General features: G+C 35.1%; 5 protein-coding genes and 2 long non-coding RNA genes across 10 annotated transcripts; 4 read left to right on the forward strand and 3 right to left on the reverse strand.

The window, feature by feature from the left end:
- Positions 1-11,405: 11,405 nt before the first annotated feature.
- Positions 11,406-12,179, forward strand: LOC131025635 (uncharacterized). Its single transcript, XM_057955432.1, has 2 exons — positions 11,406-11,645; positions 11,928-12,179. Exons 1-2 carry the CDS (start codon positions 11,406-11,408, stop codon positions 12,177-12,179), a joined length of 492 nt encoding a protein of 163 aa, XP_057811415.1.
- A 1-nt stretch (position 12,180) lies between these two features.
- Positions 12,181-12,974, forward strand: LOC131025636 (uncharacterized). The gene is made up of 2 exons (XM_057955433.1): positions 12,181-12,781; positions 12,874-12,974. Exon 1 carries the CDS (start codon positions 12,181-12,183, stop codon positions 12,778-12,780), a length of 600 nt encoding a protein of 199 aa, XP_057811416.1. The 3' UTR covers position 12,781; positions 12,874-12,974.
- A 6,219-nt stretch (positions 12,975-19,193) lies between these two features.
- LOC131025637 (uncharacterized) lies at positions 19,194-20,876 on the reverse strand. Its single transcript, XM_057955435.1, has 2 exons — positions 20,696-20,876; positions 19,194-19,567 (listed from the first exon to the last, which is right to left on the reverse strand). Exons 1-2 carry the CDS (start codon positions 20,874-20,876, stop codon positions 19,194-19,196), a joined length of 555 nt encoding a protein of 184 aa, XP_057811418.1.
- Positions 20,877-24,072: 3,196 nt separating this feature from the next.
- On the forward strand, positions 24,073-25,287 carry LOC131025638 (uncharacterized). Its single transcript, XM_057955436.1, has 2 exons — positions 24,073-24,985; positions 25,085-25,287. Exons 1-2 carry the CDS (start codon positions 24,073-24,075, stop codon positions 25,285-25,287), a joined length of 1,116 nt encoding a protein of 371 aa, XP_057811419.1.
- A 2,714-nt stretch (positions 25,288-28,001) lies between these two features.
- Positions 28,002-29,655, forward strand: LOC130986646 (uncharacterized). Of its 2 annotated transcripts, none has more exons than XM_057910110.1 (4): positions 28,002-28,522; positions 28,735-28,845; positions 28,964-29,038; positions 29,116-29,655. In XM_057910110.1, exons 1-4 carry the CDS (start codon positions 28,160-28,162, stop codon positions 29,434-29,436), a joined length of 870 nt encoding a protein of 289 aa, XP_057766093.1. In that variant the 5' UTR covers positions 28,002-28,159; the 3' UTR covers positions 29,437-29,655. The 2 variants fall into 2 exon arrangements, with proteins under 2 accessions (XP_057766093.1, XP_057766094.1); XM_057910111.1 differs by having other exon boundaries at positions 28,004-28,522; positions 28,783-28,845.
- Positions 29,656-36,156: 6,501 nt separating this feature from the next.
- LOC130986647 (uncharacterized) lies at positions 36,157-39,552 on the reverse strand. Of its 2 annotated transcripts, XR_009089332.1 has the most exons (3): positions 38,903-39,464; positions 36,983-37,049; positions 36,157-36,382 (listed from the first exon to the last, which is right to left on the reverse strand). It is a non-coding gene; the product is annotated as an uncharacterized LOC130986647 (long non-coding RNA). The 2 variants fall into 2 exon arrangements; XR_009089331.1 differs by lacking the exon at positions 36,983-37,049 and having other exon boundaries at positions 38,903-39,552.
- Positions 39,553-45,579: 6,027 nt separating this feature from the next.
- LOC130986648 (uncharacterized) lies at positions 45,580-48,523 on the reverse strand. 2 transcript variants are annotated; one of them, XR_009089334.1, is made up of 3 exons: positions 48,375-48,523; positions 46,455-46,521; positions 45,580-45,854 (listed from the first exon to the last, which is right to left on the reverse strand). It is a non-coding gene; the product is annotated as an uncharacterized LOC130986648 (long non-coding RNA). The 2 variants fall into 2 exon arrangements; XR_009089333.1 differs by lacking the exon at positions 46,455-46,521.
- Positions 48,524-53,365: the final 4,842 nt, after the last annotated feature.

Genomic DNA, 53,365 nt, shown 5'->3' on the forward strand with positions numbered 1-53,365 from the left:
TAAACATGATTTAGTGCTGCTAGCTACACAATTAGAACTTCGTTTTAGGTAATAGAGTTAGCATGGGTTAGCCATAAAAGAGTTTGGTAAGAAAATTCAGTCAACAATTTAATTTAGCGGTAATTACATATTATTTGCCTGCACGTATGTCCCTTTATCCGCCCTTCATTTCATCATAATAACTCTAATTATTGCAATTATATATATATATATAGGGGGCGCTCCAATGAGACCCCCTAATTTTAGTGAGATCTAGGGCACGATCTTGTGCGTTTATTTTATCAATCCTATGACTGATATTGTATCTGGAGGATGATTTTTTTTCGCAGGGTTCGAATCCTGGAGGGAGCAGAATATTTTAAATTTTGTTATTCATCACTATATACTGCATTGTTCATCAATATATACAGCCCTGTTCATCAGTATATATGTCTTATTCATTACGAATTTTTGTTTAAAAAAATTCATCAATATATACATCTTGTTCATTAGATGTACGTTTTGTTCATTAGTATTATATGTCTTATTCATTGTACTCATGTTACACGAAAAATAGGGGGTCTCACTGGAGCGCGCCCATATATATATATATATATATATATATATATCATTTTTTCTATAACCTACTGCAAATTCATAGATGCACTTTAAGGGTGCGTTTACTTTGGTTGTAAATTTCATTGAAAAATGATGGATGAGAAAATATTATTTTTTCCTTCATTTTTATCATGTGTTTATTAGAGATGAAAATATTAAAAAATATTAGAAAATATTTTCACACCACAACCTAAATATAATAGTATCCAATATTTGAGAGAAAATAAGTCTACCCGAGAAAATATTTCACCCTGTCTAGAGATAATTTTCTATCATAATAAAATTATGAAATTATTGGAAAAATGATGAAAATATATGGTGGAATGATCTTAGCCAATAATCTCTTATGGGCGCGAGCTTGACAATCGCGCCTAAACGGTATTTTTTGATGCATGCGATGGATGCACGCAGTGTTATTAAAATAGTGGTTACATTTGGTTATCAATTGCATTATTTGCTCTATATATAGCGTGCATGAAATTTGGTTAGGGGTTTTTTAATTGTTAGATAGATTTGAAGGTTAAGATTCAACCTAATCAATATTTTTCGAGAATTGAAAGCTAAAATTCCATACAACCCTAGCTAGCTACCAATATGCTAACGTATCCATTGGTGTCGTGGTGATTCTCAAATATCCGACCAAAGTCTCCCGAGTTTCTCCATTGACGTTTGGAAAAAGGTCAAAACAAAACGGAGCCCTCCAAAATATAAGGTGGTCGAAATTTGCATTATATATTCCAATAATACGAGTTAAGTTGCACAAAATTAAATATAATTAATATCAACCATATCTATATTTGACTTTTGGTGTCAACTGTACAAATGTTTTTGGCCCTTACCCCTATGCTTCTTTCAAATCCTCTCATCCACTTTGTATTTCATGGCACAAATTTCAAACATATATCATGTCATTTTAATCAGGGGCATTTAATTTTTATTATTGAGTATTTTCATTTTGATTATTAAGATTTCTCCAATTTTACCTTTATAATGAGATATAAATCGAGTAAAATTAGCTCAAATTATACGTACTATGAATTATCATGGATATTAAGATATCCTATAAAGCTAAGTACCAATCAATCTTAGTAATTAAACAATCAATGGATCGATTACCCTATACCATTTTTTATCCATTTAGACTAATTTGAGGTTTCACCCCCGGTGAATACTCAAAATATATATAATCTTGTTTCAAATCTCAACTGCTGATCTAGTTTATAGGTTAGCCCAATTAATCTATAATTAATTAACTTTGAAATGTTTGGACCATGTATCCTAATATTATATATCTATGTTCCAAGTCAAAATTTAATAAGTTAAATATATTTAATATAAAAAAATATTGTGACAATAAACTTTATTTAACATTTATGATTTATATAATCTTAAAAAATGAAATACCTGATTCTAGATGCTCAACTATTACCTTTTAAAAAATAATTATCTATGTTTGCCAATAGTAGTTTCTTTAAAAAAAAAAAAGTAAATATGAAATTCTCATTGAAGGTAAAGAGTATTAGAAGTATTAGAAATGATGACAGCTTTTACAATCTTGATACCAAACATATGAGTAGAGAAAGAGAAAGAATAACTAAAAATCTGTCGGCATACAATCGAGAGGATGTGAACTCTAATCATGCAAAGAAATTGGCTAAAAAATAGAAAATTATAATTGACGAAAAAACTTGTAAAAATTAAAAATGAAATACGGATGGACTGAGGTACACCAAGAATGAGATAGATCATAGAAGATCAAAGTGGTTAGAAGCCATGCAATCAAATATTTGATAAAAATGAAAACATCTTCGCCAACCACCAACTCGACATATACATGTATTATTCCACCATAACCTACTTTGTAACATAGAATATATTATATTAACATCCGGAAACCTCCATTTAAATAAATCTAAACCAAGAAGAGTGAAACGAGGACTGGTAATGAACCAAGACAAGAAGCAAGAGCAGCACGAGCAGCAGGCCGGAAGCGGAGCCCCCTTCATCGGCAGCCACGGCGGCATGGTGGAGGGGGCGCGGCGCTCCGAAGTTGTAGCGCAGAAGACGGTGGCGGAGCATGACGAGGTTGAGGGTGACGATGAGGAGCAGCGGCAGCAGCAGCAGGCTGAACCTGAACCCCGTCTTGCGCTTATCCACCTTCTCTTTGAAGTTTGAACGCGTCGCGAAATACACCAGCACCAGCACCACCGCCGAGAACGCCATCAATGGGGGCGGCGGTGCGGCCAAGGAGTCTAGGGTTTGCTCTTTCCAGCTCATGCCCTTTTTCACTCTTAGAAACCAACCCATCTTCCAAAGTTTTCAACTGCTAGATTATTACAACTCAAGTTGAAGATGAATGTTGGTAGGCTGTGTGTGAGAGAGAGAGAGAGAGGCAAATTGCGATGGACTGGAGAAGAGGAGAATGCATGATTTTATCATGGTTTCACCGACTTTGGCTTTTGGAAATATGCTCTCACTCAAAAAGGTTTCACATGTTGATACCAAAGTTCCTGCTTATCTTTATCCGAATATAAAGTAAGGGTGCTTTATTTATCATAGAAAAAGAAGGGATAAACAAAATTTCACAATTTAAATCATTCTTTTGTCTTCCCTTATAAAATAGAATTTGACCCTTACTCAATTATTCTTTTTCACTACAAAGAAGAGCACATAAAAAATGAAGGGATAATATCTCTGTTTTGCATTGAAAAGAAGGAATGGGTAAGGGTCAAATTCTATTTTATAGGAAATGAGAGAAAAGAAAGAAAGAATTTAAATGGTGAAATTTTGTATATATCCCTCTTTTTCCCATGATAAAGTAAAAATATTAGTTTCAAGTATAAATTGAGACGAAAACCATTGGTTGCTCTCACAAATGTACCATTTTGTATTTAGACTCTTAATATTATTACGAAAAAAACATAATTATGAGTTGAGATTATATATAGAATATTGATATATTCATGACCAGAACACTGTGTAAAAAACAATAAATGTTTTTATGCGAAAGAACAAATATGACGGTGGACTCAAATTTGACTTCTGGTGCTTCATTATTGTTATTGTGTATTCCATTTCTTAGGGGAATTTAGTGTATTCTATTAAATAAGATATATCATTTACGTCAAACTATATACTCCCTCCGTTCCTGAAATAAGTTCATCTTTTTTCATTTTGGGACGTCCCCCAAATAAGTTCCTCTTTCTTTCTTTCTATTTTTGAACAACTACCCCACCACTAATAATATTTTATTTATTCATACTTTTCACTTTTTCACCACTCTCAATACTAATTATAACACTTTTTTACCTTTTCACCACTCTCAATACTAATTACTCCCTCCGTCCCAATAAACATGGCAACATTCTTTTCGGCACGGATATTAAGAAATTGAGTGTTATGTTTTAATTGAGTGGGACCCATCAAATTATTGAGTTAATTAAAATAATTTCTTCCTCCCTTCACCTTCTTCTTCATCCACTGCCACCCACCTCCGGCGAAGTCGCCGGCATCAGCCACCGACCCCCTCCTCCGGCGAAGTCACCGCCACCCTCGTCTCCCTCTGTCCCCCTTGTCTTCCTCGTCTCCCTCCCAATTCAAGAAACAATTCACATAAACAATTCAAGAAAACAATCCAAATCACAGAAACAATTCAAGGAAGAAAAAATTCCTCCCAAAAACAATTCGCGCCGTCGTCTTAAATCACAGATCTGGGTAAGCTTACTTTCGTGAGTTGTGAAGAGGAGGTGGGCGACGGGAGTCAGGAGGTGGGCGGCGGGCGACGGGAGTCAGGCGGCGGGCGGCGGGCAGGGGTCAGAGACACCCAAACCTATTCTTCAAGGCCCCCAATCCAGGGGCGCCACCGCCGCCGCTGCTTTGCTCTGGTTCCCCAAAAAAATCCGCAAAGCAGATCAAAACCCTAGGCCCCGAATCAAGGGGCCGCTGCCAACCGGAGCGCCGCCGCCTGTAGGGACGAGAAGGGGAGAACGCTGGCCCTCCAAAATTAGGGCTCTCTTCCAGACCGGAGCCCTAGCCCCCAAAATCACGCTGTGAGGGAGAAGTGGCGCAGAGGAGAAGAATAGTGGCATCCGGCCGGAGGGGCGAGAGGCGGCGGCGGCGGCCGGAGGGGCGAGAGGCGGCAGCGGCGGATCGAACACCAGTGGAACTGATGAGTCGAGAGAAGAGGGTTAGAAAAAATGAAAGGAGAAAAAGTAGGTTTTAATAGGTTAAGTCATTAGGATTTAATTAGTATGTTAATTATCTGCTTTAATTAAGAATAAACTTTCCTTATTTAGAAACTAGCCAACAATAGTGGGACAGACTAAAAAGGAAATGTTGCCAACTTTAATGGGACGGAGGGAGTATAACATATTTTTCTCCACTATCAATACACTTTACCATTTTCCTTAAAACCCGTGTCGTCCCCAAAGAGGAACTTATTTTGGGGACGGAGGGAGTATATTTTTTGTGATTAATTATCGAAAATTCTAATTAGGAATTGAAACAGATTACTTTTGGGAATAGATTGACGTCGTTAGTAATCTCAGGGTAGTTAATTTAATTTTGAAGATTAATCTATATAAATAGATACAAATATTTAATATATTTAATTATGTATTATATCATAAAGCGTAAATATCCCTTAATTAATGTTAGAATCTTGTGACAGTTACTACAACCTTCTAAAATTAATATCCGTGGTGACACATGTGGACGATATGTAAAATGGGGAAAAGGCGAATATTTGAAAGAATGCATGTAGAGAGAAGAGAGATAGAGGGGATGAGCCATAGATATTGAATATTCAATATCTTTTCATCATTCCTTATTCGAATTGAAGCTACTTTTTATTATTCCTCATTATAACAAAACAAATTGCTGCTGGCTCCGAAGATACTTGGTTAACGTACAAAAATTACCATGTAACCCATCCAATTTAAAAGAAAAAGTAATTTTAAGTTGTAATTTATAAGTATAAATCATAAAAAAGAAATTACATTTGGTTAGAGTCAACTATTTGTGAGAAATTAAATCATAAGGAATTTGCCAGGAAGGGAGGGCTCGAGTGGGGGCTCGCACAAGCAACCTGGGGGCGGAAGGATAGAGAAACGATGCGTGCAATGCACGACCATATTTAAAAAAAAAATTCATTTTTAATTTGTTATCAAAATCATTTAAATTTTAAGTTTTAATTAAATGTAGCTTCACTTTTTAAAATGTTCTACATATTATAGAGGATCCTATACTTTTTGATATGAGATTCAATACAAGACAACTTAGTGTAGCTTCTCTTTTTATAATGCACTACACACTGTCGAGAATCATACAGTTTTCGATGTGGATTTCAATGCAAAATCAACTTAATGTAAGCGTGCATTAGGACATTTTCACATAGTGCACGCTTACACAAGAGCATGACCAAGCGTGCATTCCTCGTTATTCGTGTAAAGATGAATACTGAGTACTCCATCCGTCCACGAAATGAGTACTCATATTTCTTTTTTCGTCTGTCCACGAAATGAGTACTGATTTCCCTTTTTGGGAAGTGTACCCCACAAAACTCTTTAATTAATACACTAAAAAAGGTGGGGCTTTTATTCTATTCACACTACACTCAATACATTTCTTAAAACATGTGTCGTCCACAAATGAGTACTCATTTCGTAGACGGATGAAGTATGTATTTTCGTAAATTCAACACTTCAAAATATAGAATAAAAATAATATATTACAACAAATTGACAACCTAAATAGGATATTTATAGACTAACATATTATTTAATCGAACGAAAATGTGGGCGATTGAACTACACCAAAGATTCAAAAAATGAGAAGTACTATTGAATTTTGTCAAAGACTAATTTTAGAGATATAAAATCGAGAAGAACAATCTATACTAATAGAAAAAGAGCCTAAGACAGGTTAAGGCACAACTTGTGGATTGTCTATTTTATCCCTGTTAAATAATAATTATTATATTAATAACATATAAATCTATTTTGATATACATTTATTTATCATGTCTATAAAGAATACTTTATATCTATAGCTATTGATAAGGCTTAAATATATCCATATAATAAATTAATAAATTAATAAATTTTTTAAAATAATAGATTATCAATTAAATAATATTAATTACACGTACAACGTACGTTCTTTCTGCTAGTACCCTAAAAAAATTTATATGCGTACAAAGAATATGCTCATTGGTCGTCGGAAAATTAATTGCAAAAAACGAGGGTTCTCTATGTTTGACAATTCCTATTGTTCCCTTTTTTTCTTTTCTTAACAAGTTGGTCAAACTTGTTAAGATGAATCTGGGGAGAGTGAGAGATAAGAGAAGAAAAGGTTGGGGAAAGAGAAAATGGAGCGCACGACGGCGGCGTGGTTGCTGTCTGCTGTCAGGGCGACGCCGGCGAAGGTTGGCTGCTTGAGGCAAAGTGGGAGTGAGGGTTTCTGTTGTGTGTGTAGGGGTTAACATTATTTGAATTTAATAAATTAGGGGGTTAATTATCTTGTTAATTGACCCTTTATTTTTTTTCAAATAGGAAACATATCATTTAAGTTGGGACAATCCAAAAGGAATACGTGCCATTAATAAGGGAAGGGAGAGAATAATTATTATTTTAAAAAAATATATCAGAAAAGGCATAATAATGACAATTTTGTCTATTCATTCATACAATGAGTTCTTTTTATATATTTTTATAAATGTGGATCCCAAAATGGGTATTTTTCATTTTTACTCATTTTCTAACTATACTTATATTACTAATTATAGGAAGAGAAAAAGAATCTCATGAACTAACAAATGAACACTACTAATTAAGCTGTTAAAGCGTAATATGGGTTCGTAATATCAACCCACACACAAATGCTCAACCCATCAAAATTACAAGCAACTTTGCAGGTCAAGTAGACATTGTCTGCCAATCAATGTTTGCAGGCAAATAATCAAATATATCTCATATATTGTCGTGTCTAAAACGTCTATGTAATTTAATACAATTTTAAAGGAAAAAATACTTTATTAATGTGATGATTTTTGTGAAGTGGGTAGACCGAACAATGATTTTGCTAAAATAGAGCTCTCGGTACGGTGCTTAAGCTCCTTCACCGAGCCAAACTTTGGGTAGAATAATGAATAGGCGTACAAAATCTGTATTGGTCCCTCTCTTGGCCTGTCATATCACTAGGCGTAGGCCCATAACTTATTTGATGCTGGGCTTGAGCCCAATAAAAGAAATTACATGTGAATATTTTATTTCGCATCAATTGAATGAAGATATATTTGATAGTTGAACACCATTATGTATTAATTGTCACATAATTCTTGGGAGGTAAACTATTGTTATCTATTCATGTAAACAATCGTACGATACATAATGTAAAGCTAATTATGGGCAGCTTAATTTCAGATGTGTTAAAATCTCTATAGATAATAATTTAGAATGTATATATAGTAGGGGTGGTAACCGAACCGAAAAATCAGAACCGAAAAGTAACGTTTTACTAATCGGTAACCAAATTGATTTTCAGTTTGTTAACCGACAACCAAAAATAATTGGTTTCTTCAATTTTGAAAAAATGCACTTCAAATTGCTACTCAAAAGATTCAAACCTTTGCCCTTAAGGAAAAAAGAGTAAAGTCTTATCCACTCCACCAACTTATCTTTTATGTTTATATAGAACAAAAAATAATTTTGTAGAAAATTGTAACTTTATAATAATAATAATAAAAAGAAAACAAAAAACAACTCAATAATCAAATTCAAGTTTGATTCAATTATTTCTAAATCAATGTGTTCAATTTTAACGCCTGCTACGCCCAAGCAGATTAGGGAACTCATGGAAGTGAAGCCTAATGATGAAGTTAAAATACAAAAACTCCCACACACACTAGATTTTGTTCTACAGTCACATTCCTAATCATATTATCCAACCTATATATATTCATTTCATTAATCAATTCATGCATTATTAGGGATGTCAATCTAGCCCGAAATCCGTAGGCTGACCCGATTAATCCGCCATTCGAGAGGGTTAGGGTTGCATATTTTCAACCCGATAAAAGTTACAACCCGATTAGCCCATAACCGAATAGCCCGGCACCCGATAGGGTTGACCCGACTAATCCGATGGGCTAACCCGAAACCTGAGTACTTAACTTAGAATATTTAGATATAAAAATAAAAAAATGATAAAATATTATAAAGTCTCATCATTTCACTTTTCTTTATTTTTTAGATGTTTTGGTTCTATGAGTTCAAACTATTGTTGGATATTTTATTATTTTTTCTTTAACAAAATTGAACATTTTATTGTTATCAACTTATTTTATATGTTATGTAATCTTGATATTTTTTACAAAATCTCATATTTTTGTATTTAATGCTTGCTATATAATTTATATATTTGATTTTTATGTATATTTTATACATTATACATTAGATCATTAAAAATAATAAAATACAAATGATTATTTTATTTTTTACGTCTTTAAGCCGATTAGCCCGATGGGCTAGCCCAAAATCCGAATGTTTAGGGTTAGGGTTGGAGATTTATAACCCAAAGAAATCCCCAGCCCGATTAGCCCGCACCCGATTAACCCGGAACCCAATAGGGCTGGCCCGAAACTCGATGGGTTGACCCGATTGACATCCCTATGCATTACATTTTGTTCTGCTGAGTCACATTCGTGATCATATGGCTATGCAGGGCTTATATGGCTCACATTTATTATTTTTTCTTTACAGTATCCAAACATTGAAATACAATAATAAAATATAATATATCATTTAATTATTGCGCAGCCCTAATCCGCTTAATTCGGTTTAACCGGTATACTTACAATTTGATAATCGATAACCGAATTGAATCAGTCAAATTCGGTTATCGGTTAACCGATTAACCAGAAAATCGGTTCGATTACGGTTATAACCGAATAACCAAACCAGTGTTACCACCCCTAATATAAAGTATTAGATTTGTAAATTCAGAAATGTGGATTAGATTGAAAATAAAGCTTTCTAATTATGAGAAATTTGTAATTGTTTCGTATATTATAATAGATATATAGATTAGAAATATAGTAATTTATATTGGTCAAGACTCTCCAGTTTATGACCGACTTTGAAGGATTAGTTTAAACAGATAAAATAAGGTTAATAATTTGTTTATTAACATAGATGGAATTTTTTAGATATATAAAAATTCTTGGTAATTTCGATTATTATTTGAGTTGGTTTATTTGATTCATATCTATACTAATAGAAAAAGAGTCTAAGGCAGTCTAAGGACAACTTGTGGATTGCCTATTTTACCCTTACTATATATTTTATTTTAAAATTATTTTATATATTATATGTATTTATAAGAATATATTAATTCATTAGATATTACACTAAATCTATGTGATATATATCTATAGCTATTGATTATGCTTATAAATAAATATATCCATCCAATAAATTATCTAACAAAAGTAATGAATTAATAGATTTTTTAAGATAATAAATTATCAAATAAAATAACATTAATTAAACGTACAACATACGTTCTTTCTGCTAGTCTTATTAAAAAAGTAAAATTGGAGATATTTTCGTATTATGGATAAAAACACCAATCTATATATATATAAAAGTAAAATAAGCTCTATCCTACGTGGCGTAATAGAATCATTCTATTCTAATTTTCCTCAATTCTCATTCATTCTTATTTATTCTAAATTTTTAATCAACAATTTTCTATATCTAATTTCTTATGCATTAATTATATCCAAATCATATATATCTAATTTCTTTAATCAATAAATTTCAATCAATCTATTCGAGCAAATACCCCAACAAACATGGCACCTCCTGCCGAACCCCTCTTCGTATATAAAGTCATTAGCCAATTATTCCCTACAAAATAATTCCCAACAATTAAATATTATGAGTGAGATGTTATTATACTTTTAATCTCTTTGTGTTTGTGTATTTTGAAGTGATCGAGTGTTGTTTTATTTTGCACGAAAACTCCACATGCAGAAAGATAAACCCAGATAACGATTTAGCTGGACTACTTGAGAAAATAAAGCTTATTATTTAGGATGAGGCACCAATGACACATAGATACTGTTTTGAAGCGCTTGATAGAAGCTTAAGGGATATTATGAGATCTTCCGATAGGTCTGGAAAACCTTTTGGAGGTTTGGTGGTTGTTTTAGGTGATCCCTAAGGGAAGTCGGCATGACATCGTGCATGCCTCTATAAGTTCATCTCAACTTTGGAATTCGTGTCAAGTTTTCAAGTTAACTAAGAACATGAGATTACAGGTATATATTTTAATCTTAATCTAAATATATATTTTAAAAAAATTATATTACCATGATAATTTATTAATATTATTTTAATTCAAATAAAAAAATATTAAAATATAAAAATTACTATTGATTTTGTGAACATTTAAATGTAATTATGTATAGTTATGATATTTTCATGAAAAGACTATAATACAACGTATATGGAAGGCAATAAGGCTGATAAAAATAATAGATATTTTTGTTTAATTTAGTGATAATTCGAATAAGACGTATTGGTACACATTTTTGTTTCAGGCAAATGCTTCTGCTTCGGATGCTGAAGAAACCAAAGAATTTGCAGAGTGGATACTTAAAATAGGTGATGGTACAGCCGAACATAATCTTGGTGATGGAGAATCTGTTGTGGCATTATCAGAAGATATCCTTATACGCGATCCCAGATAACGATTTAGCTGGACTACTTGAGAAAACAAAGCTTATTATTTAGGATGAGGCACCAATGACACATAGATACTGTTTTGAAGCGCTTGATAGAAGCTTAAGGGATATTATGAGATCTTCCGATAGGTCTGGAAAACCTTTTGGAGGTTTGGTGGTTGTTTTAGGAGGCGACTTTCGACAGATACTTCCAGTGATCCCTAAGGGAAGTCGGCATGACATCGTGCATGCCTCTATAAGTTCATCTCAACTTTGGAATTCGTGTCAAGTTTTCAAGTTAACTAAGAACATGAGATTACAGGTATATATTTTAATCTTAATCTAAATATATATTTTAAAAAAATTATATTACCATGATAATTTATTAATATTATTTTAATTCAAATAAAAAAATATTAAAATATAAAAATTACTATTGATTTTGTGAACATTTAAATGTAATTATGTATAGTTATGATATTTTCATGAAAAGACTATAATACAACGTATATGGAAGGCAATAAGGCTGATAAAAATAATAGATATTTTTGTTTAATTTAGTGATAATTCGAATAAGACGTATTGGTACACATTTTTGTTTCAGGCAAATGCTTCTGCTTCGGATGCTGAAGAAACCAAAGAATTTGCAGAGTGGATACTTAAAATAGGTGATGGTACAGCCGAACATAATCTTGGTGATGGAGAATCTGTTGTGGCATTATCAGAAGATATCCTTATACGCGATGCAACAAATCCTATTGCAGCTATAGTGGAAAACACATATAATGACGTCATGAATAATGCATTTGATCCAGAAATGTTTAAGAATAGAGCTATCTTGGCCCCCCACCAATGAGATGGTTGATACGATCAATGATTACGTCATGTCTCTGATGTCTAGCAAGGGTATTTGCAAAGAAGATGGACAAGTGGACCTTGATGAACAAGTATTCTCGGTTGAATATCTCAATACAATCAAGTGTTCAGGATTACCGAGTCATGAAATTAAATTGAAAGAAGGATGCATAATAATGCTTCTCAGAAATATTGATCCATCTAATGAGCTTTGCAATGACACCAGGCTGATAGTAACTCAACTTGGGGAATGCGTAATTGAAGGCAAACTCATTTCAGGAAAAAATTCGGGCAGGAAGTTTCCCATAGCTAGAATGATTATGAGTCCATCAGATTTCGCTAAATTTCCAATTCGGTTTCAGAGAAGGCAATTTCCTGTGAGTGTTTGTTTTGCTATGACAATAAATAAAAGCCAGGGACAATCTCTTTCAAATGTAGGATTATACCTACCGAAACCAGTTTTTAGTCATGGACAACTCTACGTGGCAATCTCAAGAGTCACTAGAAAAAGAGGTTTAAAGATTTTAGTATGTGATGAGAGTGGTCATACGCAAGACACAACAACTAATGTTGTGTATGATGAAATTTTCGATAGATTATGAGGTAAATGCAAATTTAATATTTAATTCAAACTTTACAAATTTTAAGTCATTAACGATATTATTTAAAATATTTTTTTTCTTATATTTTGCTAGGTTGATTTGATATGTGCGTGCTGCTTGTGCTTGGAGGGAAGAAAGGTACAATAAATCCCATCATATTTTTCCATGTTCATAGATAAAATATGTTATATAAGGATGATTGAGCCGGGTCGATTTGGGGACGATGGTTAGGCCGGAGTTCTTGAAACTGACCTTCCCGCTCTTCTTTCCTTTACTTTTTGTTTTCATTTTAGACGAGTACTCTTTTTTCCTTCTACGGTTTTTCCTACCAGGTTTTCCGTAAAAGGGTTTTAATGAGGCTCGACCCTTAGTCTGTTTCTTTTGTGCTTTCAAGGGTTTCTTAGGTTTTTCTTTTCTTTTATATATAATCGCATTACAATAATGTGTTATATGAGGATGGATATATTTCGTCTTTTACTCTATCATGTTTCGGCTTCAGACTTCGGTATTTGCTTCTTTTTTTTTGTTTTTTTTGGAGGGGGAGACAGAAGTTGATTTTTAAGCATCGAAAATCTCTAAAATCATCATAATCAGATTGGATTGGTGGAAGTGTCTAAAATTAGTTTCTGAGTTGAGAGAATTGTTTGACTAAATATTAGTAAAAATATATTTAGTTAACATCTTTTACTTTAGAACAAACTTATTTAATGCTTTATTTTAGTGAAAAAAATCATCAAATAAAAAATGTATTGAATAATAACAAAAATTTATACATTTTCATTTATTCCCGTCGATTTTCGACGGGTTACCGACTAGTTATGTATCTTATTAGGTTTTTATTTTGAGAAAGAAGATGTATTCATAGATTAAGAAATATCATCATGAACAATATCCCTCAACCACCTAGGGAAAGAAGAAACCCAAGAAATAGTCTCAACACTTCTACTTCCAAGCAAAGCAAGCTGGTGTGCTGCTTCATTTACTTCCATGTACACATGCTTGATATTGAGCAACAAATTTTCCCTCGCCATTTGAAGAACCTCCAACATGTCACCCGGAAGGCATATGCCATCTTCCTCCTTTGAGGCCATAGCTTGAGCCGCAAGAATCGAGTCGGTGAAAAGCTCCATCGGCACTACATCATGATCCATACACGCCACAATGCCATGCATGGATAATAGCCATGATCTCCGCCATCATCGCATTAGAAGTCGGGTTCGTCTTCTTAGCCGTAGCCATCACAATATCACTGTTATGATCGTGAACAATAATACTCGCTCCAAATTCACCCTTCTCTAGCTCAAATCTAGCATCAACATCAACCCGAAAAGTTCCTCTTTTAGGCTTAATCCAAATCTTCTTGCCCAGCTGGACTCCCAACCATCTCTCCACCAAATACGTTGGTCTCGCCGCCTGATATGCTTCCAAGTAGGCCTTGCACTCATCTATCGTAGGAACCTCAAAAGTATCAGGAGGTTTATGCTTCAAATTACATAAATAACTCCAAACTCTCCCCATGATAACTGTAACACCTTAATTTTCATATGCTTTGCAATTTAAAAATATAGAGAACCAAAGATAGAAAAATAAAATTTTCTTAAATTATAGAAGTTAAACTAATTTAAAATCAACTTGTCCAAACTAAGGTAGTAACATGGAAAAAAACGGTGAATTAAAGTAAAATAGTAATAACGAGTCCAACTTAAATGTTCAAAAAAATGCCAATACTTAATCTCTAGTCATTCTCGACTTCCATGGCCACCTCGACTCTAGAATTGCAAAATTGAAAAGATAAGGGGTGAGCATATTGAAAATATACTCAGTGAGGAACATAACAAATATCCATATACGTCACATACATAATTAAATCACGTTATGATAACATGTAGTACTTGCAAACATGCGCCAAGGGGTAGAGACGTAAACCACTTGACGAAACATAAACATAGCTTGAGTCGATGGAGTAGATCCCATGACCAATCGTAACATAGCTTGAGTCAATGAAGTAGATCCCATGACCAATCGTAGACATAACCTAAGTCAATGAGGTAGAGACATAAGCCTCATGACTTAGTCATAATCTTATGACATGAATCAATGGGAAGCTCCATGATCAAATCATATACGTAACCTAAGACAATGAGGTGGAGACGTAAGCCTCATGACTTAGTCATAATCATAAAATGAGATGCACATAAACACGTAATCAAACATGAAAGTAAAAACATATATAACAATATGAAATAAGCGTAAAATCCCTCACCTTAATGTCGTAGACAATAAAATCAACAAATTCTGGAATGAAAAACTTAAATGCACCTCACCTAATCACATAAAATATTCAAATAATAAAACGTAAATGCCTAAACGAACTTAATGAAATAATATGCAATAAATAAAGGGTTAATAGCCGGAAAATACACGAACTATTTTCAAATTTGCATATTGCACATCACCTTTAAAATTATCTCCAGAATACACCACTTTTTAATTTTGTTGCAAATTACACACGGTGAAAATTCCGGCAACTCTTAAGTTTGACCGACGAGGACAAGGACAACCGCGTGGCTTTTTTTATACGCTGGCAAGCCATGTGAGCAAAACGACGTCGTTTTGATAATTTGAAGAATTAAAAAAAATAAAAAAAAAAATCTTTGCTTTTCCGGCGAGCCACTCTAGAATCCGGCGAGCCATTCCACCACCACAAGCCATTCCAGAATCCGGCGAGCCACTCCAGAAACCACCGCAAACACCGTTTTTTCCCAAATTTATAGTATCCATCATTCATCATCCCCAAATTCAGAGCTTATTCCCAGTACCCATCATTCATCATCCTCAAATCTAAATCGTCCGACAGAGCCCAAATTTCCTGTCACGACCGCACTTGCTAAGGATAGCAAATTCGGGAAAACCGCGACTAAGGGAGGGAATTTAGGAGCGGGATTTAGAAAGGGGCATATTCGGTTTCTTGATGACTTGACTTGTATAAAGAAATCAATCGAAATATCTAGAAATCAATGAAGGCCACAAGGGGACCGTACATAATATTATTCAAAGGGGTACTCAACGAGTTTGAGTACATTATTAAATAGTACATATTGTTTTGACAGATAACATAATGTCTTAGTAAAATCAGTGTTTGCAGCGGAATAATAATTTGAGTATATGTATGAAGACATATACTCTACTCTGAGGTACTCGTCCTAGATTGACAGAAGCTCCGCTTGCACACTACATCCTCGATCACTGCTCAACCTGCACATTTATAAATACATGCAGGGCTAAGTACAGGAGTACTTAGTGGACACTTGCCGAAATTTACATACATGCATAATATTTTATTGTCAAGCCTTTCAACAGTAGTAAGATACGAGGGTTTTCCTTTAAAGACTCGTATTTACCAAACATAATATCATTTCTTTCATCAATAACCCGCGCAGGTATTTTATATCATTAATTACCATATCAGTAACTCGTGCCGAGAGGGAGGCCTCCCTCTACGGACACTATGATCGGCCAACCCGCTAGATGACTCACGATCACAAGGTGTACACTAATTCCGAAGGGATTTGCGGTCCCATCCAGAATCCGAATTCGATTATCATCAGATAGGCAATTAATAATAAAACATAAAGCATTTAGGCATTGACAATATCATTTAAATTCATAAGCATAAAGTCTTAACAATTCTAATATATAATTTTAGTTTATACATAGAAAGCCTACCTGAATAGCAGACTCACGGTTTAGCTCTAACTCTGGTGCTTGACCTTTAATCCGAGAAAATAAAATAAGATTCTAATTCTCGAAAAATCTCAATAAATGAGGATGCGTGAAATGATTATGCATGACTCATATTCCTTTAATTAAATTATGAGATGCTAATCCTATTTAAGGAATTAAATCTCGTCTTATGAGGTCGGATTATTAATCTTTAATAATCTACTCATCTTAAAATAATCTAATTCACTTACTAATTAATAATTAGTAAGTCTTAAAATTTTCTCTAATTAAACTTAATAGAATAATTATGAAGACCCAATTAAAATAAAATAATCAAGGCCCAAAAGGAATTTAATTCGAGCCCAAAAGAACAAATTCGAAGCCCAGTGCATTAATAGAATTAGGCCCAACATCAATTAAATTCTAGAGCCCAAAAAATGAGGCCCAAGATAATAAAATCATGAAGCCCAATAAGTGAGCCCATCATCACCCTTAAAATAATTAGTAAATTTTAATATTAATCACTAATTAAAATAATTAGGATTAATAAAGAAGCCTAAAATAATAATTCTTATTGGGTTAAATAAATAAATCAAACGAGGCCCAGCTAATATAATACAATAGTCCAATTAATTAGAATGAGTAAGGCCCAATCCGTTAATAATCCTTAGCCCAATAGGAAGATAATATGACCCAATTCATCAATTTGCAGCTGGGCTTTTAATTATTAACCACTTATTTAGCCATCTCAAATAAATAAGCAAGGCCGATTAATAAAAACAAGCCCAAAAATCGGCCCAAACCCGGCCCAAAATCTCCCCTTTTCTTCCCCAAATTCACGCCTCTTACTCTCTCTCTACCGACATCCTCGTCTCTTTTTTTTTTTTTTTTTTCGGTCTCGGCTCTCGCTTTTAGCAAAACACACTCACACAAACTTGTAATCGGCTCTCTCTTGATCAAAACACACTCACACAAACGGGGATCATTCTCCGCCTCACAACAAAACACACGCACACACACGTTTGATCGCTCCTCGCTCAGCACCACACACACACTTTATAAATCTCCCTCTCGCTACTTTTGGGAAAAAGGCCGGCCTCCGCACAACAAAACACACGCACACACACTTTTTTTTTTATCTCTCTCTCTCTTCAATCACCACACACACACTTTATATAATCTCCCTCTCTCTATCTTTTTTTTTAAAATATTCCTTCTCTCCTCACAACAAAACACACGCACACACACTTTTTTTTATCTCTCTCTCTCTTCAATCACCACACACACACTTTATATAATCTCTCTCTCTCTATCTTTTCTATCTCTCTCATTTTTCCTCACAAACTCACGCATCCCATCTGCCCTCTCTTTCCATCACGTTTCCGGCAGCGGACGAGCGCTTGCTGCTGCTGCTCCGTTCTCGCAGTGGCTAGCGGCGCTTGGCCTTCGGCAGCGCCACCCCGTGCGACGGCGTCTCGCATCGCTTCGGGTCACGCCGCCTCGCCTCCTACCAGCCAACAGCCGTCCGTATTGGGCCTCCGCCTGCTTTAGCTACGAGCGGTCAGTGGGCTGCTGCCACCTGCAGCACCGGCAGCTGCGACTTCGTCAACTCAGAGTGAGGCTCCGACAGACCCCCTCCCAGCTCTCACCACTTTCTCGACTCTCACTCTCTCTCCGAAGGTAAGCAAGAAGGATTCAACTCAGATTTGAAGAAAAGAAAGATGGGTTCTTGGAGAAATCTGAAATTGTATAAATGTTATGTCCTTAGGTTTTCTTGTTTCCAAAGGTTCTGTACAAATTCTTCTTTGTTTCTGAAGATTACGGAAATGGAGTTGAGAATAGGAGTATGAAGTTGAACCTTACACACCACAATTCAGTTCACAAAATAGCATAGGATTTTGAGCAAAAATCAAATACTGTAAATTTCAGTTCATATGTGCATATGTAAACATGTTGTGAAATATCAGAACAGCCGTATGAATTGGTATGAATTGGTGGTTCCCTGAGGGTGATGATACCTTGAGTAGGTGGATAATAGTCTCTTAAAATTGGCTGTGAAATTGGGCTGCAGTAGTTGAAAATGGTGGTGTGAGAATGGTGAAAGTGGCTGTGGTTTTAAAGAAAAATGGGGTGGTTTGGATGGATGAGGATTGTGGAATTTTTTTCAACTTACAGGTATGAATACTTCAGCTGGCATGTAAGACTGAAGAATTTCCTTCAGCATGCGTTCAAAATTCTTCAGCATGCTTTAGGATTCAGCATGCTTAAGATTATTCTAATTAAAATATCCAAGAGATTAATATATATTAATTATAAGGTTCCAAACTCATTTAAATCCATTAAGACATATAAGCCTAATTCTTATTGAAGCATAAAATCCATTTGAGCTTGCTTCTAACATAAATAAATTACTCATGGGCTTAAGTAAACAATCGATAAAAGATTCATATTTAACACTTCAGTGTTAAATTCTCCACAATAAATTAATGGACTCAAAATATATTTTGAGTGCATCATTTATTGAAAATAAAAAAATAAATCATCACATATATAAATTATCAAATTCATATAAGTTCGTATTTTATAAATGGATGCTGAACTCTAATTACCATAATCAATCCTTAAATCAGTAATTAAAAGTATATAATCCTTAATAAAAAGTCGGGTCAATACATTTCCCCAAACGAAGCTCAAAACAGAGCCCCAAAATCTAAAATCGATGGTGGTCGGTGCGCGCGCGTCTTGTGGTGAGGAGGGCGGAGGCGAGCGGCGACGAGGAGGCAGCTGGAGTGGTGGTGGTGAACTGAGGGAGGCGTTGGAGTAAGGGAGGCGGCGACGAGGAGGCGCTGGAGTGAGGGAGGCGGCGCTGGAGTGAGGGAGAGGCGGCGACGAGGAGGCAGCGCTGGAGTGAGGGAGGAGGCGCTGGAGTGAGGGAGGCAGCGCTGGAGTGAGGGAGGCGGCGACGAGGAGGCATCACTGGAGTGAGGGAGGCGGCGACGAGGAGGCAGCGCTGGAGTGAGGGAGGCGGCGACGAGGAGGCAGCGCTGGAGTGAGGGAGGAGGCGCTGGAGTGAGGGAGAAGATGAATTAGGGCTCAAAACGATTTTTCATTTTTTTTAATTGATGCTCACTCAAAACGACGTCGTTTTGAATTCCGGTGAGTCAACATTTGAAAATTCTGGTGCCACGTCAACACCGATCAAGGTGATGGTCAACGCGTGTGCAATTTACAACAAAATTAAAAGGTGATGTATTCTGAAGCTAATTTTAAAGGTGATATGCAATATGCAAATTTGAAAATAGTTCGTGTATTTTCCGGCTATTAACCCATAAATAAACTACTTTACTAAAATCTAAACTTAAATTTTGTAAACCAAGTGAACATGTCGAAATTTACAAACAAGTCAAACTAATAATATGAAACTTAAGAATTAACAATGTTTCGTAATTTGAAGAAATATAATTATACTGGAATTAAACTATTTAATCTAACTCATTTAAGGCTTTGATACTATAATCAAAGTTGTAAAAAGATAGTTTCTTAGACCAAAACTTGATTTGAGAAACATAAATTAGACTCCACCCAATCATATGTCATTCTTAGTTTAAATATTATATATTTGACAATTTTAATATCACTACAAAAAATTTATTTGAACGAAGACATGATCATGCTGACTCAAGCATCTGTTTTAAATTAAATAAGACAAATAGAAAAAAGTATCATGCATTCAATAATCAAAATAATTACCTGAATCAAGCGACACAGATTAGTGGAAAAGAACTTCAAAGAAAATATTTGCTTCTGTCGAAAATTTCTTGCGTGTGCGTGTGTGTGAGGGTACTATGTACCTCTATTTATACTAGTCTTTAAAAGAGTTTGATAAGTGCAGAATTTGTTTCCTATGTATATCTCCTAATAGGATAAAGAATAAAAATGATAAAAGAGTTCTAGTTCTAATAATAATAATAAGAAGAAGAAGGGTTAAGGTACAAATCCACCCCTAAACTAGGCACCCCTAGAGCATATACCCCCTCATTCTCGACCTTGGCCCAAATACACCCCTAGAGTCCATAAAAAGGGTGCATTTAAACCCAACAAGTTAACGGCCGTTTCTTGCCGTTAACTTAATTTTTTTTAAATTTCAAGTGGGACCCATGAGCGCCTCCTGCAAGCTCCGACACCGCCGTACATAATCGAAACTCCTTGTTGTGGGGCAACATCTGCTTCTTCTTCTTCTTGCTCTGAGTTTCATCGACGTTGAACAGAAGCAAGGGGTCCGAGGGCAGCTCAAGGTGCCTCCTCCTCCATACCGCCACGAACACAGCGGCGATCTGCGTGAATGGGCTACCGGTGAGCTCCTTGGCCTCCATTCTCAATCACACACAACCTTCTTCTCTCTCTTTCTCTCGTGAAATTTTGAATACCCAAATCGAGCCCTAATTCCCCTATAAAAGTTTGCAACTGCCGCCGCTGAAGGACTAGGCAAGGCTGGTGCTCGTCTGTCGACTCTTAGCGCCACCGTCCCTCTCTCTAAAATCTGGCGACATTGTCGTCGGTAGCTTCCGAAAATTGGTGAGGCCGTTGTTCTATGCCTCAACCCCTTCTCCTGAAAACGCCGCTACCTCTATGTCGTTGCCGACGACACTTCTTTTCGTCCGGCGAGCAGGAGGTCCCACTTAGAAAAAAAAGAAAAGAATTTAAGTTAACTTGCCCCTGTACCCCCCTCCCTCTCGACCTTGGCTCAAATATATTCGCAGAGTCCATAAAAGGGGTGCATTTAAACCCAGCAAGTTAACGGCCGTTTCTTGCCGTTAACTTGCTGGGTTTAAATGCACCATTTTTATGAACTCTGGGGGTGTATTTGAGCCAAGGTCGAGAATGGGGGCTATACGCTCTAAGGGTGTCTAGTTTAGGAGTGAATTTATACTTTAACCCTAATAATAATAATAATCTAGATAAAAATTAATGGTGCATATCTATATATATCATGTAATTTTCTAAAAATAATAAGCTAATCAAGAAAATACTAATAATTAAACTTATATAATAAATCTAAATATTCGAAGTGTTACAATAATATATTGACTGTAGCTCTTTGTTTCCAGTGGCAAGCTTCCTCCTCCACCGCTTTCTCGATCTTTTTTGAGAGCTCAAGAATCTCAACTTCATTATTTTTTCCCGATACCTTTCATTAGTTATGCAAATATTGTAACTACACTAATATTATTTAAAAGAGCGACAAATTGCGATATTCTTAGCTATGCTAGTTAAGGTTTAACCGAAATAAAAATACGCGCCAAAATAAGAATAAAGATACCTCAATTAAAAAAAGCGAAGTTTTTAATCTTCGATGTCAGAGAGAGATCAGTTATTTTGTTTGTGTTCTTCAGTTACGATTTACGAATAATCGTACAATCCTTTTTCTTTACTATATTTGATTAGTGTACAATTATTTAAGTTACATTTGTACCACAGTATTATAATTTATATATGCATAGACATGCTAACTCTCTTTTTTTGTTTTTGTTTTTCTTTTTTCTTTAATTTTCATTTATTACTTTTTAGCGACAATATATTGAAGCTTAATACATTAGAGGCATTTACTTTTCATTATTACTAAGGTATATGATTGGATATTTTTATCTTTATTACTAGGATATTTTGAATTTCTCTACTTTAGTGAGATATAAATCAAGCAAAATTAGTTTAAATAATAAAAAAAATTAAAGGCTTTGAGTTGTTCTAAAATTCAAATTCATCTTAGTATACAATGAATTAACCTATTATATTTTAGGGTTATTAGCCTGTAAATACACAACTTTTTATATTTTCTGAAATTTAACATGATTTTTATTTTTGGCCCATAAATACACGAACTTAGCATTTTTTCTGATTTTTGACATCGACAAGAAAAAATTCAAAAATTCTAATTTACTATTAACGTGAAGGCCGGTATACCATGTCATTCACTCTCTAATCAAAATAATGAATCAAATTACTCTATTCAAGTGCATATTTCATAGTCCACGTCATGTATTCCGGCCTTCACCTCAACAATAAATAGAGCTTTTTTATGTCGATGTCAAAAATCAGAAAAAATGCTAAGTTCGTATATTTGTGGGCTAAAAATAAAAATCATGTTAAATTTCAAAAAATATAAAAAGTTCGTGTATTTACAGGCTAATAACCCTATATTTTAATCTATCTCTAATCCTAACAAATAAACGTCCTACAGATTTTGGAGGTCTAGATACTAGAAAGAATTTTGAAGGAAAAATATTACTATTATAGTTTTAAGGGAAAATTGCACCTAAATACACAAACTTTGCCAAAAATTCATATTTGACGCGAAGTTAGGATTTTACATTTTAATACACTAACTTTCGTTGTTGTCCAAATTTGACACGACTTAATTCTTAAAAATTCAAAAAACAACCCATTTTTGTAAATAATTATACAAAGACCCACTTATGTTATAATTTGGGACATTTAAACCAAAACAAGATATTTCCTTATGATGTTTTCTTTTAAACCATTTTAGGCGCGGATCAAAGATTAAAGAAAACATCATAAGGAAATATCTTGTTTTGGTTTAAATGTCCCAAATAATAATATAAGTGGGTCTTTGTATAATTATTTACAAAAAGTGGTTGTTTTTTGAATTTTTAAGAATTAAGTCGTGTCAAATTTGGACAACAATGAAAGTTGGTGTATTAAAATGTAAAATCCTAACTTCGCGTCAAATATGGATTTTTGGCAAAGTTTGTGTATTTTCACGCAATTATCCCTAGTTTTAATTATTCTTGAGAATTAATACCAAGGAAAAAACATAGCCACTATTCTCCTGCACTAAATTCTGTAATCAACTCACCTCTAGTTATAAAACTTTAACATAGTCTTGTAAACCAATATAAAGCATAGTGACTAAAAAAGGCATATAAATCTTTTGAGTAAAAAGGAGAAAATAAACTCATCCTCTATTTATGACAAATTTGGCCTAATAGAAAAAAGTCTAAATCTTTGCGCGATTTGCTATTTTAGTCAATTATTTGAAAGTGATAGATTTAGTAGTATAATACTTAGAGCATCGCCAACGCTGGGTGCGAAGGCCGGATCGAACCCGGCCTATTGCACCCAGCGCCGTTGCTGCACCCGGGAGCGAAGGGAGGGGGGCGATTGAACGCACTCGGGGAATGGCTGGAGCGAAGGAAATGGGTGAAAAACACGCGCCCATTTCCGTAATAAAAAAAAATCGAATTAAAAAAAAAAATTTAAACGGCCATTTGACCGTTGAAGCCAACGGTCTTCTCGGCCATTTTTTTTTCTTTTTTTTTTCTTTTTCACCTATATATACCCCCTTCCTCAATCACAAACACTACATCAAACTACTAATTTTCTCTTCAATTCTTAAAGAAAATGTCTTCATCCACCAATTCTTCCAACAATAATTCTTCCTCAAATTCTTCATCCGACGAAGAAGTTCATGTTGATCCCGCACAACTTCCTCCTCTTCCCGATCCTACTCAAGCCCCCGATTTATTTTTTATGAGATGTGCTGTGAATTTTATGACAGTGGCAAGTTCATATCGTTTCGATCCACCTCCACCACGCCCGAGGAAGAAGCGGACAGTGGTTCGTCGTGACCGTGAAGGTGGAGCCGAGCGCCTCCATCGCGATTATTTTTCTGTCGAGCCTGTTTATGGGCCACAATTCTTTCGCCGTCGATTTCGCATGAGCCGGGAGTTGTTTCTACGCATTGTCAATGCGCTAGAAGTCGATCCTTACTTCCAACAACGTCCGGATGCTATTGGCCGCTTAAGCTTCTCCCCGATCCAGAAGTGCACTGCCGCTGTTCGACAATTGGCATACGGAACTGCTGCTGATTGTTGTGACGAATATCTCCGTATAGGAGAGACGACGGCGTTGGAATGCTTGAAGAAATTCTGCAAGACCGTCGTTCGTATCTTTGGCGGCACGTATTTGAGGCGGCCAACAACTGCCGATGTGCAACGCATCACTGCAATGCACGAAGCCCGCCATGGGTTCCCGGGAATGTTGGGGAGCCTAGACTGCATGCATTGGGGATGGAAGAATTGCCCCGTGGCTTGGCATGGCGCCTACACTCGAGGGGATCAAGGCGAGCCAACAATTATATTAGAGGTCGTTGCTTCACAAGATTTGTGGATCTGGCATGCATTCTTTGGAGTCGCTGGGTCCAACAACGACATCAACGTGCTCCACCAGTCCACGCTATTCAACGATGTTTTAGCGGGGCATGAAGCGGCTGTGCACTTCCTCGCCAACAATTCTCACCACACTCGAGGTTACTACTTAACAGACGGCATCTATCCGGACTGGCCGGTGTTCGTAAAGAGCTTCCAGTTTCCGAACGATGAGAAGAAGCGGAGGTTCAAGGTGATGCAAGAAGCTGCAAGGAAGGATGTGGAACGAGCTTTCAGTGTTCTTCAGGCTCGGTGGGGTATAATTAGAGGACCGTCGCGTTTGTGGAAGGCGGAGCAAATGAGTTCGATCATGTTTGCATGCATCATATTGCACAACATGATCATTGAGGATGAAGGTGGAAATGCAAGTAATTTTGACGGTGACGACGGCGAGGGACCAAGTTCTACTCCTCAAACACAATTCAATTCCGGAGCACCACCGGAGTTCGCCGCCTATTTGGCACGGAATGCAAGCTTGAAGGATGCACGGTTGCATGCTCGCCTCCGCGATGATTTGGTTGAGCATATATGGGCACGCTTTGGTCCGGTTGACCCGTAGTTCGACGGCTTTAAATTTTTCGAAAATTGGATGTTTTAAATATTTGTTGTTTTTTTTATTTGTAATGTTTGGATTTTTAGTTGAATGAATTTTATGTTGTTAAAATTGAAGTTGTTTAATTTAAATTGAAAAAAGAATAAAAGTAAAGAGAAAATGAAATTAAAATCTATTGAACCCGAGCGGGTGCAATACCATTGTTGGAGTGGGTGCAATAGAAATGAGACCATGTCTATTGCACCCACTATGGGTGCAAGCATTGTGGATGCTCTTATCAGAATTAATTGCAACCCAAATTTCACTAATTGATAGTAAATAAAAAAAATTAAAAATATCTAACTATTGGCATGGATGTAAACATAAAGAAAGTACAAACCGTTATGGAGGGAATAATTATGCAATTATAGGTGAGCAAATCGTATGCGGCAAAACGCCTTTTTCAAGTACACTATTGGCATTCTCAATGTTTTTGGCCCACGCCACATTAGAAACAACTTCGATATAGGATAATAGGATTTGGATTATTTCAAATTCAAATAAAGTAATACACGGACTTAGAAATCTGGTTGATTTAACTCATATACTCTCTTGGTAACTTCAAACTAAGATGTAATAATGTAGAGGTGTCAAAGGCCTCATATTTCGTAGACCATGCTTTTTATGGATCCCAAAAAAATTCACTTCAGTCGGATTGAATCAAACTCAATTAATTTAGGTGGCTTCAAAATACGAATCTGAGTCTGTATAAATTGATTTGGCGATGTGCTGACTCGATTCTCATATTTTCCAAATTAACGGCGGATTGGTTTATACAAGTACAAGAGGATCATTCAACTATTACCATCACTAGGAAAAATATGCTTATATTAAACTAACTTTCTTTATCATAAGCTATATATTCAACTCTACCATAATTAAATTTAAAATAGCGTGCACTTAGAGAAGGGAACAGGATTGAAGCGGAATTATTAATTTCTTTCAAGACTAACTACTTGCTATTTACATCTCATTCTATAGATGTCTTGATTATTTTTTAGTTCATGGAAACCGCTATAATAGAGATGTCTTAAGAATGGGGTAAGCAACACGAAGGCAAAGCATTGTACCCAAGTCTAAATAATGGAAAAATAGGTGATCGAGTATGAGGGGTTGTATTAGGACCAACCGAAACTGCGCATCTTGGTGTTAAAGTGATATTTGGATCATTTAGTACCCCTTGAATATATAAGTGACTTAAGCCACCTTGTATATTCTTTTGTGTACTAAGAGGGTGTTTGGCTGAGCTTATAAGCTCCTCAAAACAGCTTATAAGCTGTTTAGGAGCTTATAAGCTCTCCAAAGTGTTTGGCAAAATAAGCTCTCAAACAGCTTATAAGCTCCAAAAATAAGTTCCTATACCCCAACTTATTTTTTTTATAATCTTATATGCAATAATCATTTTACAAATATTTTTCAGCTATAATTTATTATTTTCATTATATATCATTCAAGTTCATTTTTCTTCGATTTTCTCTCTCTAAAAAAATATTTTATCTCTCTAACAAAAAATTCTCTCTCTAGCTTATAAGCTCAATTATCCAAACACTTTGACAACTTGTAAGCTCTTAAAAATTACATCTTATAAGCTCTTGAAACATCTTATAAGCTACAAGAGCTTATAAGCTCTTTAAAATAAGCTTAGCCAAACACCTCTAAGGAGAGTCTAAAAACAAATTTGAACAGTTATAAAATGTAGCAAATTTTTTCCCATGAAAGGTATGATTTTTTATAGTCCTTGGAACTACTATTTGAACTTGGCATTTCAAAGTCCATCCCCACGCCGTCTTTCATCTCTTTTGTTGTTGTTGTTCTCCACCTGAAATGTATATGTCTGAGAGTATTGATTGTATTTTCTTTTCTTTTTATTTAATTACGTATTTTCTATCAAAGAAAATAAGATTAGCTCTGTATATTTTCGAGAGTACAAGCCTACCCAAAAATTGAGCTTTTCTGAACATTATATCGAATTACATTAGAAAATGTCGACTGGCTCCGTATATTTTCGAGAGTACACAAGCCTACCCAAAAATTGAGCTTTTCATAATATTATATCTAATTACATTAGAAAATGTCAATTTGACCCAATGCATGGATATTATTTCATTTATGGATTGATTTTCTAGCAACGAGCACATATTTTTAGTTGAACCATTCGAAAATTTATAACTAATAATTCTAGTTTTGGTATTATACTTTTATTAATAAAGGAAAGGGTACAATGGTTAATGGTAGTAACATAAACTTTCTGTTTATATATAGGGCATTCATTACTTCGATGTCAATAATGTCATCAAAGGAATCTTTTTTTTTTTCAAAAAAAAAAAAACTTAGTGTTGTTTTCAACAAAAAGAGAAGCTAGTTTTGATTTTATGTTTGGTAGACTTATTTATTTTAACATTCAGAATTCAAGTAAAATTATTTAATTTTCCCAATCTTACAAATAAGTATTTCAATAATACTTCCAATTTTTTTTATTTATTTTTTATTTTTTGGATCAGTAATTTTCCGTAATTGGGAATGCTACGCTCATTGCTCTTGACTGGTTTCACAAAGGCAAGATTAAGAGAAGACCGGACCACATATGGCATAAACCCTAGGAGACTCTCCGTCTCTACTCGAACGACACGTGGCAGAGCCATGGATTTCCCTTCCCCTCTTATTATTATTAACCCCAAAATAAAAGGGAAAAACAAAAAACCCTCCATTCCAACTCCTCAAGCAACTCTAATTATTTTTTTCTTTTTCCTTAATTCCTCTCTCTCCCCTCAAACCCACATTGCCACTCCCCTTATCACGAAGGAAAACGATTTCCAACTTGGAAAGAGAGGCAAAACCGATGGAGCAGAGCGCAACTTCGAGCAGTTCTCTGTTAGCTTCTGCAACGGAAGATGAAATCAACGTTTCCCGAATCCTGCTCGATCTCAGGAATCTGATGTCATTATCCGAATCGCTGTCCAATTGCAATTGGGGCCGCAGGCGGAGGAGATCTTGCCTTGAGCCGCCGCCGCCGCCATTAACTGCTGTTCCATCCTTGCCGGAAAATAGAATTGAAGAGAGAAGGACCCCCATCAAAGGTGAGGATGAGAAGCATGGCGGCGGCGCCCGCACCACCGCCAGCCCCGACACGCCGCTCTCCTTCTCTCCCAGTGAATCCGATGACAAGCCCAAGCATTCGTCGAAGAAAACCTCCAAGAAAAGGGTACGCCTTTTCTCTTTACTCTGTTTACTTAGTGAGAGAGAGAGAGAGAAACTCTTCAACTACTATTTTAATTTTTTTTGTTAATTGTTTTTACTCTTTGATTTAGAACAGTTTGGGTGTTGTGCTTAGCAATTTGGTTTGATTCCTTGATTTTAGCCCTTATTGACAATCCCCTGTTTCTTGCTATCTTCATTAACACAAAGATTTCGCAGTTTTGGTTTGCCTTCATTAATGTTGACATTTACGATCTTAACCCGCAGTCAAGGGAGGATTACTTGGATATGATAGAAGGGCTAACTCAACGGAAGGAGTTGCTGTCAGGGGTAAGATGGTCAAAACCTATTTCACTAACAGTTGTCCCATTTCCCTTCACTTTCTCTCTCATTATCTCCTTATCTCTTTCTCTCTCTAACACACTACTATTCCATTCTCCTCGAGCAGGAGATAGAAAACGTGAAGAAATACTACAACAAGCTCAAGGCCTACAATTCCCAACTCAAAGCAATGAAACAAGAGGTGCATTAATCTTAATCCAATCGACCTCTCAAACAATCATTTTGTTGGCTTCGATTATTTATTTGTTTGTAACGCAGGCGTTTAATTCTGGGCTAAGAAGAGAAAATTCCGAAATGGGATTAATCCAACATTATCGGATGCTTCAGCCAGATCCAACGGCACAGTGTGGTTCCGGCCCAATCGCGGCCCATTTACAACCGTCGGACTATGGGCTTGGATCGGCCAACAATGGGGGCCCACTCGAGATCGATCTCAACCTTCCCGCTGAAGAGGCTTTCGGCGGCGTGGAGCTATATCGGCCGTCGGATGCGGCCGCTAACAGACGGGCCAGATATGCTGAAGCGAGGAGGAAGAGGATAGGAATAATCAAGACCAAGTCAAATAGGAGTGCTCTTTGAGAAATTATTATTAACTGGCAGTGAATACTCAAAAAGTCTTTCATTTTCTTTTACACTTGTTTTATATTAGTTCCACATTAACCACTTGTTAGTTGTTACCGAATGCAGGATAAGGTAGAATTTCTTGGTGTTGCCCTTTTTTTTTGTTCTTGCTTGCCCAAAAAATATTGGCTTAGCATTTGACTATCTATTATATTAAATGAAAATTGTCTTTTAATATTTTTCTGCCAAAAAAATTAAGCATTCCATGAAACATACTACAAATATATTTTTTATTAGTCATATATATTGAACCAATGAATGTTTACATTTTTCAGAAATTCTTTCATAATTCCTATGCATATGTAAAATGTCTTTTAAAATTATTCACCAAGCACTACGTATCTCTTTTACTTTGCCCAAAAAGATTTGCAATTCAAAATGTACAATAATAAAAATAAAAATCCAACCCATCTCTAAATTTTTTTATTTTTTTTAAAATAAGTTATAATATTGCGTCAATAATATGAAATAGATTCAAAAAATTTGGGTTAAGAAGAGAATATTGTATTTGGATATATGAGTGTCATAATTATGATGTTCAAATTAATTTTAGTGAGGTCCTTTATAAATTTGATTAATTTAAAATGTTAATTATTTAAGAAATTCAATAACTTCACCAATTAGTGTCAACCGATAAATTATGTTTTTAATATGTTATAATATACTAGTGATTCACCAATGCGATGCGAATATTTTATATATTCGCTCACATACACTAAATTTAGTACTCTCTCCGTCCCAATTTAATAAGTCATGTTTCCTTATTCGGACGTTTCAATTCAATAAGTCACTTCCAAAAATGGAAAGCCAACACATAACCAACCCCATATAACATACTATTATTTACACTAAATGTTATTATACTTCACACATAATTATCTTTTCTTTATTTCTTTCTCCTACTTTTTGAACACATATATCCTCAACAAAAGTTCATTTCTCTCTCCTATTTTATTATAAATTATTTGTTTCTTAATATCCGTGTCCAAGGCCTGTGGCCTATTGAATCGGGACGGATGGAGTATATATTTTACACATTCACTCATATACACTATACAATATATGTAGATGTGTGTGTGCGCGCGCGGGGGTTTAGTTATAAATTATAATGCAAATTAGATTTATTGTACAAAATATGTACCAGCAGAATACTATAAATTCGCTATGAAAATTATGAATTCAAAAAAAATGAAAATTTTGACACCTATACGAATCATGGACCACAAATTCATTCATAAAATCATAAACCCATCGTAGATATTCACTATCAAATGGTTAAAATTGTTCTTATTTACAATATAGACTTCGACTTATTTGAATTAATCTTTATGTATAAATCAACACTATTAAGTTTTACATTTATCATATTCTTAAAAATTATTATTATTATTATACTACTAAACATAGCAATATATATATTAAAATATTCAATTTTAGTTCTATTATTATAAAATGTAATGTATAAATAAAAAATGTTGAGAATAAAGTACACATTTTACTATTAATTTTAATAAATTCAATAAATATAATTTTAGAACATTTTATACAATTCATCCATGATCTTCTCTGTTTGGCTTTGAATTTCACATTCTTTTAAGTTTTAACATATTGTGATAAGTTAAATGTTTAATAATTAATAACTAACCATCTTTATTATTTAAAGCTATTTTCTAGTTGGTGAGATACAGAAAGATGGGTAGAGATTTTTCGGTAGATTATTAAAGAAATGTGGATTATACCTAGTTTGATCGATCGGAGAAGAATAAAGACGTAACTAGAATGCTAGAACACAAGAGAAAACTGTTGTTGTATTGAGAATTAGAGATAACGTAGGTTACAATGCACGAGCTCATAGCTTATTTATAGATTACATGGGAGGGCAAAATAGTAAAATCAGTGCCCACGCATGCGCCTTGCGTGGTCGAGGGTATGATGGTAAATTCGTCTTTACGCGGGAGATTTCACCGCGCTTTTGTTGATTCCTTCTGGCGAAAGTAACTTCTCTGGTGAGCGAGACTCCTCTGGTGAAAGTGACTTCTCTGGTGAGCGAGACTCCTCTGGTGAGTGAGATTCCTCTGGTGAGTGAGATTCCTCTGGTGAGGATGGTTCCTCTGGCGAGTATGATTCCTCTGGCGAGGATGGTTCCTCTGGCGAGTGCGCTTCCTCTAGTGAGGATGATTCTTCCAGCGAGTACGATTCTTTTGATGAAATCTACCTCGCTGCTTCCCGTGATTCCATTGGTGAAAGCATTCCTCTGCTCTACATATATTACTCCTCATCACTAGTAGTAAATTTTTCGTTTCAAGATTAACTTACAATTATTAAATACTTTTTTTGTTTAAACGAATGATATCATATCACTTTAAAAAAGAAACTACTGCTATTATTTTAAAAAGCATCCACAAACATCTTTTTAGAATGTGATACCTTTATAATTTTTTTTCTTAAAATAAATTAATAATTTTAGTGACATTTGGGTCCTATTAATAGAATTTTAATATAACATAATATAGATACATAGTTTGAAAATTAAAATATTAGAACTAAGGAGAAAAGGAAAGAAAAAAAGAAAAATTTTAAAAAAGTTAAAGAAACGTTTATGAAGTCTTGACTCTACAGGGAAATAAAAAACAATAAAAATAATTTAATATGCTATTAATTCTACAAAAAAATGCTATTTTTTGAAAGAATGTCTAAAACACTTAAATGATCATAATTTCTATTCATTTTTTTTACATATGACGTGTTGAATTAAAAGTATTTTCAAATCTTTCATTTAAGATAATATTCCATATTTTATGAAGGAAAGAGTTACCGAAAAATGAAGAAAAAAAATGTGTGTCTATTCCTTTTTTTTTTAAAAAAAGAAAGAGTGAAAAAGGAAAAAGTGAAAAAAAAAATTAAATATGAACTAGTGCCGCGCCTGCAGGAGGAGGATAACCAGTGCCGCGTCGCGCCAGGGTGGAGGGAGACGGTTGGGCAGTGAGATGGAGGGAGGCGGTCGTCATTCAATTTAAATTGCACCAATGTAAATATCACAATTACTTCAAATTAAAATGTCATTAATTAAAAAAAATCTAAAAATTACATAAAAAAAATTAAAAACATAATGAAAAATTACATAAAAAAAACTAGCTAATTTCCACCACCCATTTGCCGAGCTAGAATCGCCGCCACCCGTTCCATGTGGATTTCTAGCTGCTCCGGTGTCATATCGGAGGTTTTCATTAGGGCTGGCAAATCGATCGTGCGTGTCGGATCGTTATCGGATCAACATATTGACACGACCTGATAAGGCCAAACTTGAATACGACCTGTTAAGGAAGTGCTCGATATGAACACGAACCCGACACGATTCCCTCAAACCCGAACATGACACGAATACGATAACAATACGATTTGAATCGTGTTGATATGATACGATAACGACACGATTTGATTAAAACCTGATTAATCACGAAATCCTAAATGATAAATTGTAGAAAGAATTAAAAATTTAAAATAAATATTTAATAAAAATAATAATATTAATTGTGTTAATAGGCAAAAATGCCCTTTTCTTATAAACACTTGTAAAAATGCCCTTTTTCATAAGTGAAAAAGGGCATTTTTACAAGTGTTTATAAGAAAAGGGCATTTTTGCAAATGCCTCATATTAACTCTATCAGGTGACACAAATCCGACACAAAATTATCAAGTTCTTATCAGGTCGACACGATAAGGACACGAACCTGATAAGGCTTGACACTAACCCATTAATTTCGTGCGGTTTCGTATCGTGTCGAAAATTGTCATCCCTAGTTTTCACGAACAAGATCCGATCGTCGTGGATCTTCCTCTTGAGGGCATTCTTCGTGTGGTACTCATCGATCATTCGATCGAGCTTGGTGTCGGTATTCGTCATGTACTCCTTGTGAATTTTGGTGGAGGAAGATAGTGTATATAAATAGAAGGAAATTTATATATAAAAAAAAGGCAACGATCAAATGGGAGAAAAAGAAAAAGAAAAAGAAAAGAAAAAAAACAAACAGTCAAATAAGAAAAAAGAAAGAAAAAGAAAAATAAAATAAAAAAGGCAATGATCGAATTACATTTGAAAAAATCAGATTTTTTTAAATAGGCACGTGCATTGCACGTGCCAGTTATAGTGGAGAATGCATCTTACTCGAATTTTTGAGTAAGCCTCGAGTCACCAGTCGTCCACATCGGCTTACTCGATGAAGGGCTTACTCGAGTAAGCCCCATCGAGTATAGCGATGTGGATGCTCTTAGGTTTAAAATTTAGATTTTTGAATAGTATTAAATTTGAATATATATATATATATATATATATATATATATATATATATATATATGGGAGGGCTAGAATAAAAACACTCTTAAGTGTATAAAATATAAATGATTTTCAGCCCTTAGATCATCAAGATCTACGGTTGATTCGTAACCCTGTTGGATGAATTCGTGGTCCTGGGTTCGAATCCCAAAGGCAGCAAAAATTTATTTTTCGCAATTCGTAATTCTGTTGGATGAATTCGTAACCCTGTTGGATAAAATTCGTACATTAAAAAACGTTTATATTTATATTTTAAGAAGTGTTTCTACTGTATCCCTCCCCTATATATATATATAGGGGTGGGCTACCGTGAGAGCACATCTTAAAATAAGAAATAAGAGCAATTTTTAATGTATGAATTTTATGTAGAATATGTATGAATTCGCTGTATAAAAGTATGAATTGTGAAAAATAAATTTTTGCTACCTTTGGGATTCGAACTCAGGACCATAAATCCATCCAACAGGATTACGAATCAACCGTAGATCTTGATGATCTAAGGACTGAAAATGATTCTTATTTTATATCTTAAGAAATGCTCTTATTTTAGCCCTTCTAGAATAAAAACACTCTTAAGTGTATAAAATATAAATGATTTTCAGCCCTTAGATCATCAAGATCTACAGTTGATTCGTAACCCTGTTGGATGAATTCGTGGTCCAGGGTTCGAATCCCAAAGGTAGCAAAAAATTATTTTTCACAATTCGTAACTATGTTTGATGAATTCGTAACCCTGTTGGATAAAATTCGTATATTAAAAAACGTTTATATTTATATTTTAAGAAGTGTTTTTACCGTAGCCCTCCCCTATATATATATATATATATATATATATATATATATATATATATAAGAGCATTTTCAGCCCTTAGATCATCAAGATCTACGGTTGATTCGTAATCCTGTTGGATGGATTTATGGTCCTGAGTTCGAATCCTAAAGGTAACAACAGTTTATTTTTCACAATGCATACCTTTATACAGCGAATTCATACGTGTTCTACATAAAATTCATACATTAAAAATTGTTTTCATTTCTTATTTTAAAATGTGCTCTCACGGTAGCCCACCCCTATATATATATATATATATATATATATATATATATATATATATATATATTGTGGTTTGGTTCGGTTCCCAACTGAAAAAATCAGGCAAACTGAAACCGAATCGAATTAAATTTATCGATTTTCAATATTTAAAATTGAACCAAAAATGGCACCAGTCAAAGCAGAACTGCACCACACCAATAGGCTGTGGTTCGGTCGATTTTGCAAGTTCGGTTCGGTTTCTGCATACCCCTATATAGAAATATTTATATAGAAAAAATTATAATGAAAAAATATTTGTATAATCTAAAGTAGACAACGCAATAAAAGATAAACATTTTTTTTAAAAAAATAAATAATTTTTAAAAATAGAAGGATGATTCAAATGAAAAACATAAGTTATTATTTTTAGCAATAATTCTCCGAATATATATATAGATTTCCAAATGTATAGTGGGCTGAAAATCTGAAAATTAGTTTAACCCAGCCCAATATTTCAAGGGTTTATGCAACAATACCATCTATATAAATCTTATCTACCCACACTCAGACACTCTGTCCCTTATCATTCGAATTCGATAGATTTCTCCATCTATTTTTGCATTTCAAAAATCAACAAAATATATTATGGTTTTATATTATGTTTTATCATTGATGATGCAAATGACGAAAATGACTATGAGATGATGAGCAGCTCAGCTAGATTTTTGAGCCATGATTCTTCTTCTTTACTTCCATGACTCTGATGCATCATAAATTTCGGTAATTCATTTTTTTTTTCTTTGAAAATTAACTTTCGGTAATTCATTCCTTCGTGGGCTTTGTGTCTTTTTTTTTTGTGAGAATCATAGAAGTATATTTTATGTCTGGAAAACGAATTGTTTTCCCAAAATTCTGATGTGTGTATTCAGGTCAATTCTGAAACTATTCGCGAAACTAGAGAAATCTGCATAAAATTATATTCAAAATCTCGATTTAGGACTATGATTTCCAATGTTTTTCGAGTTATGAGTTGGATGTTTAGAGTGATTTGTGGAGGATCGAATGAAGTCGTCTAGATATTTTATTTACTTTTCAATATTTATTTATAATAAAACATGGAGTATAATTTTGGTTTTAAGATATACTTCTGTCACAGCCCGCCTTAACTAAGGATAGTTAAGCCGAGTGATCTACGACTAGGGATGGGGTTAAAGAATAAGGGAAAGAAAGGGGCATCATTTGAAACCGTAAATCTTACTTAACTTAAGAAAAATCATCGTATTTACTCATTAATACTCTTTTGAACAGTCTATGAAAGACAACATAAAACTTAATTAATATCATTAATCAAGTTATACATCATATGAAACCATTCTTTTAAGACTCAAAGTATGACATAACATACTATAACATCAACAACATCTTGCAGCGGAAAGTAGCTAGACATATGTATGAAGACATATTCTAGACAGGTTAACTATTTATTAACAACCCTGGAGACTCCGCTCATTGCAGCACCATCATCACATCAGCTCAACCTGCACATTTAGAAAACATATGCAGGGCTGAGTACAAAAGCACTCAGTGGGCACGTATGCCTAGGTATAAAAATACATGCTTCAAAACTGTAAATTGTCATGCCATCATAAACAGTACAGCAAGGGAGTTTTTCGCTAAAAAGGCCCAAGCTTACTAAATTCATTTGTGATTCTTAAAGTTCGTCTGCAGACTAAGTTCTCTTGTAATCTATCATATCTGGAACTTTGTGCCGGAGAGGTGGCCACCTCTCACGGTCACTTGACCGGCCAACCCGCTAGATGACTCACGGTCACTGGTGTACACTAGTCTTGGCAGGATAGCTATCAACTGCTCAGGACCCGAATTCGATTGCATCATTGGCAAAGCCAAAGCAGATAGATATCATACTAAAATTTAAACATTTTATGGCAAGACAATACTTGAAATAACTTTAACTCAAAGATTTTGTCATGAAATAACTTGCTTGAATGTAACATTTAAACTCATTTGATATATATGAAACTGAAATTAACAATTAGATCATCTCATGCATTCATTCGTATAAGAGGCCTACGATACGTAGGGGATCTCTATATACGTATAGTAAAAGTAATGCCCACCTCGTTGTGTCTCTGTTTCAATGAGTAACGTCACTCTCTCCCTCAAGTCGTTACTTCCCAAAAGGACCTTCATCGTTATGAAGAATTGGTGAGAAGTTATAAAAGAAACCTCGATTAATAATCTAATTTCTTTTATGAAACATTAGTATCTCTAATGTTCATCTCTCTTGATTGTTAATCAATATAACAATTATTATCTCTCGTCATTACTCATTAATTATAACATCCTTATGTTATAATTAACAGCACTTCAATTAAAAGAAATATTTAACACATCGAAAAGTCCACTTTCTTAGCAGATCTATTCGCTCTCATCTCGTCTAATTAACCAATTAGAAAGTTAAACTTTCCATTAGGCATGTATTTGAGTCACGGGTCAACAAGAATTGACTATGCTCAAATCCTAATTTCACTAAAAATTTCGGCATGACCCATTCATATATAATGTCAGCCACGAGATTTCATCGCGTGAATCTCACTACGTGAACTCGTCTCTCGACTCAAAACTTAACATCTTGACATCTTTTCAACGCAAACCAAACAATTCAAAATCATCAAAACTCTTTATCAGTAAACTATCATTTATACTCGACACCAATTGTTCGAGTGTCAGATACCAACATTTATGTGCGTTAATCATAACTCTCACAACTCACACCATTTAGTCATATCGTATCATCCATCAAAACAAATATAATCAAGTTGTTTTCTAGAAAGTTTTGCTGTTTTTGTGTCATCTTTAAAAATTCATAACAACCAACTCAATCATCATAAACTCTCATACCAATTGATCTCAAAAACTTCATGAAGTGTAGTTCACTCTAAAAATGGTAGTTAACCAAAAAGGTTAAAGGTTTTTGGAGATATTGCTCTTTTAGTGCAGGCTGTCAAAGATTGACAGTTTCTGCCAATTTTGTTTAGGCCATTAGAAACCAAGGCAAACCTTAATAAAATTCCATCAAATTTAATCATCCAAAACTAAAGGTATCCTTGAAGATTTGGTTAAAATTTCACAAGAGAAAACGTTCATATGATCTGCCAAATAAACAATGAAACTCATACACTTTTACTGTTGGACAAATATGACAGCAGAACAGGGCATTTTTGAAATAATAAACTGCTCTGTTTCAGAGGTCATAAAAATCGAAATCTTATGTTTTTAGAAAAGTATTGAAGTCTAGTTTCGTTTAAAAAAAACGGTGATGCAAAATCCTTCATGGATTAATAGATATAAACGTTTTTGTGAAGTCTACCAATAGTTGACAGATTCTGTCAAGGATTTTTCAAAATATCTTTAAAATAGCAAACATCATCCAAAAGACATGAAATTTTGCAGCAACGAAATACACATATCATAGATAAACATACTAAAATTTCAGAGCCATCAAGCAATGAAAACTCATCGAAACATAAACTTGAAACTGCTGTAAAATTTTGACAGAATTCCAGTTTTAATTTCGTTCAACAATTATCATCCATAAATTGTAAATCAATTAGCATGCTCATGTGATATCGTAGAACACATATACGCAATAATATTCATTATGCAACGTCCCAAACTTCACGAATTTAAATAATCATACTCTAAAAATTTATACAATTTTCGTGCTTGGAAAAATACAAATTTAATATATATCGATTCTAGCATACCCCTAAGCACAAATATCAAGTCAAAACGATCAAACAAAAATCGAAAGACAAGCTAATATGTGAAAAACGGGGCTGCCCTCATGGGTTTCATAGCTACGGTTCGTTCCGTTCTTACTCCCTTCATTAAACATGCTCAACATCTACCCAAGAACAACATACTAAAATTTCACGACGATCCGACGTCGTTTCAAAATAAAGTCGAGAATCGACGTTTTTCGACGTCGACGAAAATCGAAAAGAAAACCATCAAAACGTAGGTAGAGATCTTACCTACTTAGATACGTGATCGAAAAGATGATCGGTGCTCGTCTCGGTGCTCAAATCGGAGCTTGAAACCTCCGTCCAAGCTAAAAATGGTGTTTGGCGTGATAAGTAGGTGTTTTGGGTGTTGTGTGTGTGAGAGAGCAAAGATGATTGGAGTGTGTTGGCTGAATTCAGCCGTGAGTGAGGTAGATAAAGGGGTGTTGGGTGGTTTGGGGGGTGGTTTTGGTGGGGTAGCCTTAGATATTTAAGATATTAACCCGTTAGTCGTTAAATATCCCGTTTCGTCTCGTTTTAACGACTAATTACCCACATTCTTCGTTACTCACCCTCTTAACTCCTACTCACTTTCATTACACTCGTAATTCTATATAAATATAGAAAACGCAAGCTCGTTCTCGAAATTCTGATAAACGAGCTCGGTTCGTTTATCGAGAAATCCCGATTTACTATTCACTCGTCGTCCAAAAATAAAAACTTTCATTATTGGACTCGTATCGAAAAATTAAGAATATTTCTCGACGACGTGCACGTAAGATTTTGAAAGTCGACAAAAAGACGAAATAGCAGTATTTTACTATTCATCGTCAAAAAGTCAAAAATTTCAAAACGTCTTAACGGACTCAGATCTCACTTCCGAGTTCACCGTTCTCATTCAAATAATTATCTCGAATTATTCAAATACTCAAACTCAATTACGGATATAAAATCACACATCATTCTCACATCATCAAAAGAACATCTTAACATCTTTAAAATATAACAACAAAACTTCATATAACTCCTCATCTCTATACAAAGTAATCAAACAAGGGATCTTATACCCTACTTACTCAAACTTAAGCAATTAAACACGTCATCAAAAGCCCGGGTATTACATACCTTCCCCCTTAAAATAAATTTCGTCCCGAAATTTGTACCTCTTGTAAATGTTTCGGGTACTTCTCTCACATCTTATCCTCAAGCTCTCTTTCCACTTCTTTCTTAACTATCATATCTCCATTGGACCTTATCCAATGTAATCGACTTATTACTCAATTGCCGAATTTTATGATCTAACATCATCTGAGGTCTCTCTTCATAACTAAAGTCTGGTTCTAAGATCATTTCTTCTTAGTAAACCACATGGTTTGGGTCGAAAATATATATCCTCTCAATTGTGACACGTGAAACACGTTATGCACATTTCCAAAGCTAGGTGACAAAGCCAACCTATACGCTATTGGACCTATCTTTTGCAATATCTCGTAAGGACTTATAACTCTGGGTCTAAGCTGTCCTTTAACTCCAAATCTATTCATCCCCTTTGAGGGTGAAACCTTCAAGAAAACTTTGTCTCCTATCTCGAAACTTTATCTCACGTCTTATATGCAAACTCAATTAGTGGCAACACATTCTCCCGATTTACTCCTCTATCAAGGATAGTAGTTCTTATCATATCTTCTATCGTTTGCTATGCTAAAATTCATCCTTGTACCCAACTCTTTCTGTAACTCATCCAAATACGTGATGTAAATTTTTTTTTTTTTGAGGTGATCTACACTGGTACTCAATGCAATCTTATAATGTCACGAACATACAATTGTGCTAACTTATCTGGTCCATACGCGATTAGGATCGGTATGAAATGTGCAGATTTTGTTAGTCGATCTACAATCACCCAAATTGCTGTATTTCCTCTTTGACTTTTCGGTAAAGCTATCACAAAATCCATCGCTATGTGATCCCATTTCCACTCGGAAATCTCCAACGGTTTTAACTTCCCATAGGGTCGTTGGTGTAATGCTTTCACTTGCTGACAAGCTAAGCATCGCTCTACAAACGAAGCTATGTCTCATTTCATTTCGTCCCACAAAAATCTATTTTTCACAACCTGATACATCTTTGTGCCTCCTGGGTGGGCGGTGTAAGGCGTGTCATGAGTCCCACTCATGATCGTATTCTTAAGTTCATCATCGCGGGGAATGCATATTCTCCCCTCAAATAAAATAGCATTGTCTGATGCTTTTTGGTAACTCTTGAGATCTCATGCTCTTATCCTTTCTCGTAACTTGTTCATTGTCTCATCTTTCCTTGTGCTTCAATCACCATTTTCCTCAAACTAGGCATCGTCGCAACAATACTCGCTATCGTCCCTGGTGGTTTTATCATCTCTATCATCATCTTGTCAAAGTCCTTTATAAGCTCATTCTCTCTCGTGAGAAGACATCCTAACTTTGACGAGACCTTCCGGCTCAATGTATCGGCTACTACATTGGCCTTGCCAGGGTGATAATTAATGTTGCAGTCAACATCATTTACTAATTCGAGCCATCTCCTTTGCCTCATGTTAATATCCTTCTGCTTGAAAAAATATTTCAAACTTTTGTGGTCCGTGAAAATCTCACATCTAACTCCGTAGAGATGATGTCTCCAAATTTTCAGGGCATGCACAACGGCTGCAAGCTCTAAATCATGCGTTGGATAATTTATCTCGTGGGGTCTAAGTTATCGTTATGCATAGACTGTAACTCTTCCTTCTTGCATCAAAACACATCCTAGCCCATTCTCTAACGCATCTGTGTAGATGGTATACTCTTTATCTATTTTCGGGACTAGCGGCACTGGTGCTGTAGTAAATTTCCTTTAAGCTCTTAAAAACTCTCTTCACACTCCTTTTTCCAATTGTTCTTAGCTTCTTTTCTCGGTCTTGCTATCATGGAAAATCCTTCAATAAACCTCTGATAGTATCCTGCTAAGCCTAAAAAGTTGCGAATCTCGTTAGGCGTAGTTGGTGATCTCCACTCATGTACAGCTTGTACCTTGACGGGGTCAACTTTAATTCCTTCGGATGATACAATATGTCCTAGAAAAGTTACTTCGTTCAACCAAAACTCGCACTTGGTGAATTTGGCAAAAAGCTTCTCAACTCTTAGTGTTTCCAACATCTTTCTCAAATGTTTTGGCACTCCTACTCATTCTTCGAATATATGAGAATATCATCTATGAAAACTAGGACAAATTTATCCAGTTATTGATGAAAACTCGATTCATGTAATCCATGAAAACTACTGGTGCCTTCGTCAAACCGAATGGCATAACTATGAACTCATAGTGCTCATACCTCATTTGAAAAGTTGTCTTAGGTATATCATTCTGTCAAAATTTGAACTGGTGGTAATATGATCTCAAGTCAACTTTCAAGAAAAACTCGCTCCTCGTAATTGATCAAACAAGTCATCTATCCTCGGCAAAGGATATTTGTTCTTGAGTGTCAATTTATTCAGCTCTCGATAATCTATGCACATTCTCAACGTGCCATCCTTCTTTTTTTACAAAAAGGACTGGTGCTCCCCACGGGAATACACTACGTCTAATAAAACCTAACTCGAGCAATTCTTGTAGCTGAATCTTCAGCTCTTGTAGCTCCTTAGGCGTCATTCTATAGGGTGCCTTCGACACTGGTGTTGATCCAGGTTCTAGGTCGATAGTGAACTCCAACTATCTTGTTGGTGGGAATCCTGGTAAGACCTCGGGAAATACATCTCTATATTCCCTTACCACTGCTACATCCTCAAAGTTTTTTTTTTTTTACTTGATTCTCCTTCATCATTCAAGTAAACTAGGTAAGCTTGTGCTTTTTTCTTCTTTACCAATTTCGACGCCTGAAGTGCCGAAACGATTGGAACTCTCTTCTTTCTATCAATGCCGTGAAAACATGTTTGTTCCTTCCCAGGTGGTTGGAAAGTTATCTGTCTCTTCTTACAATCAATCGGGGCAAAGTTCTCTGCTAACCAGTCCATCCTTAGAATAATGTCTACGTTCCACATAGGCATTAAGTGCAAGGTTCTTATTTTCATCTTTAGTGATCCTAACTCAAAGTCTAATTTAGAAATCATGTGAGAAACTGTAGTAGCTCTTCCTACAGGAGTGATTACTCTCAACTTGGGACTAGCTCGTTTTGGTTCGAGTTTGAAGGTAACATGCTTCAAACACTTAAAGAATGCGAGGCTCCTGTATTAAACAGGATTCTAACTGGTGCATCCAATAACTTGCCCATACTACCTTAAAGTCCTGCCTTAAACCGGCATTTAAAACTCAGACATCTCTTCATCAGTATCCATCTTCTGATGAGCGAACGTGATAGCTCACAGAATTCTCAATTATACTCTACAACCGATTTCTTTCCTTGCATCAAACTTCGATAATCAGCCTCTCGCTGCTTACTGTACTCCTCGGTACATACTTCTCAAGAGTAGTCTTAAATTGTTCTCAAGTATAGTTTACCAGTTGCTCAGGTGTTAATGTCCTCTGACGTGCCTCTCACTAGTCTTATACATTAAAAGAATCTACTAGGATAACTCAAAAGTTGTAAGGGTTCAATCCTAGAACAACATCAAAACAAATTGTTCAAGAGACTCAAATGAATGACCAGAGGGTAGAATGAAGTAACTACCAGGTCGAACAAAATGACCTAGAGTAAGAACCCATCTGGCTTTTCAACCGAAAGTTGAAACACATGGGTTTATAAACCCAAAACACGTCTACTGAGATTTAGATCATGCGGACTGGCCAGGTCCAACATAATCACTCCCCAGTCACACGGGATATACTATCCCGAACTTGGAAATTCTGTGTCTTCTAAACCCTCAACATACTATACATAACAAAACTTAAGTTCACACCAGCAAGCTAAAAGCTTAAACTCAGGGTCCTATGTTCTAGACTCTTGTTTCGAAAGTTCAATATTTTTCGACTCTCCTCTCATGTTGCGGTGGTGGTGGCGGAGTATTATCCCGCCTATCCTTCACATCACACTCTTGATGACATCTTTGAGGCATTTTTGAAATCACAAAAGGAAAACTCAACTCGACCAACGCTCTAAGCATCCTCGAAACTCAAGTTCAATTTACTAACTCAACTTTAAGGAAACCCTCACGGTCACCTTAACATTCATCTGTAAGGCAATAAGCACTCACGAAATGCTAACAAAAAGACCACTCTGGTCAACCTAATATATCCATCAGTAGAATGCCTCTTTTTAGAGGGCTTACATAAAGGGGTTATTTAAACCCTACAAAAACCATAGTATCTATCGTAATGTCCCTTCTAAACCGACACCATTAATAGTACTATGTCTCGGTCTGGACCTCCTACGGTAACTGCTACCAGTTAACTCATCTAGTTGCTACTTTAGCACACTAGGAACATCCATCTATTTAACATCAGTAGGGTACTATATTCGCATGCTTATCTATCATCATGTCAAAATCTCAAGTACCAGTATCTCCTAAGTAAGTTATATACATCGCAATGTAATTGCAACTAATCAAAAACGAGGGTGTACCGCGCATACTCTCAAGATCATCCTGAGCTCTAGCCTACATCGGTTTCTCTTCTCATCCTCATCAACTCTAGCCCTCCTCGGCTACTTCTCATCCTTTCAATCCTAGCCTTCCTTGGCTCTTTCTCATCCTTTCATAGTCTATGAACATGTGTTTGAAAATCTTCTAGGGTATCTCTATACCACATACTGTACGCCTCGTCCTCGTATCCGATCTTCCCTGAGTTCGATCTCACAACAGTTCACTTTCGTGCAGTGCCAACAGTCCTGGCCAACCTATAAGGAGAACTTAAAGGTGGCTCTAGGAACTAACTCTACTTGGCTCCAGCAACAGAAATAAACAAAACATAACTTAGCAAAACTCCTATTAAGTAGTACTGTTATCTTAAAACTCAAGCTCAAAACATCTAAATTCTCATCTCGTCCCGTCTTTACTTAGTAGGGAATCTCTCTAAACAATGATATTAGATCCCTTAATCTAAATCATCGTGACTCAGTAAGACAACTCAACAATTCTCTCTCAAAGCCATCTCCAAAGACTATGGCTCATGATACCTCCTCAAGTACCATTAAGGTTGCGTGAGCAAAACTCGCGTCACAAAATAACTCAACATATCGTACAATATCTCATTGCAGCATGCTAATAACTCATCATTAATCATGCTATTATACTCAAGCTCATAACTCAAACTCATAACTCAAACCAACAAGTACTTAAAGCAATTGCTAATTCTCTCAAGCTTTAGCTCTAAGTTCTCATTTCATCCTTCTACTTAGTAAAAAAAATCTCTCTTAACAATGACATTAGATTCCTTCATCTAAATCATCGTGACTTATCACAACTGCTCAAACAATTCTCATCACAAAACGTCTCAAATACATCACATCATAACTCATAATTATGCATCCTCAATCATATAACATCATATGATATAAACGCTCTCATGATTCATCATGTAACATCAACATATGCTCTTACAACATAATAACTCATTATTAATCATGTTGTCATCCTCAAACTCAAAACTATGCACCTTTAAAGTGTAACATCATAACTCATCATATAACCTCAACATCATGCTCTTCAAAATTTAACGTCAAATAAACTTTGAAATTTTACATACCTCGTTGAGCCTGATGTGATGGTGCGCTGAGCTCACGGTTGTTAATAACTATTAGTCTAGTGACTCATTCTAGACTAAACTCAAGACTTCTAATTCAGAGCTTTCCTTCGCTCTGATACCACTCTGTCACAGCCCGCCTTAACTAAGGATAGTTAAGCCGAGTGATCTACGACTAGGGATGGGGTTAAAGAATAAGGGAAAGAAAGGGGCATCATTTGAAACCGTAAATCTTACTTAACTTAAGAAAAATCATCGTATTTACTCATTAATACTCTTTTGAACAGTCTATGAAAGACAACATAAAACTTAATTAATATCATTAATCAAGTTATACATCATATGAAACCATTCTTTTAAGACTCAAAGTATGACATAACATACTATAACATCAACAACATCTTGCAGCGGAAAGTAGCTAGACATATGTATGAAGACATATTCTAGACAGGTTAACTATTTATTAACAACCCTGGAGACTCCGCTCATTGCAGCACCATCATCACATCAGCTCAACCTGCACATTTAGAAAACATATGCAGGGCTGAGTACAAAAGCACTCAGTGGGCACGTATGCCTAGGTATAAAAATACATGCTTCAAAACTGTAAATTGTCATGCCATCATAAACAGTACAGCAAGGGAGTTTTTCGCTAAAAAGGCCCAAGCTTACTAAATTCATTTGTGATTCTTAAAGTTCGTCTGCAGACTAAGTTCTCTTGTAATCTATCATATCTGGAACTTTGTGCCGGAGAGGTGGCCACCTCTCACGGTCACTTGACCGGCCAACCCGCTAGATGACTCACGGTCACTGGTGTACACTAGTCTTGGCAGGATAGCTATCAACTGCTCAGGACCCGAATTCGATTGCATCATTGGCAAAGCCAAAGCAGATAGATATCATACTAAAATTTAAACATTTTATGGCAAGACAATACTTGAAATAACTTTAACTCAAAGATTTTGTCATGAAATAACTTGCTTGAATGTAACATTTAAACTCATTTGATATATATGAAACTGAAATTAACAATTAGATCATCTCATGCATTCATTCGTATAAGAGGCCTACGATACGTAGGGGATCTCTATATACGTATAGTAAAAGTAATGCCCACCTCGTTGTGTCTCTGTTTCAATGAGTAACGTCACTCTCTCCCTCAAGTCGTTACTTCCCAAAAGGACCTTCATCGTTATGAAGAATTGGTGAGAAGTTATAAAAGAAACCTCGATTAATAATCTAATCTCTTTTATGAAACATTAGTATCTCTAATGTTCATCTCTCTTGATTGTTAATCAATATAACAATTATTATCTCTCGTCATTACTCATTAATTATAACATCCTTATGTTATAATTAACAGCACTTCAATTAAAAGAAATATTTAACACATCGAAAAGTCCACTTTCTTAGCAGATCTATTCGCTCTCATCTCGTCTAATTAACCAATTAGAAAGTTAAACTTTCCATTAGGCATGTATTTGAGTCACGGGTCAACAAGAATTGACTATGCTCAAATCCTAATTTCACTAAAAATTTCGGCTTGACCCATTCATATATAATGTCAGCCACGAGATTTCATCGCGTGAATCTCACTACGTGAACTCGTCTCTCGACTCAAAACTTAACATCTTGACATCTTTTCAACGCAAACCAAACAATTCAAAATCATCAAAACTCTTTATCAGTAAACTATCATTTATACTCGACACCAATTGTTCGAGTGTCAGATACCAACATTTATGTGCGTTAATCATAACTCTCACAACTCACACCATTTAGTCATATCGTATCATCCATCAAAACAAATATAATCAAGTTGTTTTCTAGAAAGTTTTGCTGTTTTTGTGTCATCTTTAAAAATTCATAACAACCAACTCAATCATCATAAACTCTCATACCAATTGATCTCAAAAACTTCATGAAGTGTAGTTCACTCTAAAAATGGTAGTTAACCAAAAAGGTTAAAGGTTTTTGGAGATATTGCTCTTTTAGTGCAGGCTGTCAAAGATTGACAGTTTCTGCCAATTTTGTTTAGGCCATTAGAAACCAAGGCAAACCTTAATAAAATTCCATCAAATTTAATCATCCAAAACTAAAGGTATCCTTGAAGATTTGGTTAAAATTTCACAAGAGAAAACGTTCATATGATCTGCCAAATAAACAATGAAACTCATACACTTTTACTGTTGGACAAATATGACAGCAGAACAGGGCATTTTTGAAATAATAAACTGCTCTGTTTCAGAGGTCATAAAAATCGAAATCTTATGTTTTTAGAAAAGTATTGAAGTCTAGTTTCGTTTAAAAAAAACGGTGATGCAAAATCCTTCATGGATTAATAGATATAAACGTTTTTGTGAAGTCTACCAATAGTTGACAGATTCTGTCAAGGATTTTTCAAAATATCTTTAAAATAGCAAACATCATCCAAAAGACATGAAATTTTGCAGCAACGAAATACACATATCATAGATAAACATACTAAAATTTCAGAGCCATCAAGCAATGAAAACTCATCGAAACATAAACTTGAAACTGCTGTAAAATTTTGACAGAATTCCAGTTTTAATTTCGTTCAACAATTATCATCCATAAATTGTAAATCAATTAGCATGCTCATGTGATATCGTAGAACACATATACGCAATAATATTCATTATGCAACGTCCCAAACTTCACGAATTTAAATAATCATACTCTAAAAATTTATACAATTTTCGTGCTTGGAAAAATACAAATTTAATATATATCGATTCTAGCATACCCCTAAGCACAAATATCAAGTCAAAACGATCAAACAAAAATCGAAAGACAAGCTAATATGTGAAAAACGGGGCTGCCCTCATGGGTTTCATAGCTACGGTTCGTTCCGTTCTTACTCCCTTCATTAAACATGCTCAACATCTACCCAAGAACAACATACTAAAATTTCACGACGATCCGACGTCGTTTCAAAATAAAGTCGAGAATCGACGTTTTTCGACGTCGACGAAAATCGAAAAGAAAACCATCAAAACGTAGGTAGAGATCTTACCTACTTAGATACGTGATCGAAAAGATGATCGGTGCTCGTCTCGGTGCTCAAATCGGAGCTTGAAACCTCCGTCCAAGCTAAAAATGGTGTTTGGCGTGATAAGTAGGTGTTTTGGGTGTTGTGTGTGTGAGAGAGCAAAGATGATTGGACTGTGTTGGCTGAATTCAGCCGTGAGTGAGGTAGATAAAGGGGTGTTGGGTGGTTTGGGGGGTGGTTTTGGTGGGGTAGCCTTAGATATTTAAGATATTAACCCGTTAGTCGTTAAATATCCCGTTTCGTCTCGTTTTAACGACTAATTACCCACATTCTTCGTTACTCACCCTCTTAACTCCTACTCACTTTCATTACACTCGTAATTCTATATAAATATAGAAAACGCAAGCTCGTTCTCGAAATTCTGATAAACGAGCTCGGTTCGTTTATCGAGAAATCCCGATTTACTATTCACTCGTCGTCCAAAAATAAAAACTTTCATTATTGGACTCGTATCGAAAAATTAAGAATATTTCTCGACGACGTGCACGTAAGATTTTGAAAGTCGACAAAAAGACGAAATAGCAGTATTTTACTATTCATCGTCAAAAAGTCAAAAATTTCAAAACGTCTTAACGGACTCAGATCTCACTTCCGAGTTCACCGTTCTCATTCAAATAATTATCTCGAATTATTCAAATACTCAAACTCAATTACGGATATAAAATCACACATCATTCTCACATCATCAAAAGAACATCTTAACATCTTTAAAATATAACAACAAAACTTCATATAACTCCTCATCTCTATACAAAGTAATCAAACAAGGGATCTTATACCCTACTTACTCAAACTTAAGCAATTAAACACGTCATCAAAAGCCCGGGTATTACAACTTCAATTTGTTGCAACTTAATTAGATTGATGACATCATTTTGGTTTTTGGATTCTCCAATATTTCGGCAAGGTCCGTGTAACAAGTTTTTAATATATATCTCTATTTCATGAGTACACCAAACCAATTTAATATATATCTTTTATTTTAACATTGTTTGTATATGTGTATTATTGCAATGAATTTATATTACATTTAAAAGATGAGACAAATGATAAAAAAAATATATTTATAGTTTTAATTTTATATCATACTTTAAAAAAGCACTACAATGCTTAAAGAACAAACTATTTTATAGTTTTAATTTACTATCATATTAAAAAAAAAAGTAATACAATGCACTTATAATTAATTGATAGTTCATACAATAACCAAACTAAAATTATAACTCTAAAAAAAAGAAACTAAAATTATAAGAATTTTAAAATATAAAATTAAAAATAATTAACCATGCTGCAAAGTGATCTGTGAAATATTAAATTACAACAAGAAAGGAAGTAAATTGCATATTTAATTGCTAGTGTTAAATATTTGAAAGGGTGAAAATCTCTTTACGTACGGCGCATCAGTTTAGTATTTTTTAAATGTCTCAAATTTTGGGTAATTATAAAAGGGTTAATTGCATCAAAATATCGGACATTTTCCCAAAATTTGGTTTTTTGACAAACTTTTTAATTGTAGCAAAAATTTTAGCTACGTTTCAATTTATTGCAATGTCCGTCCCGCGTATATTTTCGGCCAAATCCATGCTGAGGTGGACCTCCGTAAAGCTTAGGTGGCATGTCGTGCCGGGTAATGAAAGATTGTCGTCTCAAATCGATTGCAGTAAATTGAAACGTAGCTAAAATAAATTGGCCGGAAATGAATGGATTTGGCCGGAAATATACGCGGGACGGACATTGCAATAAATCAAAACGTAGCTAAAATTTTTACTACAATTAAAAAGTTTGTCAAAAAACCAAATTTTGGGAAAATGTCAAGTATTTTGATGCAATTAACCCATTATAAAATAATACCCATTGTTGCATTTCTTTTTTCTAGTATATGGTCGGTAAAAAAGATTCGCTGCTTAAATTTTGATGTGTTTTGGTGGATATCCACCGTATAAATTACTATTCATCCTATCATCTTGGCGTGGGGCTTATGGTACTAATTCGTTCCGCAAAATATAGTAGATCGCATGTGTATATTTTAATTTTCATTTTCTTTCATAAATCTCAATATAAAGGTAACTGTATTTCTACTTTTAGAGTAGGATCTCATTTCAGCCGTTAGAATTTACTCACTAATTCTGATGCGCGAATAGAAACCCGACTCACTAAAAGTTCTATTCGGAACACTTGCTCCTATTTTCATCATAAGTTTCTTTTTCAATGCCCGATCATCACACATCACAAATGTTCAACACCTTCTGCATATGTGTTTATACTCGAAACATGAATTGACTAGTACGAAGCTGCACACCTTCTGCATATGTGCTAGGATTTGAAACACGATTTAAATCATCTCACTTTATGATTATAGTCATGTCAGCATTGCCAGAATCATCATAAATATGAACACCAACCACAAGCTTACACATAACATGTTTATTCAATTCAAGCACATGTTTGGGACCAAGATCATCTTTAATAAAATGAGATTCTTGGTTTTAGGATAATACTATTATCCCTAGTCTTCTTCTACCTTTTAACTATTATTATTATTATCGCTGAAGATCTTCACAGGACTGCGGTTCCCACTTCTCATATCATATTTTTTAGGAATAAATTATTCAAAAACTTAAAGGGGCCATAACATCGGCAAAAGAGGTTATAACATCGGCAAAAGGGGCTGTAAAGCAAAATCGGGCCATAACATCAACAAAAGGGGCTGTAAAGCAAAAGGAGCCATAACATTGGCAAAAGGGGCTATAAAGCAAAGGAGGTCGTAACATTGACAAAAAAGGGCCGTAAATGGCAATAGGGCTGCGTTGCGGAGGGACAAGCCTCAATTATCTATTCTCCGCGCAACCATAAGCTGCGAAAGTTAGGCACGGTTCTCCATTTATCTATGCTCCGCACAGAAATATCCTAAGTCGCAAAAGTTAGATACGACCTCGCAGTCGTTTATGCTCTGCGCAACCATAAGCTGCGAAAGTTAAACATTGTCTTTCAGTTTTTATGCTTCGCGCAGAAATATCTTAAGCCGCAAAAGTTAAACACTGTCTCGTCAATTGTTTATGCCTCACGCAAGAATATCTAAGTCGTTCTCAGAATATCTTACCCAATGTTCAACACAGAGTATTTAACCCATTTTCAACTAAGTAGTTTTCAGTTCAGAATATCTAAGCAGTGTTACAAAATATCTCAGTCGTCCCAGCGCAGATTGCCTAAGTCGTCTCAGTGTAGATTTTCTAAGCCATTCCCAACGCATATTATCTAAATTGTCTCAACACAGAGTATCTAAGCCGTTCTCAGATTGTCTAAGCCGCTCTCAGTCTTGACAAGATTACATATTACTTCGACATCTTCTTGCAATGGTTTTCTTGTCCGTCCAACACAAAGTATCTATATTGCTTATCTCTGCAAGGTATTTAATATGGGGTATTCTCAACACTGGTCTTCTTATGCACCCGAAGGAACGAAAGTTTGTCATCTTTGATGATGTTCAAAGAACCAAAAGGAAAAATTATTATCTTTCTTTTCTTAGTTCATTCGCAGCGCTGAAACATCTTGACTTTACCATTTTGCAAAGCTAACATATTTGTCTCTGACGAGTTACAGCGCTGCCATGCAGCGCTGAAATACTTTGCTTGTGGGCATCGCTAAAATACTTGGTCTTTTTACTGTGAAGTACTTTGCATGCATTATGTTATATAGAGTAAAAACCGCTCATCTTAAATGAGTTGTACGGAATCATGCATGAACAGTTGATTTAGGATAACAGCACAACGCTGGCTCTACACAACACTTCATTGGTTGAACACGAAGAAGACCCGGTTCAACCAGACTGGGGGGAGTTACTGATGAGGACTAAATCCTCCACCAGCGTTGTGCTTATCAGTGTTGGAACATTTCTCTCAATTACTATTATTATTAATGCTATTATTATTATTATTATTATTATTATTATTATTATTAAATAGATCTTACCAGTGCAGGTAAGAAGTCTACCTGTGCAGACAACAATAAGTCTATCTGCGCAGCAATAAGATGAACATCCCAACCTCGGCTCCCAGCGCTGACGACTCAAGCCAAAGACCAGAATTAGTGCAATAGGGGCTTAGGCCCAATTATCTAAGTTAATGGGCCCAAAGGCCTTATGTTTCATTCATGTGCTTATAAATAGAGGTTTTATCACTAGATTAGAGGATGATTATTCATTCACCAACTTGTAAAATGTAAACACACGAAGCATTGTGAAAATCTCCAAAGAACCACCCGTGGACGTAGATCTTATGATCGACCCACGTAAATTTTGTGTCTTTTATCGTACGTAAATTCTCATGTCTTTTATCGTTTCATTATGAGGTGTAGATTTTTGTTTCATCATAGATGTAAATAGAATTCTTTAAATAACAAAACATAAGAAGGTATCCTAAAAAATAAACTAACAAAGAAGAAGTAATGCATATCAATAACTTATGGTTTCGATAACTCGGGAAAAACGGAAGTCACTAAATATGATTGCATGTCAAAGTTGGTTGAAACTGCATGGCTGCAATCGATTGAAATGAATTAAGAGATATGCATAACTCGCAATGACAATTCTGGCCGTTACTATTCAAAGATTCAAAAATACTTAAAAATTCATAATCATCGAAATTTAAAAAATACCTAGCTGATATTCATGATTCTATTTCTCATAATCATGAAAGATAATTTGATCACCTAAAAATTCAAAATATTTGCTGTTACTATTTACAACATACTCCCCCCGTCCCATAATAAGTGGCCACATTTCCTTTTTCGTCTGTCCCACTATAAGTGGTTGCTTTCTAAAAATAGAAATAATTTAACTTAATTAGGATCATTAATTAAGTTACTAATTAAACCCTAAATTATGTTTAAAATAAACATATACACCCTATACACACACATAGAGAGCAGCCGCCCCTCTCTCTTCTTCTCCGGCGGGA

Source organism: Salvia miltiorrhiza, chromosome 5, assembly GCF_028751815.1.
Source record: "Salvia miltiorrhiza cultivar Shanhuang (shh) chromosome 5, IMPLAD_Smil_shh, whole genome shotgun sequence".
NCBI lineage: Eukaryota > Viridiplantae > Streptophyta > Magnoliopsida > Lamiales > Lamiaceae > Salvia > Salvia miltiorrhiza.

Bases quoted from the DNA above. Each gene is read 5' to 3' on its own strand.
- LOC130986646 (XM_057910110.1), top strand. From the start codon at position 28,160: ATGGAGCAGAGCGCAACTTCGAGCAGTTCTCTGTTAGCTTCTGCAACG. The intron at 28,523-28,734 runs GTACGCCTTTTC...AAGATTTCGCAG, and splicing joins AGAAAACCTCCAAGAAAAGG to TTTTGGTTTGCCTTCATTAA. The intron at 29,039-29,115 runs GTGCATTAATCT...TTTGTAACGCAG, and splicing joins TCAAAGCAATGAAACAAGAG to GCGTTTAATTCTGGGCTAAG.
- LOC131025637 (XM_057955435.1), bottom strand. From the start codon at position 20,876: ATGGAGGCCAAGGAGCTCACCGGTAGCCCATTCACGCAGATCGCCGCT. The intron at 19,568-20,695 runs GTACGGCGGTGT...CCCTCACTCCAG, and splicing joins CAACAAGGAGTTTCGATTAT to CGCCTCCTCCCTCACTCCAG.
- LOC131025635 (XM_057955432.1), top strand. From the start codon at position 11,406: ATGACACATAGATACTGTTTTGAAGCGCTTGATAGAAGCTTAAGGGAT. The intron at 11,646-11,927 runs GTATATATTTTA...TTTTTGTTTCAG, and splicing joins CTAAGAACATGAGATTACAG to GCAAATGCTTCTGCTTCGGA.
- LOC131025636 (XM_057955433.1), top strand. From the start codon at position 12,181: ATGGTTGATACGATCAATGATTACGTCATGTCTCTGATGTCTAGCAAG.
- LOC131025638 (XM_057955436.1), top strand. From the start codon at position 24,073: ATGACAGTGGCAAGTTCATATCGTTTCGATCCACCTCCACCACGCCCG. The intron at 24,986-25,084 runs GTATAATTAGAG...TTGAGGATGAAG, and splicing joins TGTTCTTCAGGCTCGGTGGG to GTGGAAATGCAAGTAATTTT.